General features: G+C 37.7%; 4 protein-coding genes across 7 annotated transcripts in view; 2 read left to right on the top strand and 2 right to left on the bottom strand.

Moving 5' to 3' along the window:
- rassf6 (Ras association domain family member 6) overlaps positions 1-312 on the top strand; it is a 10721-nt gene extending 10409 nt beyond the window's left edge. The window contains exon 11 of one of the 2 annotated variants that reach the window (XM_084401075.1): positions 1-312. This exon is cut by the window's left edge and continues 20 nt beyond it. In XM_084401075.1, the coding sequence (XP_084257201.1) occupies positions 1-56 (56 nt within the window). In that variant the 3' untranslated portion in view covers positions 57-312. The other variant, XM_084401074.1, reaches the window with a different exon arrangement.
- A 327-nt stretch (positions 313-639) lies between these two features.
- LOC311285424 (cystatin-M) lies at positions 640-2132 on the bottom strand. Its single transcript, XM_084401076.1, has 4 exons — positions 1809-2132; positions 1160-1311; positions 970-1071; positions 640-872 (listed from the first exon to the last, which is right to left on the bottom strand). The coding sequence occupies exons 1-4, from the start codon at positions 1900-1902 to the stop codon at positions 786-788; spliced, it is 435 nt and encodes a 144-aa protein (XP_084257202.1). The 5' UTR covers positions 1903-2132; the 3' UTR covers positions 640-785.
- A 16471-nt stretch (positions 2133-18603) lies between these two features.
- On the top strand, positions 18604-26715 carry tmem267 (transmembrane protein 267). 2 transcript variants are annotated; one of them, XM_084401447.1, is made up of 3 exons: positions 18604-18669; positions 19593-20003; positions 25165-26715. In XM_084401447.1, exons 2-3 carry the CDS (start codon positions 19632-19634, stop codon positions 25498-25500), a joined length of 708 nt encoding a protein of 235 aa, XP_084257573.1. In that variant the 5' UTR covers positions 18604-18669; positions 19593-19631; the 3' UTR covers positions 25501-26715. The 2 variants fall into 2 exon arrangements, with proteins under 2 accessions (XP_084257573.1, XP_084257574.1); XM_084401448.1 differs by having other exon boundaries at positions 18614-18669; positions 19596-20003; positions 25165-26598.
- Positions 26716-34445: 7730 nt separating this feature from the next.
- il11ra (interleukin 11 receptor subunit alpha) lies at positions 34446-71888 on the bottom strand. Of its 2 annotated transcripts, XR_014626386.1 has the most exons (13): positions 71710-71888; positions 53200-53296; positions 49254-49320; positions 48627-48787; positions 47248-47362; positions 46272-46441; positions 46002-46171; positions 44377-44524; positions 41865-41954; positions 40574-40673; positions 40399-40478; positions 36078-37667; positions 35503-36010 (listed from the first exon to the last, which is right to left on the bottom strand). XR_014626386.1 is itself a non-coding variant. In XM_084401445.1 (12 exons), the coding sequence occupies exons 2-11, from the start codon at positions 53294-53296 to the stop codon at positions 40400-40402; spliced, it is 1197 nt and encodes a 398-aa protein (XP_084257571.1). In that variant the 5' UTR covers positions 71710-71888; the 3' UTR covers positions 34446-37667; position 40399. The 2 variants fall into 2 exon arrangements, 1 of the variants encoding a protein (XP_084257571.1); XM_084401445.1 differs by having other exon boundaries at positions 34446-37667.
- Between the last annotated feature and the right edge of the window lie 201 nt (positions 71889-72089).

Below are 72089 nucleotides of genomic sequence, written 5' to 3'. Positions count from 1 at the left end.
TTTTGTTGCAGTGCTTGAAAAAAATGATGCCGGTCAAAACCGAGACAACTGTATAAATGAAGTCTTGGTAATGGAAAACTGTTTTCCACATGAAGTCTCAGGGTACAAAGAGAAATGGAAAATAAGATGGAAACTGGAGTCTTCAGGACAGAAATCAGGATTGTGAGATGTTCAAAAGTGCATGTAGGCCATTTCAAACATGGCTTTAATGTTTGTGGTTTGTGGTTGTGTAAATATAATGTAAAATAGTTTTCGCATAAATGTAATTACAATATTTATCATGCGAGAAACCAAATAAAATACTGGTATTTGATTGCAGTTTATTTGTGGATTAATAGCTCTATTGCTATACTGTGGTTTGCTCTCAAGATTGTATTCTTGGAAATGTAAAAAAAAATGACTTCATAAGTTCCAACTGGCTAACTGTAGAATTCTGGAACACATCTGTCAACGGCAGATTCTAAACTTAACTTTACCCTTCTTGGCAAAATGTATCACTTAAAATCACATATCATTTTGTCATTACATACTTTGTTTTAGAATAGTTTATATATAAATACTGATCTCACTTCGCTATAAAATTCTCACCATTTATAAAAAAGCTTACGTTTTTAGGTACTTAACAAAATATAAAATTCCTTTCAAAGGGAGGTTTTTTTAATCCACATTATAAGTTTTTACAAAAGTTCTCCATTCTACATAAGCTATATATCAGAAAAATAATGTGTGGTCTGGTCAACTATCCAAAAGTGCAAAACTGTGGCAACTTGGTGTCCATGTGAAATTCAAGAGGATCTTCTGCAGTTCATCTTCTGCACCTCGTGGTCATCATTCATTTGGTTAAGGGCTACCTCAAACTTGCATGCCAGTTGCTAAAAAAAAAAGTACAGTAACGTACATTTTTGTTACACTGCAACAATCAACTAAATATGAAGTATATATGTAAAAAAAAGAAGAAAAAGAAATTACCTTTTTTGCCATTCCACAGGCCTCAATATTAGCATCATCTGATTTGCGGCATTTTGTCTTTCCAATAGTGGCCTCTATTTTGTAGTTTATCACATTTGTTACCTGCACAGACACGTTCACTCACTGTTATTCAATGCTGATTAGAACACATAATATACACATGAACAGTATACAAATATGAAATCTGTACCTGAGTGCGAGCCGATGTGATATTGATAAGTTTGAAGTATTTCTTTGCTTTGGACTTCATGTTGAATGCCTCTACAGCTTCTTTAGCAGCTTCTTGAACATCTTCCCTCTCTGGGTTGGCGTCGTTCCAGCCACCGAGAAGCTCCACATTTCCTGTGAGACACGGAGAGGGAATATTAATGACAGCACTTGGTTTTGAAGAAATGCATTTGCATTGCATTGTTAGTGTTCACGAGCTTGCACTTTACGTCAAATTATATACATTTCACCAACAAAGTTTATGTTTAATTTTTTTTTTAATTTTTTTTATCCATGTTGCAATTATGATACCTTTTTTTTTTAGATCGGAAATGTATTCTGTGAAGTACCATAATCGAAATTGAGACGTTTTATCTCGCAATTCGGACTTTTTCCCCTCATAATTACAAGTTTACATCTTGCATCTGCGACGTAAGCTAATCTCTCAATAATAATTACACAGTAGCCTAGCCTATAAAAACTAGCTATAGTCTAGATATCCTATTTGCTATGACAGTTCAAATTCTGAAATTTAAAATATTCACATTTAATGCACACGACAATAAAAAAAACACGTTCAACATTTGAGATTGTGTAAATAACCCAATGTAATAAGAACAATATGAGCTTACTTGCTACAATTATCGCTTCCTCCAAAGGCTGGTCAGCAGTGCTGGAGTGAAACACCGAGAGAAAAGACACGAGGAGAAGAAAGCAGACATCCATGGCTTCGGCTGCGTGATCTCTGAGAGAATGATCCTGGGAATGAGGAGAATCCTGCCATGTAGACACGGAATGCGTGACGCGTTCTGGTGCCGCACGCGCCCTATCCCGCCCGTGAGGGTGGAGTTCGTGAGACGCCCACTGATGTAATGAGCCTGTGATAAGGGTGAATCCACACAGACGGTGAGTCAAAGAAACATTGTGTGTGTGTGTGTGTGTGTGCGCGTGTGTGTGTCTGTCTTAGGCCAGAAAATGAGGAAATAAATGGTAATCTTCTTACGCCGTAAGCTGCCGGTCTGCTTAGACAGCTTTTCGGCATGTAATTTAACTTCCTGTCACTTACAGGTGAAGCTTACAAAGAGTTTAACCACACTTGAGAGCTAACGTCGCTGGTTATTAATTTGTATTGCATGCAACAATTCACTTCTTTTTGGGCATAGATTTATTATTTATTATGTGTATTATTTTTTCTGAGATGCCGTCCTTATAAATTCAGGGCTTTTCATGGAGATACTAAGAATAATAGTATGTATGTATATTTTGAATTTGTACAATCAATTGTAGCCTATGTGATTGATTTTAATTCAAATTTTAAATGAATCATCTATAATAATAATAATAAAGTAAACAAATCAATTCACTCATGTCCTCTGTTGGGTGAATTTATTGATGCATAATTACAACAAATTACAGTAGGCTATATACTATATATATATATATGTATGTATATGTCTATGTGTATATATATATATATATGTGTGTGTGTGTTAAAGTACCTTGCATACAACAATCATATCATATAGAAACATTTTATATCAGTATTACATATGTTGTAGATTAAAATTTAAACTAAACCTTTTAACATTTAATTCTGAATGAAAAAGTCAAGTTTTGCATGTATATTGTCTAATATGGTGCCCTCTTATGATTTCTTCGAAGAAAAAATAAATAAATAATACATTCTAAATCGCAAAACATGTTTTGCTGATCCCAGGAAGATAATCAGTCATTTGTCCTGAACATTGACGTCCAAATACCTCTCACCAAGGCCACATTTAAAAACAAAACAATCTAGAACATGAGCTACAAAAATCACACCCACACTGCCAAACAAAAGCCCAGACAAAACAATCAGCCCAGAGTCACATAAAGGACATGCTGACAGAGCACAACAGATATATATATATATATATGAAGAGTTCAGATGCAAAAGCCTCTAAGTGCCATCTGAAATTTTCTTCTAGAATGATCATTTTTATCAAGCTCATATATTTAAGTTCAATAATTTCACTTAAATGGCAATGCAAATTACCATTTAATTGTCATTTAAGTGAAATTACTGAACTTAAATATACAAGCTTGATAAAAATAATCATTCTAGAAGAAAATTTCAGATGGCTCTTAGAGGCTTTTGCATCTGAATTCTTCATATATATCACCAGTGCTTTATAAAATACTAAAATTCCATCGTCTGTAGGCAGTTCCAGTTTGCCTTGTTTACAATAATCTCTACAGCACTTTTTAGTGGCAATGTAATAGTTCAGTTATCTCATCTGGCCTTATGTCATGTCTGTATGTGACTGCATTTCGGACCAGTGATGACATATAGCCTTTGTAATTACAATGTGTGATGTACTATGGTATTATATTCATTGTGTAATATGTATAGTTTGATTTATATGGTTTACACCCATTAGAAACAAATGGTTACAAAGAGTTGTGCTTATCAGGCCCAAGGATTTTACTTTGTCAGGGAAATATTAGGGAGTAAATGGGGAAACTCATCCTCTAATTATGTCATCAAGTACATCAGATGAATACAGTCTCTTAAGGACTATGATAACCTCAGTTAACCCTGTCATGTTGGTCAGTCGCAGTGTGATAAGCTAAGCCCTGTAAGGCTCAATGCTGTTAAAATGCTCTTCTGTTCTACAAGCTTCTTTAAGGACTTGAACTGACGATGAACTATTAAAACCCCTCTGACATACGCAGACTGATTTGCATGTGTATTTAGGTTAATGATAAACAGAAAGCTTTAAAAAGTGTCACTATCAAATACTGTGTGCTTTTTTTTTTTAAGTGTACAAATGGTGCCTATATTTATGGTGTTACATTAGGCTACTTGTGTTTAGAACAGGTCTTTCTGATTCTGTTCAGTGTGTAATGGACAACGTTGATGTATTTTGTTGTAGTCTGAGAGGATGTACTTATAGTTTTAGACAAAGCAATCCATTTTACAGTTTATAATAGTCATGACTGAAACAGAAAGTCCTAATCTATCAATTAAATTCAGTGTCAAATGCTGTAAAAATTGCCCAGTTCTATTAACAAACAAATGTTTCCCCAACAGATGGCAGCATATTTGTTTTCATTTTGCATGCATGGACATTTCAGTTCATAAAATTGCATTTATTTTTCATAATAAAAATATTTTAAGTATAATTGTCATATAGCAGGCATAATAGGCATTTCCTGTAACAACATACAGTAACATTACAATGTAGATGCACTTCAACCACTGACAATATATAGGCTAAATCCAGCTAAGTGATGCTTAAGAGGGTCTAAACGTGGATCAATAAGGCTGTTGGTCCACCAACACTACCTGTTAAGCAGAACTCGCTCTTTTCTTGAGTTGCTAGAGGGGAGAAAAGTGGTGACGATTCCCACTATTTCAACCAACAACCTGCACCGGACCCCCGGATACCCTACCTACAGCCCGACTTGTGGTATGAGGCCCACCAATATGAAGTATTAAACCTCAAATATCTCTGGTGTGACGGTTGAACCCTCGCCAGGCCTGGTGGGCATTAGGTGCATTCACATCTAGAATGATAACTAGTAGATAACTGGTTATAAAGATAACTATAGCGATAACTATATTGGCATCCACACCAGCGGATGATATTGTTGTTTATTATAAGCACGTGCTTGTCTGTCCCTTTAAATGCTCAAGCTCTTTAAAGCAGGATGGATTCTGATTGGCTGTCAATGATTTTATCATTCGTCAGCTAGAAAAAAATCGTTCTGAAAGTGATTCCAATGATATTGTTTCTCTGTGCTGTTATTGTTATAGCTGTGGTGTGGATGCTATTTTATATTTAGGATGATTTTTAGATCTCTTTATCGTTATCGTTATAGTTATCGTCCTTGGGGTGAACAGGCTTTCATTCTCGTTTCCATCAGACACTCTCACTTATAGGGGTTAGAATTGTTCCATTATACACTCACCTAAAGGATTATTAGGAACACCATACTAATACTGTGTTTGACCCCCTTTCGCCTTCAGAACTGCCTTAATTCTACGTGGCATTGATTCAACAAGGTGCTGAAAGCATTCTTTAGAAATGTTGGCCCATATTGATAGGATAGCATCTTGCAGTTGATGGAGATTTGTGGGATCCAGGGCACGAAGCTCCCGTTCCACCACATCCCAAAGATACTCTATTGGGTTGAGATCTGGTGACTGTGGGGGCCATTTTAGTACAGTGAACTCAATGTCATGTTCAAGAAACCAATTTGAAATGATTCGAGCTTTGTGACATGGTGCATTATCCTGCTGGAAGTAGCCATCAGAGGATGGGTGCATGGTGGTCATAAAGGGATGGACATGGTCAGAAACAATGCTCAGGTAGGCCGTGGCATTTAAACGATGCCCAATTGGCACTAAGGGGCCTAAAGTGTGCCAAGAAAACATCCCCCACACCATTACACCACCACCACCAGCCTGCACAGTGGTAACAAGGCATGATGGATCCATGTTCTCATTCTGTTTACGCCAAATTCTGACTCTACCATCTGAATGTCTCAACAGAAATCGAGACTCATCAGACCAGGCAACATTTTTCCAGTCTTCATCTGTCCAATTTTGGTGAGCTCGTGCAAATTGTAGCCTCTTTTTCCTATTTGTAGTGGAGATGAGTGGTACCCGGTGGGGTCTTCTGCTGTTGTAGCCCATCCGCCTCAAGGTTGTGCGTGATGTGGCTTCACAAATGCTTTGCTGCATTCCTCGGTTGTAACGAGTGGTTATTTCAGTCAAAGTTGCTCTTCTATCAGGTTGAATCAGTCGGCCTATTCTCCTCTGACCTCTAGCATCAACAAGGCATTTTCTCCCACAGGACTGCCGCATACTGGATGTTTTTCCCTTTTCACACCATTCTTTGTAAACCCTAGAAATGGTTGTGCGTGAAAATCCCAGTAACTGAGCAGATTGTGAAATACTCAGACCGGCCATGCCACGCTCAAAATTGCTTAAATCACCTTTCTTTCCCATTCTGACATTCAGTTTGGTGTTCAGGAGATTGTCTTGACCAGGACCACACCCCTAAATGCATTGAAGCAACTGTCATGTGATTGGTTGATTAGATAATTGCATTAATGAGAAATTGAACAGGTAAGGGATAATCCACGGCTAGCCATGCATTAAAGGATTTTAATGCACGACGTAGAGGCGAAGAACCACCCGACGCGAAGCGGAGGGTGGTTGCCTCTACGAAGTGCATTAAAATTCTTTAATGCATGGCTAGCCGTGGATTATCCCGCTTATACCTTGGTTATTTGCCAAGTTAAAAATAAGTTAAAGCTGTAAATGATGTTTACAGTGTAATTTTTTAACAGACGTGTAAAAATGACGGTTATTTCTTAAGTTAAGGCTCGTCAGTTCTTGCACTCCGTCCGCTTTAAATAAAGTAGAGCCATCGGATTGCTTTTATTTGAATGAATTCACATTTATTTAAATTCATTATTAAAAGAGAGAGACAGAGAACTGAAGGAGAAGGAACAGAGAGAGAGAGAGAGAGATGCGTGCGCAAGTTACCTGTGTGCGTCGATCTCTTCTTTAAAGTCTAGCAGCTACAGTCCCCTCATTGCTTAAGCATATAGCTAACTTAATGATTCTTTAATGGATTTATTACAATTATTTATGAATGACAGGCAACACTGATACAAATTAAACGATATTCAAAAATCATCCATTTAGCCTACCTAAACGTTTTCATATGCGTCTCTCACTCTGCTTGCAAGTGTATCTGTGTTACTATGGTTACCAATGTAGCGGATTAATTTCGAACTGTAATCAAACTGACTGGAACTACCTGTGCATTAAACGGTTTTACTGCACACCTTCCAGCCAATCAGAATCGAGTATTTAAACTGCCCATGGTATAAGTGTTCCTAATAATCCTTTAGGTGAGTGTATACATAGATTATGATCCACAAGAGATTCACAAAAAAAAAAAAAAAATCACAAGTAAATCACTTCTTGTGCATTTGTGGAACACAAATTGATCATCAATTTAAACAAAGCACCCATAGAATACAAAATGAATCTGTTCCTACCCCAAGTGTAAAGCAAAACGTGATTGGTTGTAGTGAGAATGTGCTACGATTGGTCAGCACATTGTGGCCGTTATTTGATTGGCTTGAGTTGACGGTGGGGTTTTAGTGGATTTGTGTGCACATCTTGATGCTAGAAATGTTTCAAAGTCCACAAATGTGAGTGGTGATCCACAAGTAGTGATCCACAAATTAATGCCAGGCAGAGTTTTGTTTGTGACATAAAATCATATTTCTTTTTATTTGGAATAATGGAACAATTCTAACCCCACACTCGCTCCTCTGTGACTGTTACTTGTGGCCCTGTATGTCTGAGGAAGTTCAGTGCTGCCCTGAATATGCAATCTCGAAGTCTCCTCGCCACTTTCCAATGAGCAAGCTCTCTCTGTTGCCTGTCCCACATCACCCCTGGTCACACAGGGCCGTAACTACGGCACCCGGGTTGTTGCTGTTGGCTCCCCTCCGGGTGGAGAGTCCCCATATGTCTGAAAAGACTGCCTACAGCTCTAGAGGCCACTGAAGTGCTATTCTGTCATTAGGGGCTTTCGCACTGGGTAATTCTAGGAACTTAATTCAAGGAGCAAGACACCAGGGTGGTTCCCCGAGAACTAATGCTTCCTCTAGGGTTGCATGCGCACCGACAGTAGAAACTCTGAAGTGACGTATGCCGCGCTTGTTGTTGTGACTTTTATTTTGACACCGCTGAGAATGCCAGAGCCTGAGCTCACAGTGCGCGCATTCTCCGTGTTTATTAGTTTACGATCTATCAAACAGTCATGTCTAATACGTTATTAGATAGAACTGTTATACATAGAAAGTAGACAGTAATGAAAAAGTATTAGCGTATGCCGTGCGGTTGTCCAGTGTTGCTAGCTGAGCAGAAATACATAATCATGTTTGGCTTGGTCCCCCTTCTCTCCTTAGCGTAAAGGTTAAGAGGCCCATCTATCACTGTTTGTAGAGTTAGTTTCTGGAGTAAATATATAGGCTATAATCTGTGTGTTTACACAGCCTTTTTTTTAAATAGCGGGCGCTGGTGTTTCACATGTGTTCGGCCAATCAGCGTCACTAACGTCACTGGTAGTTCCTATAGTGCTGGTTTAGACCCGACTCTGAAGTAGGAGGTAAATTAGTTCCTCCAAAAGGAGTTCCTAGAACTAAAATCGTTCCTAGTTCCTGCGGTACAAACGCGCCAAAATCCGGGAACTTCCGCCAATAGTTCTAGGAACTATGAAAAGGTTCCTCCGGTGCGAGAGCCCCCATTCAGACACTCCAGTCTCCCTGAAGGCATGAGGTCCTCAGTTCATCTTCCAAGTCTGGAAGGCATTCTTCTCCCTCCTAGGTGTGTCAGTCAGCCTCTCTTCTGGCTACCAGTCTCAAACCAGCTACCACGTCGACTGGGAGTCTCTCGATCAGGACATCATCCTGGATCCGGTGAAGCAGTCGATTCTCTTCCCTTCCGGAATTCCTGTTCCCTCTCAACGAGGCGTGTCTGCTGACAACACATGCGTAGCAGATGCATCTAAGCACAGCTGAGTGTACGGAAAGCGAAAAAGGCCAAAAGCATTGGCGCAACATTTAAATGTCTTGCAACACTGCAGCATAATAAAATGGTTCTCACACTCCAGTAATATTTCTGTGAATTGAATTAATCTTACACTTGTACATAGTTTTTGCATTATGTCTGAATATATTCAGTTGAATTTTGCCCATACAAATTACCTTATCTGTCCGTGTTGACGTCCAAACTCAATGCCTCATATTATTGTCTTATTATTATTTATAAAGATTGCAAAACTTCAGTGTTTAACTCCATTCATTTGAATGGCATATTTAATCTAAATGTTTATATCAGAAGTAAAACATAGTTTAAATCATTATTTTATTTATTTAAACTGTTATTTGCGTCAGTTTCACTAAACGGCCCAACGCCCCGCTGGTGCGGACATTTAAGAAGGGATGGATATTTGCTTCAGTGATAGGCTTGGTGAGTGAAAATCAGATAGATTTTCTGTCTAAAAGTGACCAAAAAGAAATTTAACTCCAGCTCACCATCGGTGTCGCCAAACTGCTCCATCTCCAAAACGTGCGTACGCATGGGTCAGAGTTTGCGTGCAGGTGCGCAAATTTTCCCGTCAAGTTTGTTTTTATAAATCACAACTTATGCGTCTGAAGTGGCGTACGCCTCTTTCAGGGCCTGTTTTGTGCGTATGCAACGGTTATAAATGAGGTCCCTGGAATGGGGGTTGACATCGATAAATGGGTAAATACTAAATGATTCCCTTTTAACTTTGCTGTGAAACATACAAATGGATTATGTTTTGGAATGCATTTCTCATGTGCTTATTTCTGAACATCAGGTTTTGCAGTGTGCCCAGTGCCGATTCAGCAGACTGTCCATCAAGCAGGAGCCCAAGTACATCCCAATATGTGTATGTAAGCTTGTCCACAGATGTGCATGGGTTTTGAGACCGATATTTCATGAGTTCAGAATTTAAATGTATTTGTTGAGCTATTTTAATTTTAAGGTGGATAAGCCTCTGGAACTGCTGGGCATGGATTTAGTGGGGAAAGTCACCAAAACCAACCAGGGAAATGAGTACATTTCTGTCCTCGTTGACTATTAGGATTGCTCCTGTCTGCCTCGCTGCCTGCTGTGAGTGTGTTTGCCTCGGTGCTGTAAGCTCCGTCTTAGCCTCGTATTTCTTTGTTTTGAACCATCATTTACTACAATTTGTAGTTGTTTATACTAAATACAGCTTACCCAACATCTCAGATTGACATCGCTAGCATCCGTTACTACTAACACAACACGCTAATTCGCTACTGCTAGCCTGTTAACGCGCCACCCGTGCGCTCAGCTGTTTTATTTATTTATTTTTTCTCTCGCGCGCTCGCGCCTTTGAGTTCATAAAAGCTCAGGTAAGTAATAATCAGTCAACAAACACGGTGAGTAATGTCTTGTCCTGTTATTGTCACCTGCACTTCATGTCACATGTTTAGCATAGACTTCTCTGTTGGCAATGTAGGATTTATATGTGATAAATGTAAGGAGACAGTTAGGCTGACAGAGAAGATTTCAGAATTAGAGACACGCATCCAAACTTTAATTGAGGATAGTAAGAGTGCTAGAGCTTTAGATACTATTTTGGATGCGCCTAGCATAGTGAACTCTTTACATGATTCGGTTCCAGCTGAAGTAGTGCCTGAGCAGCCGGGCAAATGGGTGACAGTGAGGGATCGCTCTAGTCGCGGATCAAAAAACCACTCTTCCGTTCCGATTACCACAACAAATCGATTTGCCCCGCTCAGTGAAACACCCACTGAGAATTCTGTTGATTGTGCCCTAGTAATTGGTGATTCGATCACACGGAACGTGAAAATAGAGACACCAGCGAACATAGTCACATGTTTGCCGGGAGCCAGAGCGCCTGACATCAAAGCAAATTTAAAAGTGCTGGCTAATGCTAATCGTAAATTCTCTAAGATCATTATTCATGTCGGCACTAATGATGTTCGACTCCGCCAGTCGGAGATCACCAAAATTAATATTAAAGAGGTGTGTGAACTTGCAAGTACGATGTCAGGCACTGTAATTTGCTCTGGCCCCCTTCCTGTTCGCAGGAGTGATGAGATAGTTAGTAGATTGTGTTCACTGAATCGCTGGCTGTCTGAGTGGTGTCCGTGTAATAATATAGAATTCATAGACAATTGGAAAAGTTTTTGGGGCAAACCTGACCTGTTGAAAAGAGATGGTATTCATCCCTCCTGGGATGGTGCTGCTCTTCTATCTAGTAATATGGCTCATAGTCTTAGAGCTCAAACATGACAAATTGGGCACCAGGTCAGGAAGCAGACAGACTGGCTAAACCAACCGTCTGCTAGCGGCCTCGCGTCACCCAGGTCAGATAAATCCCATCACATAGAGCCTCTTTCACCTAGCTATCATCATATAGAGACTGTGTCTGTTCCCCGATTTTGGAAATCCAAAAAATGTTTAAACCTATCTAAGGTTAAAAATTTAATTGATGTTCAACAAATAAAAAACAGCTATAATACAGATGAGCAAATGATAAAGCTTGGGTTGCTGAATATTCGATCGCTTACTTCAAAAGCACTCATTGTTAATGATATGATTTCAGATAATAACCTAGATGTGCTGTGTTTGACAGAAACCTGGCTAAAACCAAACGATTACATTACTTTAAATGAGTCCACCCCGCAAGATTACTGTTATAAACATGAACCCCGTCTGAAACGCAAAGGGGGTGGTGTTGCTGTAATTTATAGTAATATTTTCAAAACCACTAAGAAATCAAGTTTCGAATATAATTCTTTTGAAGTGTTAGTGCTTAATGTAAAAATATATAGTAAAAATGATAAATCACGTTTGAGATTTGTGCTGGCTACTGTATACAGGCCACCAGGGCACCATACAGACTTTATCAAAGAATTTGCGGACTTTCTATCAGAGTTAGTATTGGCTGCAGATAAAGTACTAATTGTTGGTGATTTTAATATACACATCGATAATGAAAAAGATGCATTGGGATTGGCATTTAAAGACATTGTAAACTCAATTGGAGTTAGACAACACGTGTCAGGACCTACTCATCGTCGTAATCATACTCTAGATCTAATAATATCACATGGAATAGATGTTGATGCCGTTGAAATTCTGCAGCAGAGCGATGACATCTCAGATCATTATCTAGTCTCGTGTAAATTACATTTAGCCAAGGCTGCAAAGCCGACTCCGTGTTACAAATATGTTAGACCCATCACTTCTGCTACTAAAGATTGCTTTATTAATAATCTTCCTGATCAGTTTCATCATTTTAGCATCCCGGATAGCTTAGAAAAACTTGATATTGCAACAGAAACTTTTAACTCTCTCTTTTCCAGCACTTTAGACACAGTTGCTCCTTTGCGCTTAAAGAAGATTAAAGAAAATAATCCAACGCCGTGGTACAACGAGCACACTCGGGCCCTTAAGAGAGCAGCCAGAAAAATGGAGCGCAACTGGAAGAAAACAAAATTAGAGGTATTTCGCATTTCATGGAAAGAGAGCTCGATTGCTTACAGAGAGGCTTTAAAAGCTGCTAGATCTGCTTATTTTTCAAACCTATTAGAAGAAAATAAACATAATCCTAGGTATTTATTTGAAACAGTGGCTAAACTAACGAAAAAGAAAGCTTCAAACACAGAAGGTTCCAAGCAGCACAGCAGTAATGACTTTATGAACTTCTTCACTTATAAGATTGATAATATCAGGGATAAAATTATAACTATGCAACCGTCTACTACAGTATCGCATCAGGCAGTGCATTGTAGTCTCCCTGAGGAAAAATTTGATTCATTCATTGCTATAGGAGAGGAAGAATTTACTAAACTCGTTAAATCATCTAAATCTACAACATGTATGTTAGACCCTATACCGACTAAGCTACTGAAAGAGATGCTTCCAGAGGTCATAGATCCTCTTCTTAATATCATTAATTCCTCTTTGTCTCTAGGATACGTACCAAAAAACTTTAAGCTGGCTATGATTAAACCGCTTGTTAAAAAAATGCAACTTGATCCTTCAGAATTAGTCAATTACAGGCCGATCTCGAATCTACCCTTTCTGTCAAAGATACTAGAAAAGGCAGTATCTTCACAACTATGTTCCTTTCTAGAAAGAAATGATATCTGCGAGGATTTTCAGTCCGGATTTAGACCATACCATAGTACTGAGACTGCTCTCGTTAGAGTAACAAATGATTTGCTCTTATCATCCGATCGTGGTTGTGTCTCTCTATTAGTGTTACTCGATCTTAGTGCTGCGTTTGACACCATTGACCACGACATTCTTTTAAATAGACTAGAAAACTATGTTGGCATTAGTGGAATTGCACTAGCATGGTTTAAATCATACTTATCTGACCGTTATCAGTTTGTAGCAGTAAATGAAGAGATGTCTTATCAATCACAAGTTCAGTATGGCGTACCACAGGGCTCAGTACTAGGACCGCTGCTGTTCACTCTGTACATGCTGCCATTAGGAGATATTATTAGGAAACATGGAATTAGCTTCCACTGTTATGCCGACGATACTCAGCTCTATATTTCTTCAAAACCTAACGAAACTTACCAATTCACTAAATTAACAGAATGCATAGCTGATATAAAAAACTGGATGACTCGTAATTTCCTACTTCTAAATTCTGAAAAAACAGAGATTCTAATTATTGGACAAAAAACTTCCTCACGTAATAACCTAGAATACTGTCTAACACTTGATGGCTGCTCTGTTAAGTCTTCGTCGTCGGTTAGGAACCTGGGTGTGCTCTTTGATACCAATCTTTCATTTGAAAGTCACGTGTCTAGTATCTGTAAAACCGCATTTTTCCATCTTAAAAATATATCTAAATTACGTCATATGCTCTCATTGACAAATGCGGAACAATTAGTCCATGCGTTCATGACCTCAAGGCTAGATTATTGTAATGCTCTACTGGGTGGTTGCCCTGCACGCTTAATAAACAAACTACAGCTGGTCCAAAACGCAGCAGCTCGAGTTCTTACCAGAACCAGGAAGTATGACCATATTAGCCCGGTTCTGTCAAAACTGCACTGGCTCCCTATTAAACATCGCATCAATTTTAAAATATTGCTGATTACTTACAAAGCACTAAATGGTTTAGCTCCGCGGTACTTGAGCGAGCTCTTAACGCATTATACTCCTTCACGTCTATTGCGATCTCAAAATTCCGGCCAGTTGATAATACCTAGAATATCTAAATCAACTGCTGGCGGTAGATCCTTTTCCTATTTAGCACCAAAACTTTGGAACAGCCTTCCTACCATTGTCCGGGAAGCAGACACACTCTGTCAGTTCAAATCTAGATTAAAGACACATCTCTTTGACATAGCGTTCACATAATACATTATAGACTTCTATAATTCAATATTAGGCTGCATAGATTAGGTCAGCTGGAACCGGGAACACTTCCCATAAATCCTGATGTACTTGTTACATCATGAGAAGAATGGCATCTACGCTAATTTTAGTGTCTTTGTTTATCCCAAGGTTTTCCCGCAGCCTGCCGGATCCAGGCCGTTTCCAGATCTGATGAAGGACCTTCGCCTGGACCCGATGTCAATGCAGTGCTGAAGGGCCAACTAGTCTCTCCCTATGGAGGATCCCTTTCCCACTCTACAGATAACGCGTCGTCGGGAAAACTCAATTTGCGTATCTACCCCGAATTGATAAAATAAAATAAAATTCTGAATCAAAACTATAAGGAAACACCAGTAATTTGTTTAGGTTTGGTTTGTAGGGAATTCCAAACCTGCACACATATATTCAAACGCACATAACTATAGAACTCGTTCTTAATGTGCATCTGAACGCCATCAGCGTTTCTCACAGGTTCGCGTTTAAAGTCTGTGTAGAGAGAATGGTGTCGTCTTGGCGGCCCTAATTTAAAAACAAATGATCGTTGCGACGGAAGCGAATCAATCAAAACTAACTTTAGCTGGAAAATAACTTTATTAAAGAACCGCTATAAAGCCAAAACAATCTTACGTTATATTATACATTTATCTCTGTGAAGCTGCTTTGAGACAATCTACATTGTTAAAAGCGCTATATAAATGAAGATGACTATTATACAAAATGGTCCGAGGCATTTGCAATTCCAAATAAATCTGGAGCAGTTGTCTCGCGTCGCATTATTTATTTTTCCTACAGGTTTGGGGCACCAAAGAGAATACTCACTGACCATCGCACTTTTGTAAACCAGGTTTGTAGTTTGTTGAATGAACTAAATTCAGTACGAGAATTTAATGGTCTCACACATTTTTTTTTTTTTTTTGTAGATTAATGTTAATGTATGTTTTGCAAACAGATCAATGAAGAGCTCTGTGCCTTCCTCAGTGTTGAGAGAAGCCTCTGTGCCCCATACCATCCACAAACAAACGGGCTCGTGGAAAAACTAAATGGAACCATCCAGAGGTGAACCTTCATTAATGGGTTGCTTTGTGGGAATGCAATATTCAGGGAAATATTGGTGTCTTTGGTTACTCATAACTTTCAACTCCTTTTGGTCATGACTCTAGAGCCTTGTGCAAACTAGTGGATACAAGACCAGAAAAATGGGACGAGTACCTAGATGTACCGGTAATGTTTGGTCTTAGAACCAAGACACAGCTGACAGCTAGGTTCTCACCATTCTTCTTAATGTTCGGCATGGAGGCACGATATCCTTGTGAGGTGCCTGAGACGTATGAGGTATGTGATAATTTACATTGTTCCACATAAATATCATGTAGTATCAATTACAAGTTAGTGAAATCATTTCAATCTTCAATGTTTCTGAAAAGGTAAACAGCACAGTGGAATCTGTGCTAGCAGAGGAGACAACATTGTAAAAAAAAATGTAAGAAAAAACAGGACAGGAGACAGAGGGTGGCAAATCAGGCACCATTTTTTTGTAGGGCAGAAGGTCCTTCGAAAAAATATAAGGACCCAGCAGAGGAAAGGGGGCAAACTTGAGCGCAGCTGGTTGGGACCTTATGAAATTATCCATTTGCAAGACAAAAGCGCAGATTTAAGGGATGAAAATGGCAAGATATTCCCCAAAATCAACACTGACCATATCAAACCATTTAAAGACACATCCCGGATACCCCATAGAATTACCCAAGAACCACAACATAAAAGAGCACATAAAGAAATGTCATGCCCTTCACTCACACCTGTAGACCTCACCATCAACCAGCCCCCAGCATCACCTCCATCCTCACCAATGACTTATCAATTGGAACAAAGCATTCAACAAACTTTCCTCTCTTTGTCCCACACCCCTACAATGACGAGAGAGGTACCAGCTGACCCCACAGACGCAGTGCATGGCTGTAAGTGTTGATGTAAAGTCAGATCTTCTAATAGATCAATATTAGTCTGATTTCTCATTTATTTGTGAGGTGGTAGGTGCAATTCTGTTTTTGGTCATCCTCTGTAGGTATCAAAAGTGCCTGGGCTGGAAACGACAGTTATGTACTGCTGTCCAGAGTGGGACCCTATAAACTATTTTACAAAGACCTACAGATCGGCACTGGAAGGGAGTTAGAGAGTGAGGTACACATTTCATTGATTTTGACATTGAAGCCTTTCATCTGCTATGCTAATATTTTGTATTAATGTTTAATTTTGCAATGTTTATCAAGGTTATAAATGCGTATCTTTTCCTGAAAGTGAGGCAGCACAATTTGACCTCACCGGGCAAAGCATGCCATATGGACACATTTGCCATGACAGACGTGGAAGGGAAATTATGCAAGGCTCAAGGTGTCCTGCAAATTTTATTTATTTTGCATTTTATTACTTGCGCTAATACCCATTTTGTTCAGGGCTTTGTGTACATTCGTTTGTGCTGTTGGTACATACTCAAGGCTTTGGTTTGCAAGGTATAGATCATAATGGTGTGGGGGTTTTTTTTGTTGTTTTTTTTTGTTGTTTTTTTCAGTTAGACCCAGCAAACTATATGGTCATGGTGGGCAGTGTAAACGAGGGCCACCACTGGTTTCTAGTTGTAAGTATCTGTGGTATAGAACAGTTTCCCTTGAGTTTTCCCTTATCCCCTTAATACTGATTTGCAATGATATACCCCTATCGTGTTGTCTGGATATTTTTGCATGTTACTTAGGCTGTATAGAAAAGGTGTTTGGAGACAACAAGGTATTTTTCATGCACCACAATTATATGTAGTGTTATTGTGTAATATACTGTTTGCTTGAAAGAGAACCATACCATCTTGTTTGTAGAGCCCTGATGATAGCAAAGGGTGTTTCAAACTGGGTGTGTGAAAGCTTGCCTCACCCACTTCAGAGGGATGCTCATGTGGTGTGTTCGCTTTGAAGGTGTGTGATTATAGCATTGTAGCAAATACTAAATGCTCATTAAATTGGGATGATACTTAAGTTTTTTTTTTTTCTTGTTACTTCCTCAGTTTGCAGAACACATTCTGCAAAATACCACAACTGACTTCTCCAATGAGCTACAAGACGTATCACGATTCAGAATGGAGATTGCTTTAACTCTGCTCCGCCAGTCTGGCATGGCTTTATAAACTCGTGAATGTTTTTGACGTGCTTTTTGATGTGCATCACTTTCATTAGTGTTGTACTGTACCTCATAGATGACCTAAGTGGCCTGTGCCACTTTTGTGGAGAGGCAGAAACTTTTGATGACTCTGCAGATGTTCTTTGGGTAACTATGGCTGAGCATTTTTGGTTGGTGTAGCATACAGAAAGTAATAATGAATGGACCATTGCTTTAAAACCATTTTTTTAACCCTTATTTATTATTATTTTTTTAAATATAGATTGCCTGATACAAATGTGTTTCTTGCAATAAATAACTAAATTATGATGCCATTGTTTTTGGAGTTTGTTTATTTTTCTCTTAATTTTCACTTTGGTTAAACCTAATCGAAAATCAGAGGCTTATCTGTAGGCTACTAACCTAAGCCTTATTACATTGAAATCGGTAATACGTTTTAAATTTGAAAATAAATAAGTTGGATTGAATTGACAGATGGGAAAAACTCGCTTCTAATAAAACCAAATAAATAAATAAATAAAAAACACTTTAAAGTTTCGGAAAAAATACAATACTAAAAAAAAAAAAAAAAAAACCTTTTGGCTTCCCGTACATCCAGTTGTGCTTCTTGCTTGTATTCAGTTCTGTGATGGTACGTATGGTAACTCGGCAACTACGCATGACTTGTACCACGCCTAGTATGATTGCGTAGCCTAAAGGGGAACAGGAATTTCGAAAGGGAGCAGAATCGACTGCTTCTCCTCCCTTACTTACCAGCTTCCACACGGATAATGATTTCAATTACTGAATTAAAATTAATTTTGATATTTTTCGTATCAAAAATGTTAGGGTGGTCCACCTGTCCGGATATCACCTAAAACATATAAAAAAAAATTAAAAAAAACGAATGGTTTGGCATAAACCTTTATGCAAAGTCATGTCATTTTAATTCATTAATATTTTATCAAATTGTATTATTGCAAGACTGGTCAGCCAAGACAGGGAGTTCGTTGTAGTTCCTGAAAAGTGGATTCTGTTAAATAAAAGATCTTGAGCTTTACCCTCTTTTTATGCTCAAACAGCAACACACTTGTTGAAAAAGTGGGAAAGCAATAGGACCCCTTTAAACAAATATCGGTATCTAAATTTTCTTCACAAAACGACATACTTTGAGGGCATGATGCTACACGTAGTTGAATTGGAAAGCATCCTCAGTCGTCTTGGTATCATTCCCGTTCGACTCGCGATTTAATTCAAAGGAACCGATTCGGTGATTCGCGATCACGAATCAAACATCACTAAAAGAACAAACAGTCCGTCCGTCAGACCGGTGAGCTGAATGAAATGTGGTGAGGAAACGGCATGTGTTAATATACACTATGTCTGTTGTTTTTGTGTTATTCGCAGCTATGTAAAAACAGTAACGTTATCTGTTTAGGTTTTTATGTGCATGTAATGTTGGCTAATAAAGGTAGTGACTTGCTTTGAGCAGTGGATTAGCTGATGAGCTAGTTAGCAGCAAAGCTAATGCTATAAAAAAAAAAATTAACCAAGCTTGGCAAATATATCCTATCGCAATACTGATATAGTTATCAATTTAAATGTAAAAGCACCATTGTAGTGCAGTTTTGCGAGACTTAAAAAAAAACATAACGCTACATATTTCGGCAACCTTCATGTACTTTTAATGCAATGATATCTATACTTATTGATTCTTTTTAGCGATATGTTGTGTGTGTATATATATATAAGTTATATATATATATATATATATATATATATATATATATATATATATATATATATATATACACACACACACACACACACACACACACACACACACACACACACATATATAGACATTACTTAACATGCATAGGCTACATGTGTTTAGACGTAGGCTATGTGTATATAAATCTGCTAATAATATTCTTACACATGTTTGATCCATTCATGTCTTTATTGATGATGTTGTCATGAAAAGATCATGTGGTCATGATTCACAGTTTAATGGAGGATTTAAACAGTCCTGGACAATCTGTTGATGGTTTGTCTATTGAAAAATAATGTGTGATATGTTATTAATATGAGATGGCTTAAAATTAAAACAGCAATTGAGAGGAAAAACAGAAAGCGCACTGACACTGTTAAACTCTCATGTGCCCTTAGTCAAGTCAGAACTTTTAGAGCATCATAACTATAATTGGCCTGAACACCTTCTCATTAGCAAGGGCGCGTGCTTTAATTTGTGTGTGCTTGTGTCTTCCAGCAGATCAGGTTTCTGACCCCTCCATGGAAGAGGCCAGCGATGAGGGGTTTTTACTCAAAGCTGGATACCTCATCTTTGGGCATGTCTGTGCCTCTGAACCTGGCCGTGGAGACTGAGAAAGCTCAGGCCCTGCTCCAGACCTTCAGCACTGCCTCTCTGTTAGCCAGCGCAGGCCTGGGCGCTTTCTGCTTCCTCGTCGACCCCTTTCTGACGCTCCCCTTCATCCAACACCATCTGTGGCTCAGGGCTGTCCTTGATAACGCCGTCCATGGCATCATTGGACTCTGGTCCTGGGCCATCGTGATTGGGTTGAGGAAGAAAAGTGACTTCTATGAAGTCGTCTTGGCTGGGTTTCTGGCCTCTATCATTGACCTGGACCACTTCTACACGGCTGGATCGTTGTCGCTCAAAGTGAGACCTATTTGTGTCTTTTATTAGCATCTGAAATTATTATTATTTTTTTTCACTTCTACTGAAACAGTAATTACTTATGTACGCTGATTACTAAATATTTAGTTAGGAGCGTGTGTAGGTAAGTCCTTTTTTTTTTTTTTTTTTTTTTTTTATTATACAGTACATAAAGTAAACACAGAACACAACAACAGAACACAAAAACAACAATAAAACAGCAGTAATAATAACAGTAATAAAAATAAATAAATAAAAAAACAGCAACGACAAATAATAATAGTAAGGTAAGTCCTTTTTAAAAAAATTTTTTTTATTAAATGTAAGTCTTAAATATCTTATATGGTACAACGTCTTCATAAACATTATACAATGTCTTAAGTTTGAGATGGACAAACATGAAGCGCGATACAGTGTAATGCGATTATTAAACTTCAAAAGACTATGATTTCATTAAATAAATATGAGCGCTGCACGTCTCAGAGTAAACGCTTGTAAATTTATCTTTGTATCCCTTTATTAAGGAAAACACATTAATTGATACATTTTTATTGTGCCACTAAAGTTTTCTTTTAATCCGTTCCTTAATATTTAATTTTAGGAGCATGTTATCCCTGAAAAAAAAAAAAAAAAAAAAAAAACTTAAGTGCCCTGTTATTAATAATATCATAATCATAATTGGAATTAACAATTCTTCTGTCAAGTAAAATAATTTATTATCCTGACCATAATCTGTATAAGGTTTGCCTAGAAACATAGCAGCTTTGTTCATTAATATAAACATTTGTTTTATTAATTTTCGAGTCTCTTTATGCTAAATTACAGCTATATGCTTTGATAATATGGGCTGAAGTGGGTCAGTGCAGGGATGATTTACTTCAGACTTTTGTGGCATTTTGTCTTTACACTGAATTTTGAGCAGACGTAGAGCAGCCTTAAAGGGTTTAAAAAAAATTAAAATCTGTCATTAATTACTCCTCACTTCATTCCAAACCCGGAAGACGTTCGTTCATCTTCGGAACACAAATGAAGATCTTTTTACATTTACATTTACATTTATTCATTTAGCTGACGCTTTTATCCAAAGCGACTTACAATTGCTATATATGTCAGAGGTCGCACGCCTCTGGAGCAACTAGGGGTTAAGTGTCTTGCTCAGGGACACATTGGTGTCTCACAGTGGATTCGAACCCGGGTCTCTCACACCAAAGGCATGTGTCTTATCCATTGCGCCACACCACCCTTTTTGATGAAATCTGAAAGATTTCTGTTCCTCCATTGAAAGATATGCTACTACCGAAAGCTACACTAAGTTCATAAAGAGATCGTAAAACTAATCCATAGGAATTGAGCGGTTTAGTCCAAATTATCTGAAGGGACACGATCGCTTTACATGATGAACAGATTGAATTTAGGCTTTTATTCACATATAAACATTAATCAACTCGCAGATCAGTTCTGGTAAACGGAAGCTCAAGCATGTTCGCTAGACGTGCAAGAACCAATGAGGTTTGAGCTTCCGCAAGAACCAATGAGGTTCATTCTTGTGTTACGCAGCACGTTTGAGCTTCAGCAAGAACCAATGAGGTTTGAGCTTCTGCGAGAACCAATGAGGTTCATTCTTGTGTTACGCAGCACGTTTGAGCTTCCGCAAGAACCAATGAGGTTCATTCTTGTGTTACGCAGCACGTTTGAGCTTCAGCAAGAACCAATGAGGTTTGAGCTTCTGCGAGAACCAATGAGGTTCATTCTCGTGTTACGCGGCACGTTTGAGCTTCAGCAAGAACCAATGAGGTTTGAGCTTCTGCGAGAACCAATGAGGTTCATTCTCGTGTTACGCAGCACGTTTGAGCTTCAGCAAGAACCAATGAGGTTCATTCTTGTGTTACGCAGCACGTTTGAGCTTCAGCAAGAACCAATGAGGTTTGAGCTTCTGCGAGAACCAATGAGGTTCATTCTCGTGTTACGCAGCACGTTTGAGCTTCAGCAAGAACCAATGAGGTTTGAGCTTCTGCGAGAACCAATGAGGTTCATTCTCGTGTTACGCAGCACGTTTGAGCTTCAGCAAGAACCAATGAGGTTCATTCTTGTGTTACGCAGCACGTTTGAGCTTCAGCAAGAACCAATGAGGTTCATTCTCGTGTTACGCAGCACGTTTGAGCTTCTGCGAGAACCAATGAGGTTCATTCTCGTGTTACGCAGCACGTTTGAGCTTCAGCAAGAACCAATGAGGTTTGAGCTTCTGCGAGAACCAATGAGGTTCATTCTCGTGTTACGCAGCACGTTTGAGCTTCAGCAAGAACCAATGAGGTTTGAGCTTCCGCGAGAGCCAATGAGGTTTGAGCTTCCGCAAGAACCAATGAGGTTCATTCTTGTGTTACGCAGCACGTTTGAGCTTCAGCAAGAACCAATGAGGTTTGAGCTTCCGCAAGAGCCAATGAGGTTCATTCTTGTGTTACGCAGCACATTTGAGCTTTAGCAAGAACTATTGAAGTTCATTCTCGTGTTACGCAGGGTTGGGTATCGTTTGGGCTTTATATGATACTGGTGCCAAATCGATACTTTTAAAACAGTAACGTGCCTGAACCAATACTTAAAAAAAAAAAATTAAAGAATGGCTTTTTTTATTGAAAATAATTACTTAAATTGAACAATATATTAAAAGTTTAAAGTATACTTAAATCTATAGATATAAGTAAATACAAAACAACAAATTTACTTAAATTCACAATAAAAACTCAGCTAACACACCTAACCCAGCTGCAATAACTTAATAACACTACATAAGTTACAGTACTAAAAACAGCAAAAAAAGTCAGTATTCTTGGTATGCTACAAACCAGCTTCAAATTTCAGCAATTCTTTTGCAGAAATATCACCACATTTTGCTTTCTCTGGCAAAATACGACACCTCTCCTGACTTATTGCATGTCCTGCACAGGAGAAACCCTCTCAGATGGTGTCGATGAGGCCTGTACACACAGCTATGTGTTTGAAAGTGCAGACAATATGGGGAGGCTGTCCCGCTTCCCCACCTCCAGGCTACAGGGTCTTGTCCTGATGGGATTGAAGGAAGACTTGTGTAGATCTCAATCTCTTTCTGGACCTGTTCAGCTACGGAGAGGGCACCACTTTTAGTGTTTGTTGCCTGAAGTAGTTCTCGGTCCTCATCCTCAAACAGCTCTTCTAGGGCTGACTTCTTGGCACGCTTCTTGTGAGATGAAGACTGAAAACAAAAACAAAAGTAGTGTTTAGACAAACATGCTTAAAAAATTTTGTTGATTTTAAACAGCCTATTCCAAGATTATGAACATGCATGTTCCTCTGCCTTGTCCTCCTCGTGGTCATCCGATCCTTCCTCCTCAATATACTGAAGGCTCTCCGTTGTAAGCTGTAGAAATATTGCACATATAAATAGCAGTACTTCATCATATAAACTGTTAAGGCCTCATTATACTTCTGCGTCGGACCTACGCCGGTGCCTATACGCCGTAGGCAACGTGTTGGTTTTAATTTATACTTCTGTGTCGTTGTCCGCGTTGACGCGCACCTAGGGAGCGTGTGAAACCCCGAGGGAGGGGTTCTGGCAGACCAATCACAGCGCTTGTGTCCGCGTAGAATTGACGCGTTGTTACATTTTTGGAGAGGTGCACGTCAGGGTACGCCGTAGGGTACGCGCGCTACACACGGCAGTTCGACGCAGAAGCATAAAACAGGCTTTACATGGCACACATGGGAAACAATCTACTTTTGAATTACAATCTACTGAAGATGTTTGAAACAAACACAACTTTTTGAGATTTCTAAGGCTATGCTACTTACTGAGAAGTTGCTGCTTCTCCCGCAGGACGGTCTTAGCCATAGAGGAGCTCTTCAGCCTCATCACGATAGCTCGAGGTCTGGCACGCCACTTTGTAATGGCACTGCTACTGTAAAACTTCTGGGCTGCTAGGTTATGGGATGGGCAAAGCACTCAACCTTTAAAAGCTTCACAGTCTTCAGTGCAACATCCATATTGCTGGCGCTGTCTACTGTAGCAGCTGCAACATTGTGTTTATCTGGGATTTCTCTAGAATGCAATTTATCTCGTCTTCCACCACGGGGCCTGTCTGTGACTCATACACAGCTGTGTTGTCTGCTGAATGTGGCCTTCGCTGGTGTAGTGCACCGTAACTGTTAAATATAGTGGTCCTGTGCCACTTGAAGCAAGAACCAATGAGGTTCAGTCTCGTGTTACGCAGCACGTTTGAGCTTCAGCAAGAACCAATGAGGTTCATTCTCGTGTTACGCAGCATGTTTGAGCTTCAGCAAGAACCAATGAGGTTCATTCTCGTGTTACGCAGCGCGTTTCAGCTTCAGCAAGAACCAATGAGGTTCAGTCTTGTGTTACGCAGCACGTTTGAGCTTCAGCAAGAACCAATGAGGTTTGTTCTCGCGCGATAAGCAGGTTCGGTTGACCTTTTGTTTGTTCGCTGATCAATGATTAAATGTGAATAAAAGCCTCAATTAAATCTGTTCATCATATAAAGCGATCAAGTCTCTTCAGAAAATTTGGACTACACCGCTCAATTCATATGGATTAATTTTAGATGTCTTTATGAAACTTTTTGAAGTCAAAGCGGTAGTTGCGTAGCTGTCAATGGAGGGACAGAAAGTGCTCAGATTTTATCAAAAAGATCTTCATTTGTTTTCCAAAGATGAACGAAAGTCTTGAGGGTTTGGAACGACATGAAGGTGAAAAATTAATGACAGAAATGTTATTTTTGGGTGAGCTAACCATTTAACTCCGTGGTGTAAATATGGCTAGACATTTTTGATTTGAACACCCCCTGTTGTCCAATACAATATTTGAAAGGTTTCAGGTTACATCTTACTTTTTTTTTTTTTTTTTTTAAATATAGATATATTAATACATTTAAAAATGATTACGTTTCCACTGAGTTAAAACAATAATAATTAAATTTCAGTTTTTATACAAATGTGCATCTGGATTTGACCAGTTTAATCACTTTTCCTCACGGGATGAAATAATCATGGTTGACGACTGCAATTGCCGCATTTCTACAGTGACACTTTTGCTACATTTTCACTGCAAGTGCTGCAGTTTAATCCCAAACACGGGCCTTTATCCTGATCCTAAGTTTGTGCTGTTCCCCTCCACCAGGCTGCTGTGAATCTGCCGCACAGGCCTCCTCTGCACTGCTCCAGCCTGATCCCAGCGCTGTGCGTGTCTCTGCGCCTCCTCATGTGGGCCTGTCGGCTCAAGGACTCCTGGTGCTCCCTGCCCTGGATGCTGTTCATCTCGCTGACGTCACACCACATCCGCGACGGCGTTCGCCACGGCCTCTGGGTGTTTCCGTTCGGCAACACGGCGCCCATCCCCTACTGGCTGTACGTCACCATCACAGCCACCCTCCCTCACCTGTGCTCTGTGCTCATGTATCTGACCGGCACGAGAGACATGATCTCCACCAAACACGGAGTCGCCATAGACGTCTGATACACTGTCTTAATTGATGTTTGTTTGTCTATTTATGTTTCCCAGCACAAACATGGCACTGGAAATATTTCCATCAGCTCTTCTCTGCAATTATGGCCATTCCAACACTTTTTTTCCTTCAGAGATTTCCAGTCTGTTTGATACTTTAACTACTGTAGTTGTTCAGGTATCAGTGTGAAATCAGGTTGCATTGACTGTGAAGACTGTGAATATTTTGATATGTATGGTGAGGTTTAGCGGTGGGCGAAGTTAAATTCTAGGTCTATTTTGCAGCATTTTTAGTACAATATTTCCTACAAAAATCAATCTCAGAGCAAACAGAGAAGTGACATTAAGAATTTTTGCAGGTTTTTGACCAATTAATAAAATAATGTCAGTGTATGTATATATACACACAGTAGTCAACATTTGAAGTGGATCAAAACCTTTCCCCAAAGTTATACATGAATTTTGACCAATACCCGTTCTTGTCTTAGGACAACTTTGATGAACTCTTGATCCACTTTAAATGTTGAGTACTGGTACTCTGATATTTTTTTCATATGAAAGATGGTCAAAAGGCTTCAAATTACAGACTATTTTGAAAGGATTATTTCTATGGTTGCTCTACATTTGTTCTGATCTGGATCCAGATTCTCATAGTTATAGTAGTAGATAATATTTAAAGTAGTTGACAATATTTAATGTTGGTTAATATTTAATAATTGATTTCATTTTAGCCAATATAACAATAGTAATACATTTACCCACATACTGTATATTAAGATGCCACACAAAGGCTTCAGTGAGCAATTTGTGAGTGATAATGCAAACAAATTACTGATTTTATAGTTTTGAATACATTTTGGCAAAACAAAGCCATTAAAGTCACTTTCAAAACGAGCAGCAATTGGACAATTTGGCAAATCCGTATGACTAACTTGAACACTTTGGGAAATCTTTCAGCCTTGTGCAATTCCCGATCACTTAGATTTCTTTTACTGCTCATTAATGCCCCTGTTTCTACTAAGATTTAAAGTTGTAATGTTATTAATGCTAATGAGAAAATGAAGGATTGCGAAGTGACTTAAACTTGATGGCTAAATAAAAAGTGCTTTTAAATCTAGTGCGATTAATTAATATTAGTAGCAGAATCATTGTGAATATTCGCTATTGTCGCCCAGCCCTAGTGTAGATGGTGGGGAAGCACCCTTATAAACCTTATTTGAAAGCTTCAGCATTGTGTTGTTCATATTTAGCTTAGACTTGTCTATTCAAATAATGCCATTTTATTGCACTGATTTTCCAAAGGAACCACAGGCACAAGGCTGTGCTCACACTCGACTCATGATGTGTCATGCGTCCAGGAATAGGCACTGGGAATGGATGTGTTGATGGTCTTAGTGCTTGTGCGAGGTGATTGTGTGTCGTGTATTTGCAGTTGAAGGTCACTGTAGGCGTACTTGAAGGACGTGTTTCTCTCTGTAGTGATAGAAAAACACTGCTAACATGGAAAACTCCTTAAAGGAACACTCCACCGTTTTTGGAAATAGGGCTTATTCACCGTCTTTCCTACATTTAGATGGGTGGGCAAATGCATTTTTGTCTCAGTGCATGCATTGTTTTAGTTTGGCAGGGTCGCCGCTAGCTTAGCTTAGCATAATGAATGGAATCCTTTGTTGCCAGCTAGCATGTCCTGAGTAAAAGTGATTAAAAAAAAAACGGGCCCGCTTGTGGCCTGCGTATTCACAACGAGTACAAATAGCAATGCAGATTAAGACTAGGCGATTTCCTAGGCAGATATTGATTTATATATGGACTATATTGGGGCGAAGCTACTTGGGCACAGAGATATTGCCACCTGGAATCCCCATAGGGGAATCCCCCAACTGTCTCAACATACCAGCATGACCTGCACCAAGTATACAGTATACGAGAAATATAGCTAGCCCTCAGTCATTTCATTTCACAGCTAATGATAACAGCTTATTTTTTTTCATTTTTTTTTTCACAGTTTGGTTGTTCACGCTAAACAGGTTGAACTCAACATGAGGTTATACTAGAGGAGGCAATTTGAACTATAGTCTATATACAGCTTCTCAGCATCTATCATTCAACCGAATAAAGACACAGATTCACGTAAGGAAGAGTGATAAAAGAGAACTAGTGCACTTTGTTCTGCCTGTGCTTTGAAAATGGATGGGACGGCCGTATCCTTCAGACTTAGTACCGTCTTTCTGTGTCCATATAGCATTTTTTCAAAGTAGTCCTCCGGTGCAAAATGCTCTTCGCAAACACGATACGGTTCAATTTTGTAGAGAGGTGTTAGATATCCAGAGCTGCTAGCCATTGATTTCTCAGTTAACACATTCGATGATATTCTGTGAAACATTACATTCGTATATGACCTTTTACTATTCATGTAATTACCATGTTTGCTGTAGCTGTTACTTCTCAAGCTAAACACAATCCAAAAGCGAAGATACTTGGTGAAGGTCGTGCTGGTATGTTGAGGAAAGTTGGGGGATTCCCCTATGGGGATTCCAGGTAGAGTGTGATATCTCAGCAGTGCTTAGCCTGTGCTTCACCCCAATATAGTCCCAAGTAGGGCTGCACGATATTGGAAAAAAAATTACATTGCGATATTTTTTTCCCAACGATATATATCGCGATATTGCGAGCCATCAATCCAGGCTAAAGTCAATAATTACCATTCCATGTTATTAATAATTTCACTAATAAGCAAGCTTCATTACAAGTGACAAAAAGGCCACTTAATATTTTATTCCAGAAACATATTTCTCTCAGAATTCGGTGAACATTCTACACAGGACCTAACGTTCTTCAGGTTCTAGGACCCGAAAAATTATGTTTTCTGTGCTGATTCAGTGACGCGTTCATGTAAACGGCACCTAGAACCAGCAAAAGTAATGATTAATAGTATGTAAAATATTATAATGAAACATTTTAATTGTTTATTAATAAACAAGTGTTTTCTGTAAAGATGAAGTTGACAATAGCCTACTGACTCGCGATCTTCGCAGCAGTGATCGGGAGAAATGCACTTTTCATACAGATTTTTTTTTAATTTTTTTTAATAGTTCTTCTGTAGATAATAGTTATATTTCAATTTTTTTTTTATTATTATTGTTATTTTTCGGTATGTGAGGCGAGTAGGCTACCTTTTATGCTGAGTTTCGGTTCATGGATGATAGCTTAATCTCCAGTTCAGGCGCTGGCTGCTATATTTAATTTTTAGGCTATTTATTAAATCCAAGAAAATGGATAATGAAATACTGATTAAAATTAAGATACAATTAATACAAAACGAAATTCGTTTTAAAGAAAGGCTTTGTGCTTTCTGTTTGAGGTCTCTGTGAAAGTTTTAAAGCAGTCTTTATAGTGCCGCTTTCATAACGGCCGCGTGACGAGTCCGTAATGTCACGTAACATTGTTTTTTTCCCTCATAAATGCGAACACGAAACGACTTTTTTTTTTTTAAAGACAACCATCCACAACTTTATAACACTCCAGCAAAGTAGCCTACCTCTTTTTGGTCAACAACATCCTCCTTTTTGTAGACGAAATAGGCTAGTCCCGAATGTTGGCTGTGAGCGGTGAGCGCGTTCCTGTCAGATCCTCACTGTGCAGGCACGCGGAACACGTATATCACCCCAGCAAAAAGCCATACAACAAACTTGTGTTTACTGTGTGCTACCCTGGTGCTACCGTTCTCTTACACTATGGGTGCTACTAACGTAACGTTACCCTTCACATCGCATGTTCCGGCGATGTGACTATCGCTCATTCGCACATCGCGATGTCGATGTTAAAACCGAATATCGTTCAGCCCTAGTCCCAAGTCAATATCAGCCTAGTCTTAATCTGCATTGCTATTTGTGCTCGTTGTGAATACGCAGGTCACAAGAAGTAATTAGGTTTTTTATTTAATTTAATTATCACTTTTACTCAGGACATGCTAGCTGGCAACAAAGGATTCCATTCATTAAGCTAAGCTAAGCTAGCGGTGACCCTGCCAAACTAAAACAATGCATGCACTGAGACAAAAATGCGTTTGCCCTCCTATCTAAATGTAGGAAAGAAGGTGATTAAGCCCTATTTCCAAAAACGGTGGTGTTTTCCTTTAAGGAATCGGATAACCTTTTAAAACAGTACAGAAATACTTTCTGTTGTTACTGAAGATAATTGCTGCCTTTTTAGCCACAGGCTTTGGAATAACTGTAAATACTTGCCAACTTGGGTTTTATTCCAGAACCACTTGGAACTTTTAAACTATTAAATTAGAACGGATATTAACCGTCTTTGTATACAAACTGCAATTCTGCTTCTTGGCTATTAATCCAGCTCCAGCGGTTCATTTTGTTTTTGTTCAGTTGTTGCTTTAATACTTCAAAATTGATGTGAAGTGCAAACATGTTCCTGAAAGCTTCAGATGTTGGACTAAATGCTCGCCTCTGCTTTTTTTTTTTTTTCAGGTCAAATTATAAACCGGACGTTGTTCAATATTAGCGTTTACAGTACAGTGCATCGTTGCAGTTGGCATTGTGTATGTATAATTTGTATTTATTTATTTTTTGGTAAACTTTGTTCTTAATATTTTCAATGGCGTACTGGGGTTATGTTGTGCCCAAAAATATTGAATCAATAATTTAATCTTCGTTGTCACATTTTTGTCTACATTCACTGCACCCATTTCAAACAATTAATTTCCAATAAATGGACACAGTTTGTGTTTGTCTGCTAAACTAACTCTCATCATCACACATCAAGATGTTAAATATTTTAAGATTTTGAAAATGTCCGTTGATTTAAATGGATCAGGAGACGCATTTATTATCGTTGTCAAATCAGGTGATTGGCTTTGAGTTACAGCAGTGTACTGATATGCTTATTTTGATGAGTAGTGATAGTATTGCACATTTATTCATTATGGTATTTAATGTTTAAATCATATTTTTGGTTTGACTGCTTCAGTTGTCAAGGCCTTTTCAAACCTGCAGAGGGAGCTGTAGACCAACTCCAGACAATGTGTTTTGTTCCTTTATATTTTTGTTTTTCTATGTAAGTGGTGTAAATATTTATTTTATTTATATGCTTCTTTGCACTTAATTGAGACTTGTCACTAATGTGGTGTTGATGCATTGTCAAGAAATTACTGAAAGCATTATTTCTGTCACCAGTCACACTAAAGGTGCGTTTGCGCTCTTCTGTTATAATTGGTTTCGGTCTTTATTTGTTGCTTCTGAAGCTTTTGGTTGTGAACAGCTATAATGAAGCCTCATTTGATGTGCTTAGAAATGCTGTTGTGTTCTCAGGCATTTGTTTTAAAAAAAATCAAGTCACAGTTACGTCAAGATAATAGTAGGGTAAGATTGGAAAATGTGCCACACTTAAAAACAGTGCGTGTTTACTGGTAAATTGTAACAGTTCGAGATGAGTTCAGCATGTACAGGATGGTGATGCATCGTCCAATCTGCTATTAAAGGGATAGTTTATCCACATTCCAGAGAGAAAAGTGCTGTCTTCATTTACTCACCCCCATGTACGTTCAAACCTGTGTGATTTTCTGTGAAACACAAAGATGTTTTCAGTGCTAAACTTTCTTCAAAATGTGTGATATGTAACAACATGAGGGTGAGTAAATGATGACCGAACAGAAGTTTAATTTTTGGGTGAACTATCCCTTTAAGGAATGTCATGGCAATAAACTATTAATTCATATTGAATGATTATACTTAATGAACACTATACAGCATCTAAATATGTCCATACTATTATGCTTTTTCAAATATTACCTTTCATGTAGTGTGTAATACCTGTTTGTGAATGTAAAAGGTCTGCAAAGAGCAAAGTGCAGGTATTGTCCAAAAAAAGTCTTATTTAGAATTACTGACAAATGTGCTTAAAGCTTCTTCACTGGCTCCCTACGAACAACTTTTTCTTTGACCCGCCCTCAAACACTGTAGCTGGGACTGGAAGAGTTTGGTTTGTGTTGTCGACATGTCAACCCATGGATGAGGACTTTCTCGAAGTGATACAGCAAAACCAACACCATTTTTACTTTTCATACCAGTGTGTATCAAACGCTGAGGAAGATCTGGAGCTGAAATTCAGATATAGTAATGGGCGTTTGGTTTCCAACACGCGTTGTAAGTGGTAGACCAATCACAATAGATGGGGCCCTCTGACCAATCAGAGCAGAGTAGACCAATCACAACAGAATGGGTCATCTGACCAATCAGAGCAGAGTAAACCAATCACAATAGACTGAGCCATCTGACCAATCAGAGCAGAGTAGGCCAATCACAACAGACTGAGCCATCTGACCAATCAGAGCAGAGTAGGCCAATCACAACAGACTGAGCCATCTGACCAATCAGAGCAGAGTAGGCCAATCACAACAGACTAGGGCTACACGTGGACGGCTATTTTCATAAACGGCCATTTCATCCCTTTCGTTTTCAAAAATAACATTGTGCACACGAACCTGTGTATATGCTGGCAAGAGCATGCCAAACTTGTAGGTGGCAAAATCTCAAAACCCACTTTAGCCAATCAGAATCCTATGGAAGCTTATTTCCGCCACAAAATAAAAAAATGTAAATGATAATTGCGACTTTTTATCTCACAATTGCGAGTTTACATCTCACAATTCTGACTTTATTTCTCAGAATTGCGAGATATAAAGTCAGAATTACGTGAAATAAAGTCAGAATTCTGACTTTTTTTTTCGCAATTGCGACTTTATATCACGCAATTCTGACATATTTTCTCAGAATTGTGAGATATAAACTCACAATTGTGAGATATAAAGTCCAATTCTAAGGGGGGAAAAAGACGGACTTTTTTTTTTTTACCTCAGAATATAGTTTATCTCACAATTCTGACTTTATATCATGCAATTCTGACTTTATATCTCCCAATTGCGTATTATAAAGTCAGAATTGCGTGATATAAAGTCGCAATTGCGAGAAAAAAAGTCAGAATTCTGACTTTATAACACGCAATTGCAACTTTATTTCACGCAATTCTGACTTTATATCTCAAAATTCTGAGAAATAAAGTCAGAATTGCGAGATGTAAACTCGCAATTGTGAGATAAAATGTCGCAATTATCTCTTAAAATGTTTTATTCTGTGGCGGAAACAAGCTTCCATAGAATCCCGAAAATAGTCACATTCTGTGACGTCGCTACCTAAAACTCAGTTTTTCTCAGTTTACATGCAAAGTTTTCCAAAATCTCCACTCTGGCCGGAGTTTTTAGAAAGAATCGTTTTCAGAGGAGAATTCTCCGTTTGCATGTAAACGAGGGGCACAACTGAAGGGAAATGTATCCGTTTTTCAAAATAACCATTTACGTGTAAACGGGGCCTAGTTCATCTGACCAATCAGAGCAGAGTAGACCAATCACAACAGACTGGGCCATCTGACCAATCAGAGCAGAGTAGACCAATCACAACAGACTGGGCCATCTGACCAATCAGAGCAGAGTAGACCAATCACAACAGACTGAGCCATCTGACCAATCAGAGCAGAGTAGGCCAATCACAACAGACTGAGCCATCTGACCAATCAGAGCAGAGTAGGCCAATCACAACAGACTGAGCCATCTGACCAATCAGAGCAGAGTAGACCAATCACAACAGACTGAGCCATCTGACCAATCAGAGCAGAGTAGACCAATCACAACAGACTGGGTCATCTGACCAATCAGAGCAGAGTAGACCAATCACAGCAGACTGGGTCATCTGACCAATCAGAGCAGAGTAGGCCAATCACAACAGACTGGGCCTTCTGACCAATCAGAGCAGAGTAGGCCAATCACAACAGACTGGGCCTTCTGACCAATCAGAGCAGAGTAGGCCAATCACAACAGACTGGGCCTTCTGACCAATCAGAGCAGAGTAGACCAATCACAACAGACTGGGCATTCTGACCAATCAGAGCAGAGTAGGCCAATCACAACAGACTGGGCCATCTGACCAATCAGAGCAGAGTAGGCCAATCACAACAGACTGGGCCTTCTGACCAATCAGAGCAGAGTAGGCCAATCACAACAGACTGGGCCTTCTGACCAATCAGAGCAGAGTAGGCCAATCACAACAGACTGGGCCTTCTGACCAATCAGAGCAGAGTAGGCCAATCACAACAGACTGGGCCATCTGACCAATCAGAGCAGCATATATGTATAATGTTAATGTATATATTTGTATAAGATCATGTATTTTATGAGAAAAATTATTATTATTTTCTGACCTTGGTTGCAAAACAAAATTAGGAACCTTTAAAATCTTTAATCTGAACATTAAAATCAGTGACAATGTTATGTTAAAGTACCCCTATCAATAATCACAGCCATTCAATAAATGTGTCGAAGATCAAGAGGAAAAAATAAAGGTAAATATTTCACTTTAACAGGAGTTTCACATTCCCTCAAACCCCTTTACAAAAAATACTTAGACATTCACTGTTGGTCTTATTTGTATCACACTGGCTTTATTCCAGCAGATAAAACTAAAAAGGTGCAGCAATTGACATTATTTAAAACACCATAATCAAGGTCTTAATATGCAGCATAAATGATTCAGAAGAACATGTAAATATTAGGACTATATGATTTAAAGTCAGTATAACATGTAAATCCCAACGGACTACAAATCGGCCACACTCAAATATTGGAGGTATATTATTTTACCAAAACCTTGGCCGAGTAACAGCAAGCTAATTTTGCTGGATAAACTCAATGAGCAACTAAATCCCTTGCCTGATTTTCATGATTCAATATTTGTAAATTGGTTGGAAGCGAGTTGCTGAATTTCCCTGTAGGAACAAACCGACAGTATCAGTGAAAAGATCTGTCACCGATCCATGACTGAAGTTCTTCTTCACTCAACTTCATGAACCTCCTGTCCTGAATATCACGAAATTAAGAAAATCATACATACTTTTTTCTTCACATAAAATACCTTTTATTTCACAAAAATATAAACAGGGGAATAATAAAACAGCTTATGTTGTACAGAAAAATATACTATATACATTTACTGTGGACGCCTTTGTGTTCGCCTTTCCCTCTTTAACAGGCAACAGTAGTCCATCTTACCAATACATCTGGATCTGACAGCATGCATGCAACATTATTAAAAAAGCAAACGGGAAATATACAGATTTTTCTCCAAGAACATCCTGCCAGGAACAGATGATTTCTCATCGATCGGCTTGTTTCCTTTGGTTCGGGTTTCTGGAATCGTGAATTTCTCTGAAGCGAGACTTGACGGTCAGTGTGGAGCGACTATAACCGCACGCCAGGCCAATAACACACCATTAATGAGCCACTTTACAGATGCAGTTATACGACGGAGGTCTAAAAATAAACACAAATCTGATATTTTCGGCCTGTTGTGGTGTTCGGACGCTTTGCTGAAGTGGTTCTCAACTGGTCACGACCCAGAGCTGCAACAAAACCATTTGCATATCGATTGCAATCAATTGTTTTAGTAAAAATCTGCACACTAGCAAAACTACACAGACATTAAACTGAGGCGGGAAAATCAATATGACCCCAGACTACATTAAATATGGGTTTATTTGTAATGAGGATAAACATAATTTGTGGGGCTCATTTTTAATGGCACCCGAGAGAACAGAAATGCTAATATTTTGTGGGCAGGTGCAGTTTATAGTTATATTAATACATTTCAATGTTTGATTTGAATCATTTTTGTTTACTTTGTATGATTTACAATTTGGTACTGCATTGGGCGCCGCATGAAGTCGGAAGCAAAACCAGTTGAGAACCACAGACTTTCCTGAATGCTGATAATCATCGTATATATCAAATAATAATTCAGTCTAGAATAACACTAAATCTATGTACTCTCAACTTTAACCGAAGCAGGGAAGGAAGAACATATGACAGACTAAACTTTAAACCAAGAGGTTGGCTAGTCTCAAATATGAATGACTGATAAAACCAAACACTTTTTTTTTTCTTTTTTTTTTACATATCTGCTCTTTTTGCATTGGAAAATGCTTTGCGCTGCATAGGTTGGAGATTTTAAAGGGTATATCATAACAGCACAGATCCCATAAGCCACTTTCAGTATAAATACTGCTGTTTTAAAAAATACACAAATCATCTTGCTGGTGGAAAGGAAACAGGCAAAAAAAAAAAAAAAAAAGGAACATGAATGCAGAGGTTACAAGCAAATGGTGCAAAAATGCATGAAGATATGTACAAAAAAAACATCTGGCAAACTTCTTCAGTTAATATTTATGCCGGGTTCAGACTAGATATTTATATGATAGTCACTGTGTCAGGTTATGCGATTTCCTAAATTCTTGTCGAGTCGTGGTCAGACTACACATTGCTTCCCAACCAATCATCGCCTACCGTCTTTAACAACGCGTGTGATGTCATTGAGGTGGAACTAGCGACCGACTTCTGGAAACAAGAGCGTAAACAACGGCCACCGTTAGCTTAATGCTAATTCCAGAACTCACCCAGTTTCTGAAGTGGCGAACGATAGCGCTTCAGAAACTGGGCGATATCTGGAATTAGCATTAAGCTAACGCACCGTCTCGAGGAAACATAAAGGCAGGAGTATTGTTGATATATAGTAACTCAACGAACCTTTATGCTAGTCTTTGGCTGTGTCCGAAATCGTCCCCTTTACCCTTAAACATGACACTATTTGAGGGAATCCGCCATTTTTAGTGTTGTCCGAAAGTATAGTTGTATGTTATCGAGTGCACTCATTCAATCCCATAATGCACCGCAGTAATGAGTGTACAACCTCAGCGGCTAGAGAATACCCATAATGCACTGTGAGTCGCAGTCTGTTGTCGTCCAATATGACACGCTATACAAGATGAAACGATCGATTCTTGCGTCCCGACGCCTGTTGTTGTTTACGAATCACCACGACACACTACGTCAAATGGATCGTGCCAAAATCATGTAGTCTGAACCCGGCATTAAAAGAAATGATCACAGTGACATCTTAACAAATATTTAAAAAATTGCCCTAGTTATTTTTAATTGGACAGGAATAACATTTTGAGATACTTGGTAACTTGGACAATGTTCATTATTTTTGTTTGTACCTCTATGAAGGATACGTATGCTAAAACCTTATAATTCAATAAAATCATACATTTTAAAAGAATTACAAAATAAACGCATGCATTGAGCTTTATGACACTGGAGAGCAATGTACAACAGAGCAGTATGCTGTGTAGAAACTATTATACAGTATAAGTGTATAACACATAATATAACTTTATAGATGAGCTACCATAGAATTTAATATCGCGGATATCTATTAGCTTCAACAGAAACAATCAGCTTTAATCACCTTACAAATGCGTATATGTGACATCGTAAGACTGATTTACATTCATGTCTCGATTCAATGCTTTTATAAAGGAAAAGTCAGAGAAATTAAACGCATTTATTGAAGGTCCTTTTTTTTTTTGTCGAACGCCAGCTCACCGAAAGTTTCGAATCGTTACTGGCGTAAACTTTCAAGACATGAACTCATGATGAAATGCATTTTTACGGGAGTTTATTACGTAGAACTTGAGGCTGGTTGGAAACTAACCAGACGAAAACAATCAACTGCAGATGATGCGTCCACCTGTCATTAACTTCGTTTCTTGTGAAGAGATTTCGCAGGAAGAAAGACAAAGCCGTCTTTGTGTCTCCAAAGAAAGTCCACCGCTGGAGTGCCAAGACTTTCCGTCTTCCAAAGATAGCAGCTGTCTAAAGGTCTTTTTCGCCAGATAAGTGAGTTTGAGGACTGAAACACTGACGAAGACACTTTCTCCATAATGCCCCGTGTGCTGCGCGCAAAGCCAAGCCTTTTCACAGCGTTCCGTGAGTCCCCGGTGGAGGATATCGGGAAGAAGGAATTACACAAAAATATGTTTTTCATTTGCTGTGAGCAGAAGAAAGCAAAGAGAGAAAGAAAGAAATCCTTGTGTTTTTCCATTGCGTTGTGCTACATTGTAGACTGTACATGTTCACAGTGGACGTCCCTCAGAGCTCTGCTGAGGGGAGAGGTGTATTGTGGGTAACGGAGTCTGTCAGCTGTGGTGGCAGTGGTGGCGGTTCCCTATACTGATGCCCTATGAGGGCTGAACTGGAGACGGACAACTTCTCAAATCTAGAGTTAAAACGAGAAAAGTAAAGATTTTTTAGAGCCTGATGAACAACAGCAACAAAATGCATGAAGCAACAAAATGCTCAGGTCAGTTATATATATATATATATATATATATATATATATTAGGGCTGTCAAAAGATTAATCGCGATTAATCGCATCCAAAATAAAAGTTTGTGTTTACATAATATATGTGTGTGTACGGTGTATAATTATTTTGTATATATCAATACACACACATGCATGTATATATTTAAGAAATATTTGCATACATATACTGTATATATTTATATATAATTTATATTATATATAAATATAATTTTTTTATATATAAATTACACATTTTTCTTAAATATATACAAGCATGTGTGTGTATTGATATATACAAAATAATTATACACAGTACACACACATATATTATGTAAACACAAACTTTTATTTTGGATGCGATTAATCTTTTGACAGCCCTAATATATATATATATAATGCTTTTAATGCTTAAATTAATGCTTTTATTCAGCAAGCATTCAATGAATTGATCAAATCTAAATTGATCAAATCTATTTAAAAAAAAATGTTTTTTTTAATGTATCACAAACATATTAAACAGCACAACTGTTTTCACCGTAGATAATAATACAAATTAATAGACTGATTTCTGAAGGATCACGTGACTGTGACTGGAGTAATGATGCTGACAATTTATTTCATTTTATTCACATTTTAAAATATATTCAAATAAAAACAGTTATTTTAAATTGTCATAATATTTCACAATACCGCTGTTTTTACTGTATTTTTGATAAAATAAACGCAGACTTGGTGAGTTTATGGAAGCTCATTTCTGCCATGGAATAAAAAAATATAAAAGGTCATTTTGACTTTTTATCTGAAAAAAATAATAAAAAAACTCGCAATTGTGAGAAAATTTTATTGCACGTTTATATCCCACAATTCTGACTTTTATTTTCACATATAAACTTGCATTTTTGAGGAAAAAAAAGTCAGAATTGTCAGATATAAACTCGTACAGTTACGAGAGAAAAAGTCAGAATTGTGAAATAAAAAAGTGGAAATGACTATTTTTATTTGATTTATAAGCTTCCATATAAGAGACTTCTTTCAAAAACAATTTAAAAAAATGAATGACCCCATAATTGGTAGCGTATTTTGTTGTATGTTTTGTATTTATATTTAATATTTTCTTAAAAATTCATAATTCATTTATCCACCCTCATAACTTTTTGAAACATGAATGCCGTTTTTTTTTTTTATTAAATAAATAAATAAATAAATAACAGCATGACTGGAATGACATGAGAGTGACTAAATAATGACATAATGTTCATTTTCATTGAAGTGTTAATCATTACACCATGTGAGAGAGTTTGGAAGATTACAGGCTAATCTAGAGCAGACATTTCTCATATTAATCATCGCATTTACATCTTTTCCCACTTGAGTCACAAATTTAGATCTGAAGACGTATGAAAAGACGCAAAGTCCAAAGTGAAATATGCTGTTTATGTCTTAGTCTTCAGTTTTTAGCATTACTAATTTACAACATTCAGAGCTCATATAAAGTAGACTACAAACTAGCTATTACTGTAAATGGACCATGTGCTACCTGCTCTATAATATTAATAATAATATCTATAATAATAATCAACATGCGGCCTTTTTCATAAAACACCAACAGAACCAGTTTCTGTAAATCATATGAAAGATCATTCCTTTGTAAATAGGAATTTCTATGATCTCATTCAGTTCAATGTGATTTGACCAATCACTGAGCTCCGCCCCCCGGATTTACGTTCAGATCGGATTGGTCCATTTCTACAATGCATTCACTATGATAATCTGAACTCTTTAGCTGCTATGGCCATTAATATGACATGAACTGATGTACTTTAAATGTAAGTTTCTCTCTTATGAACAACTTGGCAGAGATGTGATGCTAGAAAAATACAGAATCAGAGGTATTTGTCTCGACTTGTTTGTAAATTACTATCCCCAAACACGTTTCTCGCACAAGTCCTGCGGTCTATCTGCAAACCACATTAAAGAACAGTACAGAGAGAGAGAGAGAGAGAAAGAGAGAGAGAGAGGGAGAGAGGGAGAGAGGGAGAGAGAGAGAGAGAGAGAGAGAGAGAGAGAGAGAGAGAGAGAGAGAGAGAGAGAGAGAGAGAGAGAGAGAGAGAGAGAGAGAGAGAGAGATTTAAATGCAGCGGCTCAACAACAATAGCATACACAACACATAGAGCCCTTGTTGACGGAGATTTACTAACAATAAAACATTTCAAGTCGCTAATATTACTTACTCAAAATAATCGGGTTAAGCTATTTTTTGTTCAGTATGAAAACACTGATTTGGTTATAACTATGGCAAGCACTGTAGGTTCAGGAGTGACTATTATATTCTGTAAACACCTGAAACTATACATTAGGGGATTCACTCACACATTTATTATGTGCAGTGTGTATTTGGCGCTCCTTGAAGCTAAGGAAAAGTCAAGAAGAAGTATAGTTGGTTTTGTTGACTGCAGTCAACAGTTTGTTTTCTATGCAGTAAAAATGGAAGGCTGGACACTGATGATATACTCAACATAGTAACCATAAATGGATCGTTTTGCATGCAGTCTCTTCCAGACTGTTTAAACCGAGATGGGCCAATCGCCAGAACAGCAGACGCGAGGAATGTGAGAATGGAGACAGAAGTCTGAGCCAGCTTACTTTAGATCGGGATGGACTTCATCTTCACCATGGAAGTCAGTTCCTGTTTCTTCACATTGTCTTGTTTCCTTTGCCTCACCCTATAAAAGGAACAGTTCAGAGATCAATAAACGAACTGTCTTTGTCATATAGCTGCAGCCGATTGAAATATAGGTAAATGTAGCACAATTTTCACCATAGAAGCACGATGATAGTTAATAACACAGCCACCATGACCGATGCAAACAGCCCCAGCAGAACCAACAGACCGAGGCTTCCGCTGGAGTGTAATGAATCTAAGAAAAAAAAAAAAAAAAACACATGAAAAAAAAAAAAAAAAAAAACACATAAAATGAAACAACTCATAAAACTAAAAACACACACAAAAAAAACACAACAAAAACAACACACAGACATAACACAAAATCAAACACAACACACAAAACAAAAATCACAAAAAACACAAAACATAAAATGAAACAACACAAAACAAAGAAAAACATATACAAAACAACACCCAAAATAGAAGCAAACACACAAAACAAAAAACAAATACACAAAACAAAATTGTTTTTTGTTTTCACACAAAACGAAACACAAAAACACAACACAAAAAACAAACATAAAACAACAAAAAACATAAAACAAAACACTATGCACAAAAGAAAAAAAGAAAAACTAAATGCAAAACAAAAAAACAAACATACAACAAAACACAACGCACAAACATAAAATGAAACAAGACAACACACAAAACAATGCAAATTGAAAAATAAATAAATAATAATTAAGTGAAAAAGAAAATTTGATAAATATTGATGTTTATTGATTTGCTGGTATATTTTTTTACATAAATGTTACTGTGTATAACATTAGTACAACTAAAAATAAATTTGAAAAATATTAATAATTATAACAATAATGATTTCCTCCTTTTTCTTAAAAAGTGATTTCATTTAAAAAAAAATTTATTTGCCTTAAAACTGCTGTCCAAAACCATAAACTACATTATTATATTGCCATTTTTAGCAAAAAGTTTGTTTGAGTATTTTATAGGTCAAATATATTTACTTCATTCCAGCCTTGAGCTGATAAATATGACTCTTGCGATTGTACAGCATGTACACATGCTAGATGAGTAGTTATAATTAAACGGCCTGGAAACAGTTAGCTAATGAAGAGCAGAATGAGTCATGCTGGTGTCTGCCACATTACGGGAGCTTTGATTGGTCAAGGCCAGATGATGGGGAAAACTCCGCCCACCACAAACAAGACCAAACCATCTGGATAACATTTATGGGGTGAACAAAAAAAAAAAAAAATCTGGCAAAGAACTCAAATACATCTGATACTTTGTTAATCTGAGAATGCGTATAAAATTCCCTGCCAACACTTCTCAGTTACTGAGCAAAAAGATTATTTGTTGCAAAATGCATTTTTAACTAAATAAATAAAGCATATGGAGAATGAAACTGTAAAGCAAATACCTGGGGACTTGCCTGTTGTCCTCACAAGAGATGACAAATTGTCAAATGGATAGTTAAAATCTGGTTCCTCTGTTGGCTCTTCCCAAGGCTCTAAAATTGCAAAACAAATATAATTATATATATATTTATACTACTTCTGAATTATTCATGACCAGCTCCCCTCAAAAGTAATGTCAGAATAAGTTTTCCTCAACAGTTTTCCACTGACGATCCAAAGCTCATCATTTAATCTGCATTCATACAGTGGACAGCACACATTTTTACTGTCTGACAACAACCAGCGAGGGCAAAACTATATTATGTTGGTACTGTTCTTCCAGTACAGTAAGGCTGACACAGATAGACCGCTCCATTTCAGCACATGTTTCTACACAGCAAACCACAAGACATGTTTCATAAGGAGATCTGCTGAACATGAGTTGCCAACATCTAAATATAATTATCTTACTTTATTAGATTTATCAGAAAATCTGCCTTCGAACACAGTCTAATATCCTGATGAATAGCTGTGATATTATGTGATTTACACTATTATTGCATTAGTTATCTGAAAGATTTGATAGATGATGGGTTATATACGGTTTTGATTCATACATGCATTTTTTTTTGTGATTGGTTGTGTGGATCAAGAGTTAATTACACTGGAAAAAAAAAGAAAAGAAAAAAAGAAAATTTTACAGAAAATAACTAAATTTTTCTAGTACTTTTCTGTTATTTTAAATTATATTCAAAACTCTGTAAAATATACAAACAATTGAACTGTTAAACAGTTTATTAGTATATGGGTGGCTGATATCACTAGACTAGTTTATTTTGAATGTTCCTATGGTGTGACAAATGAAACATATAGAAATATTTGTAATTTGTGTGTGTGTGTGTGTGTGTGTGTGTGTGTGTGTGTGTGTGTGTGTGTGTGAGAGTGTACCTGTTTTTCTATCCCGGTGGGGACTTTAACCTGAATGCACACAGACTCATGGGGACTCGTGTCACTGTGGGGACCTAAATCGAGGTCCCCATGGGTACACAAGCTTGTAAATCATACAGAATGAGTTTTTTTGGAAATGTAAAAATGCAGAAAGTTTTCTGTGGGGGTTAGCAGGGGCGGGTCTACGTGGTGGCCAGGGGGGGCACCGGCCCCCCCTGAAATTCGATTGGCCACCCCAGGTGCCCCCCCTATAAGATGTCTTGTGATTGGTTCATTTTACGGCCAATCAGTTTATAGACTCTACTGAAGTTCGCGATTCAAAGAAGTGCAGCGCCAGAGAAACAACGGTCGCAAGTTGTGAGTAAGTAACCCATCTTAAGTACACAATGATGGCCTAAGACACGAAACAAGCGGTTTGTGTGAGAAAACGAACAGTATTTATATCGTTTTTTACCTCTTGTACACATCCGAGATCACGTCCGGCTCTTTCCGGAGCTTGCGCAGAAAGCCAGAACGCGCGCACACGTCACACACCAGGAAGCGCGCGCGCCCTCAGATCACTTGGATGTGGTTGTGTAGAGGTAAAAATGATATAAATATACTGCTCTTTTTCTCACACAAACCACTCGTTTCGTGTCTTAGGCCATCAATGTGTACTTACGATGGGGAATTGTTTAATTTGGACTTCACTGTGCATGCTCTTTGAGATAGTGATCATAGACCTGCATTATATGACTGACAGACAAGAACGGTTTGACCTAAAAATATCAAAATTGAAACTACTGCGGAAAAAAAAGACACCTACATCTTGAATGCCCTTAAACATACGTAAGCTAAAACATACCAAAATTTAATTTCAAAGTGAACCATCCCTTTAACTCTGAGTTACTCAGCTTTTTTGTAAATTAGTCTGAAAGAAATGCTGAATGAAACACTGATGTTTTGGCCAAACCATTTGAATTATTACAGTGGGGGGAATTTGTTTTTATTTTATTTTTTTATTATTATTATTTGAAAGAGATTGTGAATAAAACTACTGTATATTATAATGGCCAAACTAATTAAAAGAAAATAGTTGACATCGTTTCTGCTTCTGGGTTTTTAAAATGGCTCATTATTAAAATTGCTTTTATTTTATAAACTTGTTAGTTTTATGAAAACACAAAAAATAATAAACACTGGCTCTTAAATTTAACTTAATGGATGCAGGGATGAAAAAAATCTAAATTAATCAAAAATGTGCTTTATTACTACATTTGTTTACAAGTAACTTTATTCAAGTTAAAAAAAATAAATCAGTAGGATTTACGTAATATAGGCTACTGTAGAATTTAGCTTCTTTTTTTTTTTTTTGGTCACTGGCGGCCACCCCGTTTGGAGGCAGTGCCCCAGCATGGCCCCCCCACTGAAAATGCTCTAGACACGCCCCTGGTAAGGAGATAGAATATACAGTTTGTACAGTATAAAAAACATTAAGTCTATGGAGAGTCCCCACAAAGATAGTGAACCAGACATGTGTGCGTGTGTGTGTGTGTGGGTGCGTGTGTGTGTGTGTGCGCACGTGTGCGTGTGTGCGTGCATACTGACCGATCCAGGGCCGGGCCTCCACCACATGACTCCACTCACTCCACTGGCTGTGGTTGATCAGGGCGTCCTGAGCTCGGATCTGGATCTGATGAGTGTGACCCACCAGAGCATCCATGATCTTCAGACTCGTGTTCTCCTCCGTCTCCAGCTGAGGGATGATACACACACACACACACGTACACTTAACAAAGGACACTGAGTTCACTGACGCTGTTATGATGATCATAGAATTTAGTGACGAAAATGTGTATAAATGCTATTGTTCAAAATGTTGGAGTCGGTAAGATAAAAAAAAAATAAAAAAAAATAATGTTTAAAATATGTTTTATAAATGTAATTTATTCCTGTGATCAAAGCTGAATTTTCAGCATCATTACTCCAGTCTTCAGTGTCACATGATCCTTCAGAAATCATTCTAATATGATGTTGATGTTGAAAACAGTTGTGCTGCTTCATTTTTTTATGGAAGCTGTAACTTTCTTTTTTTCAGGATTCTTTGATGAATAGAAAGTTCAAAAGAACCACATTTATTAGAAATAGAAATGTTTTGTAACATTATAAATGTCTCTACTGTCACTTTTGATCAATTGAATGTTCTTTCGCCTTACACTAACCCCTAAACTAGCCCTAAACCATCACACAAAACTTCCTGCATTTTTACATGTTCAGAAAACATCACTTAGTGTGATTTATAAGATGTTTTCCTCATGGGGACCAAAGCATTTTCCCACAAGGACAAGGATTTAGGATATTGCCATCTTTGTGGGGGCAATTTGTCCCCATAATGTATGATTTACCAGGAGACAAACACGCACACACGCACACACGCACGCACGCACACACGCACACACGCACACACGCACACACACAGGGATCTAATGACAGCCAACATCTGGTTGTCTGATGAAAGGCCAAGCTGCATGGTGAAAGCAGATAAGATCAGCCCATGACTGTGGGGCTCTGAGATATGAGAGCAGTGTGTGTTATGTGTGTGTGAGTGAGTGAGTGAGTGAGTGAGAGTGAGAGAGAGAGTGTGTGTGTGTTTGTTTGTGTGTTTTTGTTTATATTACATTGTGGGAACCAAATGTCCCCACAAGGATAGTTAAACCTGAGATCACCTCCATTGTGGGGACCAGCCAGCGGTCCCCATGAGGGGAATGGGTAAATAAACATACTAAATTATATTTTTTTGAAAATGTAAAAATGCAGAAAGTGTTCTGTGATGGGTAGGGTTAGGGGTAGGGTTAGTGTAAGGGGACAGAACATACAGTTTGTACAGTATAAAAACCATTACGTCTATGGAGAGTCCCCACAAAGATGTGTGCGCCTGTTTGTGTGTGTGTGTGTGTGTGTGTGTGTGTGTGTGTGTGTGTATTCTTTTAACTTTAGATGTGTAAAAACAGAGTAATAAAACACTGTAACTGGTGTTGCGGGTTGTTCATGCTTATGATCATTTATATTTATTCATTGTTTCATTATTACAACATTCATTATTATTATTATTTGTATTATTATTATTATTATATTGCTACACACTTGACTAACCACAGAAGATATGATAGGATTGTCAGACAGTTATATCTACTGTGCTGATGTTCACTGTCGGCACTGTATCAGGTTCTCACCATTGACCAGAGGCTGGAGCCGATGGGCCGGTAGAGCAGTTGGAATGTTAAGGGAAAAGATGACAAGCTTTCAGCCGGCCAGGATGAAGGATAACTCCACTGGACCAATAACAGTGTGGGCTGACCTTTCAACGGAAGAACTCGAACATCCTCCGGAGGATCCGGTTTTACTGAAGCCACATAATAAAAGACATGAATTCTTATTATGCAGAGCAGAACAAAAGGAGGAAAAAGATTCTTATTTAAGAATAAGAAGGCATATAAACTTACAGAGTTCATGAGCATCTATTTGGAAAATGGTGGAGTTGGATCCCAGCGGGTTGATTTCGGTGATGTTTACCAGGACCTTCGAGTTGCTCCAGAACAGTGGGTCAGTAATTGTGCACTCATTCACACCAATGTGCTTCTGCTCGCAGGGTTCGACCCCTCGGCCTCTAACACTGTATAAAACAGCAGAAGTAACAGTGAAGGGAGTGAATCTCAAAAGGCTGCATTTATTTAATCCAAAAATACTTATTACAAATAAAATATTATTACAATTTAAAAGAACTGTTTTATATGTGAATATATTGTAAAATGTAATTTATTCCTGTGATCAAAGCTGAATTTGCCAGCATCATTACTCCAGTCTCCAGTGTCACATGATCCTTCAGAAATCATTCTGATATGATGATTTGATGATCAAGAAACATTTATGATTATTATTATTATCAATGTTGAAAACAGTTGAGCTGCTTCATATTTTAATTACTTCATTTATAGTAATAAATACATATACATTCTTTGAAAAAGTTGCTAATTAAAAGCATATTCATTTCTTATTATATATATATATACATACTGTACATATTAAATACATAAATAATATTTATATAATTAATAATTCGATTCAATTTACATTTATTTGTTGTAGCACAATACACATCGTTTCAAAGCAGCTCTGCATTACAATTTAGAGTGATCTGTTTGCAGAGGGAACTGTCTAAGTTATGTATTTCAGAAATGTGCATATACAAAAATCACATTTAGCTAAAAAAAAAAAAATAATAATAATTTAACAGTGTTAACAATAATTTAAGGCAGAAACAATGAGCTCATTGAAGTAATGAATACTTGTTTGTTAACAAATGATTGACATAGAAATTTGCAGAACTGGTGCATGTTGATAAGTATTATCAACATAATAATAATTATTATTATTATTATTATATATTATAATTTTATACAACACAAGATAAGACTGCACCTGTAGGAGGTTTTGTAGATTGTGGGCAGGTGTGTTGTCTTAGTTTGTACCCAGGAGCAGTAGATTTTCATATGACTCGGAATCTGGCAAGAAACACTGACGAAATGAGGCGGATCTAAAAAAAAAGAAGAAACCTAAAATATCTTATGGGATAAGTTTAGACACAATAAACTCTATCTGTGGACGCAATCCAAAACATCCAAACAGACAGACGACACAAGAGAACGGTTTATAGCGCATGCGCATGTTCAAGGACATGAGGGTTCGTAATACGATAGACTAAATGAACACACATGCAATCTCACCCTTCCTATCCGAAAACTGTGGAGCTATGATGTAGGGACTTCCTGTTAGCGGAAGTGCCCCGAGTTAAACAGAAAGGGCGTAGAACTGCACACTTTCTTTTTCAGCTCCCGGGGCACAGAGTGCTTCCGTTTTACTAGTACATTTCCTGGCTTTCCAAGGAATTGTCCTAGTACAGGCACTATTTCAGAGGCATCACGCAATCACGAGACGTAGCTGTCACCGTACCAACATTTCAGTCGTTTATACCATTAATTCTCAATATCAGATATGATCCTCGATATCAATTTCAACACCACAGCAAAAACTAATATGCTGCTGTGTTAAAGTGTAAAAGATTTACAATATATAACTATTCACAAATTAAAATAGTAGCATGTAACATCCAAGTTGTTTTAATTAAGTAAACATAATTATGGAAAAAGTTGAAGTAAAGATCATAGAAAGAAAGAAATAAAGTAAATAAATAGCTGTGGTTTTCTCTTAATTGTCTATTATCTGATTGATATAATATCTGCATAAACTTCAAATCATATATATATTCAAATCTTCAAATCTTGACAGTGTGTGTATATATATATATACACTTTCCCATTGAAGCACCCTTTTAGAGGCCTCAAGCACTTTATGCACTTCTTGGATATATGATCTGAGATGAAATGTGTAATGAGTCTAGAACCATGATTCAAAGTGTATCGGATCTGTTATGTTTATGTTGCTACAACACTTTTATTTGTGTAAGCCAACATCATTTTTAAAGACGAAATAATCAATGGAACTTAGTCGCGGTTCATGCCATATTTAATTTTATATGGATGAAAATTAGGATGTGAGGGATAAACCTTGTTGTACGGTGTTAGGGTTAGGAAGGAATGTCTTGGGTTCTGTACAAGTTAAGTTCAATCAAGAGCGTTTTTAGAAGAATGTTGATTGACACAGCAAATGATTTAGATTTAATCCTAAAAGCATAGATAGATATGGCCTGAGACCCTTTTTTTCATATATTTTATCAAATGATTCACATTGTGAGTCAAAACATGAAACAAGGGACTCTTGTATCTCTGAAGTTGACTTACGTCCCAGGCGTAGTTTGATGGACTGCAGTAAAGTTCCTCGTTCATCATGGCAGCTGTAGTTGCCTTCCATTGAGTGTGTGGTGTTCAGTAGTGCAAGCGAGCCCTCGTGTGTCTGCCACGTCGGTACTGAGCTCCCATTGAACCGCCATTCCACCGGAGACCTGACGACCCCATCCAAAACTCAAAGTCAACATCTCAGTCAAGAACCTTCACCTAGTTTCCTTGCAGACCTGTTTTAATCAAAGATATACCTACGACCAAATAACAGCTATCAACGCCAACTGGACCTACGTATCGCGTTACTCGTTTGTGTGTCTTGCAAATCTTATTTTTGGCAGCCGTATTCTCTTGGATAGCATCTTTTTTGGCGAGAAATATGATTTCTCAACAACTGCATTTATATGAAACATAAGGCTTGCCAAAATCTGAGGCTGGGGAATCAAACCCCCCCCCCCCCCCCATCCCACCCCCCTCTAAATAGCCTCAATGTGTCCAAACCCTATAAGGACTGGCCTCGTGCCCCTACAGAGGGTGGTTAAGCACACTATTATCACTCCTTACAGGAAAGCTTAGCTCTGGAGTCTGATGGATTTCTAGCAAAAACTTAATATAGACTGGAGTACGTACCCGCCATGTGAGCCTCCGCATGTGAGGGTGACCCTGGAGCCCAGTCCACCGAACTGGACGTCTGAAACTGAAAGCAGGAGACATGTGAGCTGTTCTATTCCTGTCAAGTGATTATGTTATCAACAAGCCAATAGCACTGGAATTTTGACGGTGTGTCGCGGCACACGGCCTGAAAAGTGAACCCTAAACATTTGGATCGCCTCCTGGTGGCTGGCTGCAGAATAGGTCATAAACCCTGCCCTTTTTTAACAAAAAAAATCCAATTACACTTTTTGAAATTTTGTAATAAAAGATGGTTTTTAGGTAGGTCACACTGAGGTATGTTCAAGTGTTCTTTTTTTTCCAATAAGTTTGGTTTTAGTTAGTTATTCGATGCTATAAAAACAGGGTGTAACATCATGATTGAGTCTGCGCGAGTTTAGGGGTCACCTTGATACCGCGGCAGACCCCGGCTCTATATGACATCATTAACAATGACCGTTTCAGGGATATTTTGGCTTCATTTTTCTACAGTGGAAGAAAGTGGAGACCCGCTGTCCGTCTTTTTTACAGTCTATGGTCGGAGCATTGGTGGTGTATGTTTTTTTTACTATAAACTATAAAATAAATACATTAAAATAAATAAATAAATAAATAAAGAGCATAAATATGGCTGTCGAATTTAGCATGTTAACACATGGAATTGATTAAATGCTTAAAAAAATATTTTTTTCATTGTCTTTGTAAGACTGGAAAAACTGGAAGACAGGGCAACTCTCTGAGAGAACAAAGGAAATTAACATTTGAACTCACTCTTGTGCACCATTCGTGACGCAAGTCTCACCTCAAATTCATCTTAATCTACATCTCTTTCCCTCTTCCCCCATTCCTTCTCTCTCATGCTGAGATCACCAAAATTCACCCAAGAATCTATATGGTTTAAATGTGAATAATTATCATACAGTATTTATTACACGTTTGGTATCTTTTGAAATGTCTCAGTGCGACTGGTCTCATCCCCAAAGAAGTAAACCAAAAGGTAATAAGGAATTTAAGAGTTTAGAGATAACTCGCACACAGAGGAGGGTGTGTCTTCCAGGCAAATGACATTCTGCTCCCAAAACGTGTAAACTCTGAATGCAAATTCACATTGTTAGCAAATGTTTCCATGTGAAAGAAGTTTCTGTCTATATAAAGAAATGCAACAAGAGGGCTTTGTAACTCAAATTAGCCCGTGATGCTGAGTGTATGCAAAACACTTCGCATCATGTATTTTATAATGTCAGGTTCTCATCTTCTCTCTTTATTCCAGAGCATTTGATGTTTTGTATTTATTATCTTTGAACTGATTATGAAATTGGCATGATACATTTACCTGACATAATAAATTGTTACATTTGATTTTATTCCGACTGACTCTGAAATTGTTTTCCCAAGTAGATTAAACGGATTCGTATGTTACCGCAAGTTTTGCGTCAGATTAGTGATGACTAATATTTGCCATTAATTCAAGTGTACTTGGTTTGCAAAGACAAGAAGTGAATTTCCGTTTAGGGCAGCAAAAGTGCTGCTTGACCAACCTAAATCTGGGTGTGTCGTACCTCTGTTTTAATTGAATGTTACTTTAGATAAGTGTATGTGGTAAATCACGGCATGGCCAATTCAAAGCTATTATAAGAGAAGTAAAGTTGGTTGATTTATCTGTAGTAGTGACCATACCTCTACTGAAGTAAAATTTACATTAAATTCAAGTGTATGCAATTCCATGGGGGCTATACCAAAGTATCTTTGATTGTGTAAACCAATCTCAGGTATATAGCATTTACCTCTTTTTAGTGAGCTTGTGAGACCCGCGTTTAAACCTAAGACGTGAGGACCTCTGAGTGGCATAGCTTCCTAATCTGAACAGGTAAAATATATATTATATATATTTTTAAATAAAATATATATATATATATATATATATAAAATATAATTAAAGAGTTAAATAGAACAATCAAATGTATTGCTAAACTATTATATAATTAACCAATAACCAATTGGCAATCTAACTTAAATTCGAGGTCATGATAAAATGGAGTCAGATATAAAATGGAGTCAGAAAAAAGCTTAAATGGAATTAAATTACTTTGCCACGCGGAAAGACAGTAACACGCAGAGACCTTCACCCGTCTTATTGGAAACCCCCATTTGGACCACTAAACGGGCTTACACTTTAATGCATTTATACATTTATTGAATTAATAACGTTCGTCATTCTTAGACATTTTACTGTGAACGCCAATAGAGCCGTGCAGGACAGCAGCAAATACACCTTTATGTAAGCTTACGTCCATAAAGTGGTGGGGAAAGTGTATTTATTTGATTTGTTGCAGTCTAAAGGGTCATCTAACCAAAGAACAATAACTATAAAGATAACTACAGTAGTCAACATTTGAAGTGGATCAAAAAAATTTCATCAAAGTTGTCCTAAGACAAAGACGGGTATAGTTCAAAATTCATGTATTAACTTTGATGAAAGGTTTTGATCCACTTCAAATGTTGACTACTGTATAACGCTAACTATATTAGCGTCCACACCAACGAACGATAACGGTCTGTTTATTCTAAGCTTGCGCTGCGGTTTCACAGTGTACAACGTCATTGAACATGTTTTTGCTCTTCTCGTTGCATTTACACAGCTTTAACCAGCAGATGTCTTCAGCATGCTGTGTTTTCAAGCTAGCGTAATCGAGCTAATAATCTAACAGTGAGTTTAGCTGACGTAGTCAATATAGAGGAATAAAAACAATACCTAGTCTTGTTCACCGCAACTTCAAAGGAAGCAAGACAATGTTATCGAAACGAGCGCTGGATACCTGAGGTAATACGTCACACCATTTATTCAAAGGGTATATGAACGATTGTTTTCCAAGCCAATTTACTTGAAAAGTGGCTTGACTTGTCAAACAGTGGTGGATTTTTCTGGACCTTGGCGATTAACTTCTCCGCAATGTCATCTGCCATTTTAAATGTGCGAGTGGCGAGCCCTTAAACTAGAATAGATTTTGATTGGCTGTCAGTGTTTTATAGTTCATCAACAGCTGTAAAAAAAATCACTCCGAAAGTGATCCCAACGATATCGTTTCTCTATATCGTTATAGCTGTGGTGTGAACTCTGCTATTCTTTAATATTGAGAACGATTTTTAGAACTATATCTTTATCGCTATCTTTATTGTTATCGTCCTTGGTGTAAACGGGCCTTAATAGTTGCTTCCCCCGAAATTTCACTGCTTCATACGGCCTAGCAGAGATTCTATAGCAGGAATCAAGGTGTTTACGTTACTGTGCTTTTCTGCCTAGTCAGAATTCAGTATTTATATCAGACATTTACTGCCAAGAGTTAAACAAAGAAAGGCAAACACACACGCGCACAGAGACACACACACTGGGAGTGGCGTCGTTCCAGTGGTCGGGGTTTTAACTGCGCTCAAGAAACGCTCGTGCTCAATGTCGGCTTTCAGGAAATATTGGCAAAAGCATATTATTTGAAATCCCACCACATTTCTCAAATTTCTCCCTCTCTGGCCAGCTAAATAGCAGCCATAACACACACACACACACACACACACACACACACACACACACGCAAACCAGAGTGGCTAACATTAATTGAGCAATTCATATGTAGGGCAATGGAGACTGGGAGTTTTAAACAAAGATGTTTATTGTTCTAAAGAACAAGGCCATAGCTATGTTCCTGGTATGGATTAAAATGAAATTTTCACATGATGAATCTTTTTGCTATCTGGAGTAGTTGTACAGTATAATTTCACCCTGCTTTGACTAAACGAAGACACGCTACAAAGACTTTTGACCAATTCCATATGCAGGAACACAAATCCAAATACTAGCAGCAACCAAATCCAAATGCTAATGTGACTAGCTATCCTGATGCACTTCGGCTCAAATAAAAGCAATCCGTACCTTCATTGGTCCATATCTCTGATTTGACGTGGTCAGAGAAGAGGATGATGATTCCAGTGACTATTAGATCGCCAAGGCATGACACTAAACCGGGCATCTGTGAGGGAAGGGGGGAAAAAAAACAACAGTTTAGGCTATCATCCTGTGTAAAACGTCCACCTGCTTAGCAACCATCAAGGCTGTGAAACAAAATAACATTTAACCGCTCTAATTTTGATATAGGCAAACAAGACACCATAGCAATACGTGCGTGACCATCTGATATTTCTGTATAAACAGCACAGACAATCAACATCACTGCAAAGCGGTGTTGCCATGGATGATGGTCGGTTTTAACAGTTCTTCAGAATTCTGGGAACTTATTTGGCTAAGTATATTCACAATAACTAACTGTCGAGGACATTCTGGGTTATGACGTCAAATGAAAAGGGCCCGCTATCTGAAAAACGGCCCAAAGGAGCCTTGTGTCAACAGACTGTAAACATTTTAAACAAATACTGTAACTGACAGGACACATCTGTCATGTATGCGGTTGGGATTTGCCTGGCAGGTATTGTTTTATGAAAAACGGATGCATCTAAAGCGTAAAGGAAAAGCAAAGTAAATGCAGGAAATATCTTCACATTCCAACAGCTGAGGTCATTAAACCTCACAACAAGACTCAGGGGAGTTTATTAATTCATTAATGGCAGAAAATGATTTCCAAACGGAAGTGATAAACAGAAATTATGACCGTATGACTTATTTTTGGGAAACTTAAATTTCAACAAACTACACAATTAGGGAGCAAAAACAAGTAGAGCGGAAAATAAGTAAATTAAATAATAATAACATTTATTTTAAAAAAAATTTGCGGAATGCATTATAAAAAATATTTTTTTGTTGGAGTGATGATAATAGAAAACGTAAATCCGAAGCAGACAGTTTACAGTTGGGTTTAAATTTAAGGTATCTTGCTTTGAGAATGTGGTATTTAGCATCATACAAAAGACATTTAAGAGATCATCTAGCTCCATATTGCCAGAAAAATCACAGTGAAATTGTACATTAATAACAAATTAAACACACAAACAAACAAAATGGACACTGAAATGTCCAATTTACTGAAAGTTACAGTACACACTGAAATAAGCGCTGTGAAAGATTTTTACTTCCATGTTTATTTTACTTCAGGGCATCACCTTACCATATTTGGATAGGGCTTCAGACAGAACATTAACTTGTTAATAAAATCACATTGTCTTGGCTCGCACATGTATGACGCATCAGACCGCTGTCAGTTTGGAAAACTGATGTTCTAAAACCACAATGTGTGCTGATATCCACAGAAGAAAAACAAACAAAGACACCGTTAAACCACTGGGCTTCCCAGTAAGAACCATGGAACCAAATTTATCTGGGGTCTTTCCTGCTACTTCCGCTAAATGTGAGAAAACCATAGGGTTGTGCGATATGTATCATCTACGATAATATCCCTAATGTTTGTTTTAATGATATGCAGCCGGCATTATCGAGAATGTCAGTCGCTTTACAAGAACCGAACAAACACACTTTCAGTTCATGACGTAGTCTGGCCATTTTTCCCTCCTTGGGTTTAGTCTTGTATCAAATGATTAATGATAGCAATTGTCACACAAGAGTGCTCTTACTGAATACCAGCACACATTTCATGAATGATTCAATGACCAAATGAATCAGCCCTTTGAATAAATGACACAGCCAAATAGATATAGTACAGTATAGTAATACAATAAACTTCAGAAGATCTAAGAACTGGATTCACTGAAGTTTGTGGCATTACATTTATTAGATATTCAAAGACTTGTTTAATTCAAATAAATCCGTATTTGCTGAATGTCATAATGTCTTAGTCCAAGAATGAACACTTAACCAACTATTTAGCCCATAGGCTTCGTCCTTATTATCGTTATCATTGTCAACTTCTTGAGCATCATGGGAGAGCAGACGGGTCAGAGAAACCGTCAGGATTTTGTCATCATTCTTGGCAGCAGTAACCCAGAAGCCTGATTGTAGAAGATTATATGTACTAGTAATCAACAGACACATATTTTAGTGAAAACGACACAATCCTCCACAGTAAATCAGTTTTCAGAGGGGAAAAGTAAGACTAAAACTCACAGAGCAGTAAAAACATCCTTGATTTTTATTTCAATATGGTTTAGCCATCATTAGCATCTGACATCTCTTGCTAATTCAGAATATATGAATTTTCCTCAGTGCATCAGAACAGTTTGACTTCTCAAAACCGCAGGCTGAAGTTGTTCCCATTAGTTTTATGCTACTTTATTGCAGGACTGCACCAATCTGCAATGCTTTTCCCTCACTGCTAATCTAAAACACAGGCTTATAATGCCTTGCAATTATCCTATTATGCTTTTTCAGATTGTATATTTCATGCACTGTGTAATAGCTGTTTGTGAATGTAAAAAGTCTGCGATGGTTTAAAGATCGCAATTATTGTTTCCCCAAAGAAAGAAGTGATTCTGAACTTACTTCTTGCTCTACGTAGGTTTGTAACACATTTGCATAATGCCAGCCTGTGGTCTTCATTGGCTGAATGTGAACAACGTCTACTTTAACTCTCAAACACTGTAGTTGTTGCTGAGACTGAAAGAGTTTGGTTCATGTTGTTGTCATGTCAAGAAGACGCTGTTTTCTGTGCTGCAAAATCAACTTCCAAAGGATGAGGACACGTGCTAAAATTGAAACGGTAAAACCTATGTCATGGTTACTGTTTGTATTCAAGTGCTGAGGAAGATTGAAATTCAAATATGGTAAGGAGTGTTTGGTTTCTGACACATGCTGTAAATGGAAGACCAATCACTGCAGACTGGGCGATCTGACCAATCAGAGCAGAGTATACCTATCACAACAGACTGGGCAATCTGACCAATCAGAGCAGAGTATAACAATCACAACAGAATTGGCTATCTGACCAATCAGAGCAGAGTAAACCAATCACAACAGACAGCGATCTGACCAATCAGAGCAGAGTAGACCAATCACAACAGACAGTGATCTGACCAATCAGAGCAGAGTATACCAATCACAACAGAATTGGCCATCTGACCAATCAGAGCAGAGTATACCAATCACAACATAATGGGCCATCTGACAAATCAGAGAAGAGTAGACCAATCACAACAGACTGAGCGATCTGACCAATCAGAGCACCTATACCAATCACAACAGACTGGGCCATCTGACCAATCAGAGCAGAGTAGACCAATCACAACAGACTAGGCCATCTGACCAATCAGAGCAGAATAGACTCTCAGAAAGGAGGGGTTTAGAGAGGCTGAATCCTTGATCTTGGATGCATGTAAACATATTGAAGGAGGCCTTCAAAACAAAATTAAGAACCTTTAAAATAGCATTTAGCATAAAAATAGCACAGTTAAGCTCACAGAATGTACAATTAATCCTGTGCACGTGTATCTTAGGGTGCCAAACCTGAGAGCATCTCAAAGCCGGCAGTGGTCATTCTCTTATTTGATGTAGTTTGTTATCTGGATGGCCTCCATGTTCTCCACTCTCAAAAGACTGTCAAATTCAGCATTGAGGTGCAGCTCCTTTCACGTTCCAGAAAGACCTTCTGCATGATATCATCAAGCATTTGCAAGAGTAAAGTGTTTTTCTGTTGGTCTGCAATGGGACATCGCACTTTAAACTACTTAAAGGCTGTCTGATTATAATAACAGTGGTTGGACAGTGTGGACTGAATGTTTCTGGGAGAAATGATCAATATGTTACGGTTATGTTGTTGTTGGTAAATGATTTAATAAATTATACAGTTCTGCCTGTTTTAAGCTACTGTCAACTCTAAGCATTTGCTTAAAATCAGGCCTTAATCATTACAATATACAGTTTAAAAAAAAAGATAATATTTCAGCTCTAAAAAAAAAAAAAAAAAAAAAAATTAAACAAACAACAATTATAATATTAACTGTCAACACTAAACCACAATACTATTTCTATATAAATAATATACAGTACCTCTCAATTTTGGAATATAAGATTCATGTTTTTGAAAGAAGTCTTTCACCAAGGCTGCATTTATTTGATTAAAAAAATACAGTATAAACAGTAATATTGTGAAATAATATTACAATTTAAAACAGCTGTTTTCTATGTGAATATATAGTAAAATGTAATTTATTCCAGTGATCAAAGCTGGATTTTCAGCATCATTACTCCAGTCTTCAGCATCACATGATCCTTCAGAAATCATTCTAAATATCCTGATTTGCTGCTTGAGAAACATTTATGATTATCATCAATGTTGAAAACAGTTGTGCTGCTTCATATTTCTGAGGAAACCATGATACACTACCATTCAAAAGTCTGGGGTAAGTAAGATTTAAAAAAAATTATATTTGAAATAATTTATGTTATATTGTAATAATTTTGTACTTTTTTTACAGCATTTTTGATCAAATATTAGAGACTTCTATCCAAACCATTAATTATTCCAAATATTTGTTTGTGTGTGTGTGTGTGTGTAAATTATGTGAAAAAAAAAAGAATTATTGATAAATAAGAAGAGAAAAGCTAATAAACACTAATTGTGACTAATAGAAATATGGTAATCACAGTATTATGCGTGTTATGTTGTTTATTACTTAATTTAAAAATATATAGAAATTACACAAACAAAATGGATGTACACACATTGCATGTTAGACAGGATCACATCATAACACACCATCAATTGTTCTGTCACAAGTGCCTTTCGAATCTCTCTCAAGAGTGGATGCACCTGCGGCTCTTTGCGAAAGAGCCAAAAAGGGCAGAGTTATGATTCCGGCTTCATCAACCCCCACCCAATGGAATGCTTCGACTTTTCCTTAACCACAAAAATGCATCTCCACACAAGAGCTCTACCTTCCACATGTCAAACCCACAGCGTGAAAAAACAAGAGCTAAACGGTGACCACAAGCCAGAGGTAAATTATATATCAGTGGCATATCCTTATATATTATTTAGTCTGTTGCCTGTTGTTGTTCAGGATGGCTGGTGCGAACGCAACAGAACGATGGAGCATCTGGCGAAGATAAACATAGAGCTGTTAATCCATGTTAAAAACAGACCCTCAGGACCCATAACATCCTTTAACTTTTCCCAACATTATGGGCAGGTCAAAAGGTTTTTAAATAATAATAATAATAAATTTTATATATATATATATATATATATATATATATATATATATATATACATACATTATTTTGTATATATAAATACACACATGCATGTATATATTTAAGACAAATGAGTTATTTATATCTAAAATATTTATATATATATAGTAATCGTTGCCCAGCACTAATAAATATATTCAACAATACCCTTTTATTTCAGCCTTTTACAATTAGATTTTCAACATATGAATATTTTAAAACTGGTGGAAAAAACAGTACCCAGTAAGATCACTCACAATACAAATTTTGCTATAATAATGGAGTGTCTATACATGCTATGAATATCTTATGACAATCATTCATAAAAAAGTTTTGTTTATGTGCCATTGCAAGATCTTATTGAACAGTGGTACCTAATGTTCCTAAAATTGGCATTTATGAAAATTGAAAGGCTTTGGAGAATTTTTCCAACCACACGTTTTCATATTTGAATACTCAAAGCCAAAACAAACACATACACACACAAATGCACATATGCCAGCCAGATGTTCAGTTTGCATATTCAAGCATGTAAAAAAAAAAAAAAAAAAGTCACAATTTATGACCACAACGCATGGCAACTATCAGGTTCTGGAACACAAACGCACACACACACATATGGATAACCTTCCCAAAATATGAATCATCAGAGAATCCACACGCAACTGTAACTCTGCTCATACATTAGAATCAACCTCACTTCACTACACCAATCTAATCAAACACTATGGCTCTGTTCCAAAACCTACATATAGAAAACTTCAACTTAAATTACAATTTTAAATGTTGCCTTGGCAACTAACTAAGATAAAATAATTTTAAGTTGAAATACTAAAATTACTGAAACTAAAATAAATAAAATAATATGACTTAAATAATATAAACATAAAAACTAAATCAACAAATATGTTGGCAGAGGCTATTTACACTAACTCCGCCCACCACTGTTTGATTGAGCCAGACAAAATTACAAAAGAAACAGGAGCAGTGGCATGGAGAGCCCGCGTTTGAAACCACCATTTCCCATTCTTCTCCATTTTCCCTTCGCACAGTTTACACTTAGTCACGATAATACAAAATACACATAAAAATACATAACACACAAAAGTATTTTTTTGTTGAAAGGACCACGAGCTGGGACTTAAACTCGGGTATGTGCTATGTTCAGGGAAAAGGGGACTACTCGCAAATAAAAATAAAGAAAATAATATCAAATAATCAAACTACCAGCAACAGTACAAATAAATACAATAAATAAATAAATTAAACAGTGCATTTCAGATTTCTGAGGTATCTAAAAGTAGTTTTCAGGTACAGAAATGTAATAATGTAATCAAGTGTGAAATAGCATTGCATATCATCTTCACTGTATAAATTAAATAAAGATTAATCATTATTTAAGTTACAAAAGCTATTCAGTCAAGGGCAGTGAGTGATTTCCTTGTCTTTTGGTGTTTGATTAAAAACACAGACAGCAGGAATATTAGGCTACTGTCACTTTAAGAAATAATGTCCAGATCTAATACAGGTGTGTTTGTCTTTCTCTACTGTTTACATTCACTTAACCTCCTATGTTTGCTCGGATACTCACAAAGACGGGCATGCTGAATTTGTTAGTTTAAGCGCAAGACTTGAAAGAGAACTCAATATTTGTGTGCTTCGGATGAACGTTACGTTGTAACGTACAGTAGCTCAACAGCTGTAGCAATTCAACTGCATTTTGCATTGCACCTAATGAATACCTTTAAATAAGCTCAATTTGATTTGATTCATTATTCAAATTCATTTTGCCATCTAACTATGCAAACACTGTGGTAAAAAAAAAAAAAAAAAACAGTGTAGCAAGATATTTGCTAATATAGTTCCATGAATGCACAGAATACTATCATACCACACAACATTAGCATTGTCTTAAAAAACTATTTAAGTCCTATTCATTTAGAATACTTCCCTTAAAGGTCAAATTAAGTCCTCAGTACTTAGTTACTAATCGTTTTGCAAGAAAGACAATGGACCAGAAGGGAAAAAAAAGAGAGGTGGAGGAAGATAGGGGGAACTTGGGGGACTCAAGTTGCCTCAAAGTAGGAAAGACAGCCAAGAAAGTGCGAAGGAATGTGCAAGTCTCGCCAACATTTTATGTTTCTTTCCATTGAATTCCAGCGTTTGCTCCTTGGGGTTGCTACGCCTGCCAATAGAGGCCAACTCTCAAAGTGCTATGATAACAAGAGATAAGACGCTTATGTGAGTCTTTTCTGATTTAATAAATCATTTTCAATGTCAGCTGAGCTGCAACAATTGTATCTCCATCTGCTTCACAAGCTTATCGCCCATTGCCAATGTTTGTATATGGAAAATTGAAAAGGCATTGTTTATAAAAGGCGTAGAAGTAAAGACATCCTGTGGCCTTGTGTGAGGTATCGCTCGAAAAAAAGAACAATGCCTTCGCCGACTCCAAGCACACCGCACTTTGCAGCATCTTCTGTTTGGACATATATACAAGTTCAGTCATTTCAGAGGTTGTTTGTCTTTCTTTCCAGCTCTAATCATTAGGACCCTTGCAGTGCAGTGCAAGTCTAAGCATAGATCGCAAATATGACTCATGAAGTAGCATGCAGTCTTTTTACGAGGGAAAATGCAGATAGGACGACTGAAAATAGACAGTGTTCCCTCTTTGGCACATTCCAACTCATCCAACACGCCTGAATGGAAAACAGACTGCCTGACAAATGGAAAGGCTCACGTGAGGAATGTGAGACACATTTACCCTGGTTTTCATGCATTCTTCTCTGACAGTTGTTTCCTAGCCCACATGTAAGCGGTGAGCGTTTCAGACAAAATAATTGATCAGTGCAAGTGACATTTCCCTAGATTCTCACCTTTGCAAAGGGCAGCGGTTGAGAACAATAACCCTACGAGAGAGCTGATGGTGCACTGGACAAAACTGGCATTTACGTTAATCTCCTGTGTGTAATGAGCCTGGTCAACAGGAACATAAAATGTGTTTGAACTTTAACACTTGATCTGGCACCAGCTAATTTCGGCAACAGATGCTTGATGGAAGCTGACGATAGCATCACGGAAAACCAATATAGTCGTTCTTAATAAAGTTAAAGTATGCTTGAATGCTTTAAGCATATTAAAAAGACAGCTAAATCAATGCTTAGCCGTGATTAGTATCACAACTGCAGGAGTTACATTTATATCTTATAAAATAAGAAGGTCAGACTTTGAATTCTGACTGGAATACACCTCTACTATGAGCAGCATGTTTTAAGCCACTGTATTAAAATTTATTTAGCTATTTTTTAGAGCGTAAAGTCAAATATGTTGGGGTGACACTGTAAAACTGATTGATAATGACAAAAAAATATGTTTTTACTTTATGCTTGATGGTTACACCACAGGACATTTAAATTTAAACTTTTCTTGAAAACGGATTGAGTTTTCGGCACATGTGTTTTACATTAGATTTTCCCTTAGTTCTCATGACCCTTATTCCAAGTTTCTGTATCCAACCAGAAAAGTAAACACAATTACTTATTTAATCTGCAAAAGTAAATAATACAGATAGATTTTGTTTGGGTCCAATTCTCACTATAAACTAGATGCTTGTTAGCATGCATATTACTAGAATATTGGATGTTGATTAGTACTTATAAATCACATATTAATGCCTTATTCTGCATGACCATATTCTACATCCCTTAATCTAGCCAATACCAAAACTTAGCCACTACCTTACTAACTATTAATAATCAGTAAATTAGGAGTTTATTGAGGCAAAAGTTGTAGTTAATAGTGAATATGTGTTTCCCAAACTAAAGTGTGTCCAGAACACTATATTAGTTGGGGATTAATACATTTTTCGGTAACACTTTAGTTTAGGGTCCAAATCTCACTGTTAACTAGTTGCTTGTTACATATTACTAGGATACTGGCTGATAATTAGTACTTATAATGCACATATCATTCTGCATGACTATATTCTACATTCCTTAATCCAACCCAATACCTGAACTTAACAACTACCTTACTAACTATTAATAAGCAGTAATTAGGAGTTTATTGAGGCAAAAGTTGTAGTTAATAGCTAGTAAATAGTAAACAAAATAAAATAATGGACCCTAATCTAGTGTGACCAATTTGTCCTATTATATTATTATTAAAATACCCCTTCCTCATACTTAAATAACTTTAAGTGGCTCTTGAGGCGTATCGCTTTAATCTTGTTGTATTCACTTGTGAACAGCTAAACAACATAAACATATTGTTTAGCCAAAGAACATAAATTAAATATATAAAAACAAACATTTCTTTAATGTCTTGCTAATGTTGTCTAACCACGCCCTTCTTGAAAAGCCATTTAGCTAAATCTTGAAAAAATTGTTTGATTTCCTACTCGTGTCCTTGTAAGTCTGAGATGATTGGATGCGTTTTCCCAGAGTTGCCTGCGGTGCAGGGCCACTGCAGGTCTTCGGAAAAAGAGAGAGAGCGGTTCAAGCACATCTTCGCAACAAGAGACGAGTTTCAAGGGATTCAAGGAAAATAAAGCTGTAAGTAATCTTCCCTGTTGTTTGAATGGGCAGAGATGGCTAAACAGTCCAGGATGTGGACACACAGGGGACCAGGGCTTGTGTTCTGTCTTCGTAACTTGAATATAGACCACCCAAGGCCCTTCAGATAAAGGTGTGGTTTACAGATAATTGACTGGCAGTGCTTGCAGAATATGAGCCCATATTCTAGAAGAATGGTGATGGGGTCCGGGTCTACTGGGAGAGAGGTTGCCCATTTCAGGAAGAATGGGTAGGGATGTTTTTTCATCTGAAGATATGGACTTTGTCCAAACATAAACACTAGGTACAAGATGAAGTCTAGTTGGGCAACAACTGGTGGTTTTCAATCTTACAAAGAAATACTGGAATTTGTGTTACCACGAGAACAGCACTGAAATGATGTTGTGTGCACTGCCAGCTTGCCTAAGGCAAATAAATCTTCTTCTGGATCTGGAAGGACCTGGAACTCAACCTGGCGTAACTTTTAATATCACGAATCAGCCTATCAATCTCGTTTCAGAATTCATTGAATATCGTCGCTGTCGGGCAGAAACCTTGCATCTCCATGTTTCGTAATTTTTATTTACAGCCTTCACTTATGTCTTTGGGTTTTGCAAAAACGTAATCAATGAAAAGTATTTTTTTTAAACTTGTGACTACACCTAGTATCTCCATTGGATCTTCAAACTTCCAATGTCAACGTAGGTTACAGGAACTGTTCATCTAAAAATGAAAAAAAAAAAAATGTATTTACTTACTTTCAAGTAATTCCAAAGCTTTTCCAATTTATTTACTCCATGGGACACAATGATTAATTTTTGAGGAATATGAATGAGGACTGGGGTGGTCCTGAAAGAAGTGTTGTACTTCAAATAGTTTCATTAAATCAGTTAACACAACACTATCTGAATGATTAATTTCTGAATTGGATTGATCCAGTTCTCTGTGACTCAGTACAACAATGTATGACTTTGTTAGTCATATGGAATAACTTATATGATACTTTTGAGCTTTTGCACTCTTTAAAGCCTGAAAGCTCTGGTCCCCATTCATCGTAATTGTATGGAAAAGAATGACCAGTAATTCAAAGTCTTCCCTTTTCAGTTCTATATGGAAGCAAGTAATGATGAAAGATGAAATAATTTGTAATCTTTAACTAATATTTTAGGTTTAGCTCAATGGCAAATTGTTGCCATGTAGACTGGATAAAATCCATGACAATTATGGCTGCAGATCAAAAGAAAAAAAAAGTTATCATCCACATTGTCAAAAGATGTCAACCTTTCTGCAAGGCTCCAGTGTCTCTAAGGAAGTGTAGAAGTAAATTTAACCTGGGTAATGACACAGAAAGCAAATAAACAAGTGAGCCAATGCATATTTCAAGTTGCCCACCCAAAGCCTCTGTGATACCCTTCTACATGGGGAAAGGAGATGATCTAACTAGTCAAAGAAAGAAAATAGCATCTGTTTGTGCAGTTTGACAGACACAGCTAAAAGTCTCCTCGAAAGGGGTAAATCACGCACATTTGGACCTGGCTTTGAAAACAGGCATCAGTTTGACGTGAAACGGGGATAAGGCTGCGGAGCACAAGAGCTATCATAGCCACTCAAGGCTGGAATTTCCTCAGGCACTGGCCAGAATAAGATGGCTACCAGATGCCAGCTATTCACTAAGCTTTTGGCTGGTTTCCCAGGAGAATTGCAGCCTCAGCCAGTTCTGCTTGAAGGTAGACTGTCCGTGAACACTTACCCTCATTTTACTCAACACGGGATTAAACAGAAAGGACAAAAGCATCCTCCACTGATTGATTGCCTTGTTCTTTGGTTCCAAACATGGCCTGAAGACTTGATTACAACTTAGTATGGCACAAACTTTCTCTTGGAAGCAGCACCTTTCATGGAAGTTGCACTTTGGAGCGTTCTCGGTTTATGACACCAGTCATTTGCCTCGAACAAGAGGTTTTCATAGACCGCAGTTGTGAGTCACAGTTAAAGCCAAACTTGGAAACGTTCATTGACCCATCAACCTCTGCACTGTGTGAAAGCCACTATCTGCTCTTCGAAAGCAGACGCCGCCGCGCTCAAGGAATTAGAAGATCTCTCTGAAGAAGGACCTCATCGACAATGACAGCTCAACACCAGCCTCGGCTGCTTGGCATTTAAAATGGCGCCACAGTCCCGCTGCATGTAATTATGGAGGCCGTACGGGCCAAAGCTCACTTCGACAAGCTACCACATCACGAACAGCACAAAACTCCGCAAAGCCAACATGTCATTTCAGCAAACGAGCAAAGGAAATAAATGTCAGACGACACAAAGCTCAGACCAGCAGCTGCAAGAGCCTGTTTCTTGAATCTGTATCTGGCATGAGGAATATGGCACTGGATCTGCAGAGTCTCTTTATATTCAATCAATGCCAAGTGAGTCATGGGGAGTATAAACCCCTGGAGTGCATTGTGAAGTGCTCTGAATGGCTTGTTGAACGTTCTCCAGCGTCGTTTATCAAGTCTCAGGCTGGTTGAAGGTTGACAACTCCCTGCGGAGGTGATACTGTTTGACCTGCTGCATGTGATAGGGGCTGAATAGAGACAAGGTCTCACAAACAACTGAAGATGATCCATTGGTTAAAGGTTTGCTTAGCATCAAACAGCATGACAGCTAGAGTATCAGATGTTGCCTGCAGGTATATGCATTTGTATATGGTTCCCAAACAGATGGGAGTTCTCTCCAGAAGATAAAGTACTTTCTTTGTGCCTATGACTCACACCTGCTGGGAAACGGCACACATATTCTCTTACCACTGTTCCAACATGCTTGGCTCATAGAATGCCTGTCTCTGGCATGAGAGGGGAAACTAAACTGCACAGCATCCAGACACAAGCACTGCAGCACAATCGAACCCTCTGCAGACAGAACTTTGTTTGAATATCCTTCCTGATAGCAGTCATATGTCTACCAAACATTTATTCTTGTGATGTGTGCATAGTGAGGCCATTCCTCAAACGGATTACAACCATTTGAAACCCCTTATTAAATCTGAGTGGCAGCAAGAGATCTTCAGAGATAAAAGGCTTTAGCTGAATCAAAGCGAGTTGCCATGACAGGCCCGAGCCAAGAGAATTCTTACCGCCTAAAATCAAACTGCCAACACTTATAAGTGAGGTAATTAAAACCCTTATGTCTCATACGATGATTTTAAAGAGAAAAACAAGATACTAGTTTTTAAAAGATGGATTATATATACTTTTAACTTTGTTGAATCTATTATTTTCCTATAAAAAAATAAATAAAAAAATTGTCCCCCATTCAGACTTTCTAAAAGTATACATTTTTAGGGCGTTTTCACACCTTTAGGGCGTTTGTTTCAGAACCCCCTTACTTCGGTTCGCTTATGCATATATGAACATGGCAATCGCTGCGGGAGCATAAAAGGAAGAGTGACGACAGTGAAGGGCGAGAGAGGACTATCACGTAATGTTTTGTTTATGTGTGTGTGGCAGTCGTCCATGAGGGGCTGCCGCTTTTACTTTCTTTTAGTTGTTTTAGTTTTAGTTATTTTAGTAACTAACATGAACTAACAAGGAACAATACATTTGTTAAAATATTGATTCATGTTTGTTAATGTTAGTTTATAAAAATAGACTTGTTCATTGTTTTTTCATATTAGTTCACAGTGCATTAACTAATATTAACAGATAAACTTTTGATTTTAATAATGTATTAGTAAATATTGAAATTAACATTAAAAAAGATTAATAAATGCTGTCGAAGTAGGGATGGGCGATTGTCACGGTTGGTAAATCCGCTGTCTCATTCTAGTCTAGTGTGTTTGTGTTTGTGTGGGTGTGTCTCGTTACGTTCATTGTTTCGGGTGGGCGTGGCCGCCAATCATCCTGAGCAGCGGCAGCTGAATGTCATCTAGCAGCCTATTTAATGCCCTCTCTCCTGTCTCATGTTGTCAGATCGTTGTTTGAGTATCCCGTCCTCGTGCCTGTTCCCTTGTGTTTCCTGTGTACTGGATATTGGATTACTTCACTTCTGATCTCACCACGGACTTATCACGGATTCACCATCACCCTCACACTGCACTTGGGATTTTGCCTGTCTCAGTCCCTGCGTCACACTCTCCTGCTGGCTGTGTTCCTGATCAACGACTCTCCCCAGAGAAGTGCCTGCCTTTCGCGCTGGAACATTTATTGCATCGATCTGTCTTTACCTTTGAGTATTTGTTATCTAATAAATACATCTTGCACTTGCATTTGCTTCCGTCCAGTTTATCGTTACAGCGATATACTGGTAGACACAATAAACCAGAAGACATTGGTCACCAGGAGAGATTTTGGACTGTCGTCTCTATCGCGGTTAAGCTCACGTGATATTGCTTTGCTGTGAGGTCATGAATAGTGGTCGACTGATATATCGCCAAGGCCGATATATCAGCCGATATTTTGAATTTTTTAAATATCGGCATCGGCCGATACGTTTTTCTGATTGGCCGATGTGTTGGAAGCGGGACTTTTATTTTGACGGCGCTCCAGACTTTTATTTTGACAGGCGAAGAGAACCTAAGAAGAGAACAGCGCCTGATCACACAGCGCTCACTCACATTCTCCGTCTTCATTAGTTTACGATCTCTGTCAGTCATATCTAATGCTTTGTTAGACAGAACAGGTAAACAAAAAGTAAATGTTATGTGAAAAAGTAAAGCGTTGCTTTTATATTATTTGTAACAGAAAAGGCAGGCTATCAATCAGGCTAAAATACTTTATCATTTACCGTCAACATTCAGCAAATGCGCATAGTTACATCATTTCAACAAATCTCTGAATATCTAATAAACATTTAATTTCACAAACCTTGCAGATTTAATGGAATCCAGCTGTGATATCTTAAGAAGTGTGCATTTGTAGCCTGCATTACTGCGAGTGACGGTCGGTCCGTGCGAAGTGAGTGGATGCAAACAGAAGATCAGCTTCACAAGAGACGCGATCGAAAAACTTGAAATCCTTCATTTTAAAATATGCTGTTGCCCACTGTGTCATATTCATATCGTTTCACTGTATGCTGTATGTAAAATTAGCATTACCTTGTCTTTATTTGAAAAAAAAATATTACCAGTGTGCACGAAATTACCAGATTACTTCCTTTTTACATATTCATATATTTTTTAACAATTACTTTATTTGTGAAAAATACTATATTAGGATTGCAAATTCAAGAAGTTGCCATCTAAAGTACAAGCATGTTTATTTTAAGGATTTGTTTTCTAAATTATTTCTAATTTATTAAAATAAAGTATATATATATATATATATATATTAATATCGGCTTTATATCGGCCATCGGCCACCCTGCTCTCAAAGGTATCGGCATCGGCCATCAAAAAAACAATGTCGGTCGACCGCTAGTCATGAAAGCTTATCGTCTGCATGCGTCTTTAAGCACTGCGGTTTAAAAACATGTGATTGAAGAGCAATTAGCAGCGAAAGAGAACTCATTTCAGTATATGAAGTCGCTGCTCAGAGTGTGTGAGAACTGAACTGAGTGCTTTTTGCCACCTTATGACCATGTACTTGCAAGTAAACAAATACATTTATGTCTTAAGTGAACGTAAACAGTTAAAAAAAGTAGATTGGATCCATGCAGTCGGTCTTAAAGTGACAGCATCCAAATGTCCCTGCTGTCAATCAAACAACAACAAAAGAGAGAAAATCTCTCACTGCTCTTGATTGAATCACTTTTGTAAATTTAATAAGAATAAATGTATATTTAATTACACAGTAAAGACTATGCATTTTTTACATTTACTTTATACATTTTATGTAGTATTTCTAGTGCTTAAAGTTTTTCAGGTAGTCCTTTTTCATGTGTCTTTGTTCTATTGTAGTTTGTTGTCTTTTTCACTTTCTTTTTCAGTTTAATTGTCTTCAGTAAGCTTGAGAGTTTTTTTCATGATATCTATTGTTATCGTGGAATAAAATGACTCATATTGCGATATAAGATTTTGGTCATATCGCCCACCCCCATGTAGAAGTATAAATTATTAGTAGTAGTAGTTCACTAAAGTTAACTAAACAACTGTAAAGTGTTACTAAAAACAGTACAGATTACGCAATATAAATGCCAGATGAAAACGTTTTCAAATGATGATGGTGAACATATGCAAAAACCTTATATCTGATATCATTTCATTATCAGTCAAAATGTGTGAACTGAGAGAACAAAAAAAAAAATGAATTTGATATTCAACACAAAAATAAACTCACTTCTTGCCCAACCTGCCATGTCCTGCATTTCACCAAGCAGACTTCAAAGACCTGGACAAACATCCTCTATTTCAGTTTAATTACCGCATTTCCCAACTGTGGGGCTTCACCAGAAGTCGACACTTTCAACTCATAAACAAACCCTTAACGAATTTGAACTCTTCTGCAATGACTCACCCTGCCCTCGCATTACAGTTTCAAGGAAAATGACCAAATCTAAAGCATCACGCTGCATAATTAACCGCCCAATTACTGTCCAATGCATATATATATATATATATATCTCTTGAAGGGAAACTGATCCTGAGCAAATACATACGAAACCGTTTAGGCAGCCTAAGCGAAATGTATGAAATCCCATCTAGGGCCTCAAGCAAGTTAAATCTTGGAGCAGCCTAGAGCCAACACACCGTCGGTGTGCCAGTGAGATAGTCGACCACGTCCCCTTCGCTGAGGCCCTTTTCCCCAGACAGAACAAAGAGCACTCAAGTCTAATTCGAAATTGATTACAGCCACTCATAATGCGTGCTGAAATATGCATTGGAAACGAGTGTGCTGAACGAGGAACAGAGCTTGGCAAGTCAGAAAACCAGAGAGGATTCAGAGGGGATGGAGCCGCGCATTCCACCGCCAAACAAACTTTGCAGACGTATCGCTTTCCAGCATTTAGAGGGTTTAAAAAAAAAAAAAAAAACTTGTTTTTCTCATGTTTGCATTCCGCTTTCTAGTATTTACAGTACATAAACTTTCTTACATATGAGGAATGCACATCTGGGCAGATGTTGTCTATGTGGGGTTCAGCTGCTAGACATGATGATGTTCTTAATACCATGGCTAAAGCGAGGCCTGATGTGGAAACTAAGAGAGTGGTCTGTATTTAAGGAGTTTTTCAAAAGTAGTCAAGACAGTTTGGACTGTGCAACCAGTGTACACTGGATCCAAGGTTAAAATACACAAAGAGTTTCAGCACAAATGACTGGAGACACTGTTCCCAAACAGTTTAAAAACAAAAGACCTTTCCAAGAGATTATAAGCATTAAACGTCCCGTTCTGTCTCATGTCTAAGATGTACAAACGATTACATTCACCGTCCACTGTAACTGCACAGGCAAGCTTATGGAGTAAAGAAGAGTAGGGGAAAGCAATGGCAATTGTAAATGGCCGGATTCTGATTGGCTGTTAATGTTTCATCTTTGATCACTGAAAAAAAAAAATTGAAAGTGAAAGTGCCATCTAATGCCGTTCTCATTATAGTTGTTTTGTGGACAATTTTCAAAACTATAGTGTTATCGCTACAGTTGTGTGAATTAACACTCAAAAATGTTACATCAGTAACTTATAACTTTTAAACGTCCTTAAAATATGTCAATATGTGTATAGCATACACATTAAATTTAATTCTACACAAAATATTGAAGTTTACCATGTTACATTTATCACAGATCTCCATTACAATTATAGAGCACTTGTGTTACAAATGTAACATTGGGCTAGTTACAAATTTAAGTGATTTTAGTAATGACTGCTAATATGTCAAAGTTGTTTGAGGCAAACTGCTATCTATGCTCTTCTCTATTTAGTCAGGTGACGCTGGCAGAGTTTATTTTTGGACACATAGCACTTCTATTGTTAATACAGTTATTTATTTCCTAAACAGAACATAAAGTACCAGCTTCACTGTAAACTGAAAAAGTATGGCTGATCAAGCCCATAAGGGGACAAGATCCCCAACATTCAAACTGATTACAAATCAATATGCGTTTCAATTAACAAATAGTACATTGAAAATTAAAATGAAAATAAAATAATAATGAAAGAAGATTTAAATGGTATTCACATTTGGTTACGTTATCAAAGGTGAAGATTACTGACATAAATAGAAAAAGATGAAATTATATAATAAAAAATAAATAAAAATTTAAAACATGGAAAAACAACTTTTAAAAGACTTTAAAAAGCTGTTTTTAAAAAATGACAGAAGAAAAGCTAATAGCCACTCTATCATATATATATATATATATATATATATATATATATATATATATATATATATATATATATATATATAGTTTTTTTTAAGTCCAGTAAATTTGCTGTACGTAACATTTCTACGTAGTAGGCTGCACAAGTTACTGTAGATTAATGATTTAACAAATAACGATGTTCCTCTGTTGCACAATAAATACATCATCAAGTACTAGTCTACTCAACAGGTATCGAGCTGCTAGTTGCTGTGTACATGCGAAGTTATCTCCGTTTTTCAAATGCAAATACTTAAAACATAACGTTTTTTTTTTTTTTTTTACGTAATAAACTGCTTATCTTCACTGCAGCGGACAAATTTCCAAGCGCAGCTCCCAGAGCTCCCAGTTATATGATCTCCCTGGGGTCGCCGAAACTTTGTTCTCACAGCAACTATGATGCCATTTCTAACACACACAACATTTTCCCAAAACGTAGCTCTTAAAGTGCTTCTGGTCAATCCTTACCTTACTTTTCTTCAAACATTAAACGAGCATTTTGACGCGGTTCCTCTCCATTGCTTTGGCTTCGCTTCACATTCGTAGTAGAGTCAGAGGATTTAGATGAGACTTCCTCTCCGCTGTTCCCATTGGATTAGAGCTCTGTCAGTACACACATGCTCGCGCCAGGATTTCCTGTCCTGGGCGGTGTTTCCACTGGCATACTACCATTCTTATCGAACTTAAAAAACAACAAAAAAACAAGTGTGTAGGATGCCTTCTGCACATTTTCTCTGTGATTTCCTGTAATGACTGGACCAACCTTGATTGTTTTTAATTATTATGATTACAGATGAACAGTAAAATCTAATCTCAGTCAAAAAAAAAAAAAAAAAAAAAGTACAAAC

This window comes from Rutilus rutilus (genome assembly GCF_951802725.1).
Source record: "Rutilus rutilus genome assembly, chromosome: 25".
NCBI classification, from domain to species: domain Eukaryota; kingdom Metazoa; phylum Chordata; class Actinopteri; order Cypriniformes; family Leuciscidae; genus Rutilus; species Rutilus rutilus.
This window is presented reverse-complemented; position numbering and strand designations above follow the sequence as displayed.

What these genes read in the sequence shown, in the direction of transcription:
- LOC311285424 (XM_084401076.1), bottom strand. Translation starts at nt 1,902, where the DNA reads ATGGATGTCTGCTTTCTTCTCCTCGTGTCTTTTCTCTCGGTGTTTCAC. An exon ending in TCACATCGGCTCGCACTCAG is followed by an intron (nt 1,072 to 1,159) that starts GTACAGATTTCA and finishes GTGTCTGTGCAG; the next exon opens with GTAACAAATGTGATAAACTA. An exon ending in CCTGTGGAATGGCAAAAAAG is followed by an intron (nt 873 to 969) that starts GTAATTTCTTTT and finishes TTTTTTTTTTAG; the next exon opens with CAACTGGCATGCAAGTTTGA.
- tmem267 (XM_084401447.1), top strand. Translation starts at nt 19,632, where the DNA reads ATGAGGGGTTTTTACTCAAAGCTGGATACCTCATCTTTGGGCATGTCT. An exon ending in CTGGATCGTTGTCGCTCAAA is followed by an intron (nt 20,004 to 25,164) that starts GTGAGACCTATT and finishes CCCCTCCACCAG; the next exon opens with GCTGCTGTGAATCTGCCGCA.
- il11ra (XM_084401445.1), bottom strand. Translation starts at nt 53,296, where the DNA reads ATGCCCGGTTTAGTGTCATGCCTTGGCGATCTAATAGTCACTGGAATC. An exon ending in ATCTACAAAACCTCCTACAG is followed by an intron (nt 46,442 to 47,247) that starts GTGCAGTCTTAT and finishes TGTTTTATACAG; the next exon opens with TGTTAGAGGCCGAGGGGTCG. An exon ending in GCTCCAGCCTCTGGTCAATG is followed by an intron (nt 44,525 to 46,001) that starts GTGAGAACCTGA and finishes ATCATCCCTCAG; the next exon opens with CTGGAGACGGAGGAGAACAC.